The 72,089-nt window shown below is 38.1% G+C and overlaps 1 protein-coding gene across 3 annotated transcripts; it reads left to right on the top strand.

Moving 5' to 3' along the window:
* Positions 1-18,067: 18,067 nt before the first annotated feature.
* Positions 18,068-71,881, top strand: ube2j1 (ubiquitin-conjugating enzyme E2, J1). Of its 3 annotated transcripts, XM_052095232.1 has the most exons (10): positions 18,068-18,240; positions 25,326-25,403; positions 25,492-25,585; positions 29,801-29,874; positions 30,930-31,061; positions 44,912-44,996; positions 46,550-46,655; positions 62,231-62,360; positions 66,242-66,370; positions 70,373-71,881. In XM_052095232.1, exons 4-10 carry the CDS (start codon positions 29,815-29,817, stop codon positions 70,649-70,651), a joined length of 921 nt encoding a protein of 306 aa, XP_051951192.1. In that variant the 5' UTR covers positions 18,068-18,240; positions 25,326-25,403; positions 25,492-25,585; positions 29,801-29,814; the 3' UTR covers positions 70,652-71,881. The 3 variants fall into 3 exon arrangements, with proteins under 3 accessions (XP_051951192.1, XP_051951191.1, XP_051951190.1); XM_052095231.1 differs by lacking the exons at positions 25,326-25,403; positions 25,492-25,585; XM_052095230.1 differs by lacking the exons at positions 18,068-18,240; positions 25,326-25,403; positions 25,492-25,585 and adding an exon at positions 27,379-27,560.
* The last annotated feature ends 208 nt before the right edge of the window (positions 71,882-72,089 follow it).

Below are 72,089 nucleotides of genomic sequence, written 5' to 3'. Positions count from 1 at the left end.
TTTCGGTTAAGCAGGTCTCGGAATATCTCGTTGACAAAAGCCTGGAACACGGAGGGACTATTGGAAAGTCCGAACGGCATAACCCGATATTCATAGCGGCCGGTAGTAGTAGAAAATGCTGTCTTCCACTCGTCACCCTTGCGTATGCGTATCAGGTTATAAGCATTCTGTAGATCCAGCTTGGTGAAGTACCGGGCTGTGCGAAGCATCTCCAAGGCAGCAGGAACTAATGGCAGAGGATATCGATATTTAACGGTCACTTCATTCAGGCCCCGAAAGTCAATGCGCGGCCGGAGGCCACCGTCCCTCTTTCTCACGAAAAAGAATCCAGCTGAAGCAGGGGATGTAGAGGTAGTAATGAAGCCCTTGGATAGTTGCTCATCGATATATGCTTGCATGGACTCAGTCTCAGGCTGAGATAATGGGTAAACTCTCCTGCGAGGTGGTACAGCCCCAGGTAGGAGTTCAATGGCACAGTCGCCCGCTCGATGTGGCGGTAGTTGATCAGCTTCTCTCTCACTGAATGCCCGGCTTAAATCATGATAAACTGCCGGTACCTTATGAAGATTCGCTTCCGTAGATGAAACGAGGCTTGCTTCAGGACCTTGGACAGTGGGTGCGCAGTTCTTCTGACAATGGGGAGACCACTGGGAAATCCTCCTCTCTGACCAGGAAATCTGGGGGTTGTGATTCTCCAACCAGGGAAATCCTAGTATTACTGGATGAAGAGGTGAATTAATGGTAAACAGCTGTATAGTTTCGGTGTGCTGAGAGCCGATGTTAAGCGTGAGGGGTTGTGTGATGTACTGCACTCTCCCGGTCCCCAGGGGGTGCCCATCCAATGCTGCAACTGCCATCCAGGGATCACAAGAGACGAGAGGAAGACGATGAGTTTTGGCAAAAGCAAGATCAACAAAACACCCTGCCGCTCCTGAGTCAATTAATGCTTTATTTTTGACACTCTTTCCATTTGCATATAGCGAAATCTCCAAAATGAGTGAGTTTAGAGATGAAACATGAGGAATCACCGCAATCGAATCTGCGGATGTGGGTCTCCCAGGAGGTCTCACTGGACAGGAAGCTCTCAGATGACCAAGTTGAGCGCAATACATGCACAGATTATGCCACCTTCTCCTCTCACGCATGTAGTGATATGGGTGAAGCCACTCTGCATAGGCTCGGGTTCTGTGCTTACTGGGGGATTAACAAAGAAGTTAGTTTTGTACGATGAGCGACGAGCCCGGATGAGATGATCGAGATGAATGGCGAGGTCCATAATCTGGTTCAAAGTCTTTCCATCATCGCGGCAGGCTAGCTCTCCCTGAAGCTCAGAGATGAGACCCTTTCAGTATAAGAGCTTGAGGGGTTCCTCAGCCCAGCCCGTCTGTGCAGCGAGCGTCCGAAAGGCGACTGTGGAGCTTCCCTGGAGGAACGAAAGAAGAAGTTCCCCCGGATCCTTTCCACCCGCTGGGTGTTCGAACACCTCTCTGAAGTGAGTAACAAACATATCATAAGAGAGAGTAGAGAGCTGACCTCCTGACCACATCGCCGTTGCCCACTCCAGCGCCTTTCCAGTGAGGAGCGAACACACAAAGAAGATACGGCTGTCGTCGGTGGCATGCTCCCGTGACTGATTAAAATAGATCTCACACTGCATCAGAAAACCTTTACAAGTGATGGGTGATCCAGTGAATTTTTCGGAGAATGACATTTTGGGATTGCTGGAAGAGGTACTCACAACAGGCTGTGAAGGAGCAGGTGCGGCGGGTGCTGGAGCCTGATTAGCGGCCGTGAACGCTGGGGTGAGTGCTCGTACAGATTTCACCAGTTCCTCAGTGAGAGTAGTCAATTTAACCAACTGCTGACGATGTGTAACCAACTCCGATGCTTGTGAAGAAACCTCGTGGGCTAGGCAGAACAAATCTGCTGGATTCTGTGATGGCGAATTGTTCTGTAGTGTAGAGGCAGAGCCGTTTGGATCCATTTGCAGTAGTTTATTCACACATGCGATCAAACAGAGAGAAGCAGACATAAACAGAAACAGGCTCTGATAAAGGGACAATCCAGTACTCGTAATCAGACACAGGCAAGGGTCAGGGCAGGCAGCAAAGGTTCACAGAGTCTAGAGTCCAGGCAGAGATCTAAGGTCCAGATAATAACGGGAATCAGGGAATAACGCTTGGTAATGTCCGCTGAGCAAAACAACACTTCGCAAAGTAACAATGAACGGGGCAGTCCAGATATAGGGGAGATAATGATGAACAGGTGACGGTGATGAGGATAATCAGATAGACCAGGCAGGGATGGAGATAGATAATGACCAGAGGGAAAGATGGGAAGTGCAGTTCTAAAACTCCGGAGAGAGGGAGCGGATGAAACCAGAGGGAGGCGTAGCTGAGCGCTCCGTGACAATATTGCCCAACAGATATGATTACATACATTGTGCCCAATATTACTCACAAAATTGTGTTAAAAAGGAAAAGGCACCCTTTAGTCCAGCCGAGTGTCTGGCATTTCTAGGACATCCAAAATTTTAAAAATATTATGACAAGGAAGGATGGGGAGATGACTGTAAACGTTTAGGTGTTCGAATAGATGCGAGAAAAAGAGAAAACCCCTTTGCATATGTAATAAAGAGCACTCTTGATTATGAGTGTTAATAAATCCAAAGGAGAGGTATATATGGAAAAATTTCATCTAGCTCACCCAGTCCAGAACCTACAGTACATACGGTGGCCCCAATGAAAGGTTTGAGGCAACTGTGCAATCATTTGGAATCTGGACGAAAAAATAGAATTTCTCAAACCAGGAATGAGTTTATAAGTTTAGCAGAATGATATTTGCAACAGCCATAATGAAGGAACATTTTGCAGTAATACATGTAGAAGCCCCAAGATGTGTGGGTAAATCTGGGGAAGGATGCCTTCTAAATTGTAAACTTTAGTTTCCCCTGTGATTCTTGCTGACAAGTCGGCTGTCACTGCCACATCACCATTGAGAAAGACATCCTTATGAATTTAAAAACACGAGATGTTCTGCATGACCGTGTGATTGCTTAATTTATTAAACAGGAAAGGAGGACTGATTTTTACTTCAAGCAAATTGGTAAGTGCTTTTTGCATTGCTATAGCAACATTAGGAGTTTTCTAAGTGTAAATTAGGCTGCTTGAGTATTCATTGTCAGATCAAGTTTTGAAAAGTCAGATTTTACAACTTCCTACTACAAAAAGTGCAATGGAATGCATTTTTTAGTCAGAATTACAACTTGAAGGATCATGCAGAAATTATCAACTTTTACCGATATGCAGGGACATGATGTCACACAAACATGTCGACACTCAGGGAGATATACCAAGTAAGTGATAATCATTCACTTTATTAAGTAATATCAATAAATTGGTTAGTTTCCACAATACATTATATTAAAACTTGTTTAACAAATGCCTGCAGAAACAGGTGTATAAAATATTATAATCTCTTTTGATAATTGTACACCTGTAGCACAAATGCTAGTGCTGTATACGCTAAAATACGATTGTGAATTGTGTTTAAAAATAAGTACCTAAACAATAATTGTATTTATAACCCCAGTGAGCAAGCCGAAGCTGACTGGTAGGTTCATATGAAAAATTATGATTTTTGAATATCTGTTCGGGAGACATTCATTTCACAAAACAGTCATGTTGCAGTTAAAATTAGGCTCGCTTGAGCATTAAGTGTCATTTCAAGTTATGGCTTTCGTGCATGGACGTGTTTTTAAAATATCAGTTGTTATTACTGGTTAGCAGTGACATAATGTATGATGCCCAAAGGCATAGGGTGTCTTATTCATTGTGAAACTGTGTTTTCTTAATGGCATGAATCACACTGAAGGCCTAGACATAAAATGCATGGCCCGCCACGCATTTTTCAAACGTAAAAGTTGATCAAAGCCTTCTGGAAACATGCAAAGTCAACTTTTAGACTAATAATTTGGATATAGTTAATTCAAGGTCAAGTTGATGGAGGAAAAGTGCATTAAGAGAGAGGGAGAGTGAGAAAGAAAAAAAGTATTGTAGTGGTATATACTGTATTGCAGTAAATAGTAGCCAGATTGTGTTTTTATAGTGTGTTGTCAGACATTATTAACAATTCTGGAATATCTGGAAATAAAGCAAATCAACAGAGTAAAATAATGAAGTCTTACTTGGATGCCATTTGTGTTGTGTACACAAGCATTGCAGGAAAATTACATTGCTGTGGAGAAAGCTGCTTTCTAACTGAGTCACATGTATACAGGAGCAATGTATGCCACCTATACAGTGCATATAAATTGGAACACTGTTTTCACTTTCGCAATAACCCACTTTCTCGCAATAAGCTGCTTTCTGGTATTGTGACAGGAACTGGACGAGATGGATTCAAATGCAGGAAAAGTTTTAATAAAGGTTTTCAACAAATACAGAGGGCAAATCCAGAAAGCGAGGTGAAAAACAGAGTCCAAAGTCAGAGCCGGGAGATCCAATAAACAAACAGAGGGAGCAGGGCAGGCGGGGAATAAACACGAAGCAAAAGGCAAGATATAACTAGAAGAGTTTCTAGAGGAGTTAGCAAAGCATGGTAAATACATGCAATAACCAACGAAATAAAGGTGAACTGGCAGGGTATAAATAGAGTCCAAAACAGCGCAGGTGAAACTAATATTCAGGGGATTGAGAGCGAGTGTGGGAAATGGAAGAAGTGGGGTGGATTGTGGAACTGGATTCCATGACAGTACTTCCCCCTCTTCTGCGGACGGCTCCAGACGACCGCGCTCTGTGACGAGGAGTTCGGCCCCTAGGAAGCGGTGCAGGTCGATCAGAATGCTGGAGATGGAAATTCTCTTTCAGCTCATGATCCAGAATGTCCCTCGACAGCACCCAAGATTGCTCCTCGGGTCCATAGCCCTCCCAGTCTACCAAGTACTGCAACTGGCCGCCACGACGTCTGGAGTCTAGCAAACCCCAGACAGCATAGGCTGGTTGGCCACCTATGTCTAGTGGTGGAGGTGGCATCTGAGGGGCCGCAGGCGGAACCATCGGGCTGTAGAACACCGGCTTGAGCAAGGAAACATGAAACACAGGACAGATTTTGTAGCGAGATGGAAGTAACAGTTTATATGTAACGGGATTAATTCTTTTGATTATTTGAAATGGACCGATATACCTGGGGCTTAATTTTCTGGAGGGGAGACGTAGACGGATGTCACGGGTTGATAACCACACCCGCTGGCCCGGATGGAAGAAGGGTGTGGGTCTGCGTCGCCTGTCAGCTTTAGTTTTTTGAGTTTGAGTGGCATGCTGCAGATGATCATGGGTCTCTCTCCAGACTTGAGTGCACTTTTGGGCCCAGGAATCCACGGCTGGAACGTCGCTTGGCTCAGCCTCCCATTGGAACAGAGGTGGTTGATAACCCAGGACACATTGAAATGGGGTGAACCGGGTGGACAATCTGACAAGAGAGTTTTGGGCATACTCAGCCCAAGGGAGGTATGTGTTCCAGTTAGTCTGGTTCTGTGAACAATAGGCTCTGAGATATTTGCCGATTTCTTGGTTCAGACGTTCTGTTTGACCGTTCGTCTGTGGGTGGTATCCAGAAGAGAACATAAGTTGGATTCCCAGCCGATCACAAAAAGCTCGCCAGAATCTGGACGTGAACTGGATTCCCCTGTCAGAAGTAATCTCCTCTGGAATTCCAACATTTCGGAATATGTTATTAAATATAATGTCTGCAAGTTGGGTGCATTGGGTAGTCTGGACAAAGGAACCAAATGGCACATTTTTGAGAATCTGTCTATAACTACTAGAATGGTAGTGCAATTGTCTGAAGGTGGCAAATCAGTAATGAAATCCATGGAGATATGCGACCATGGCCGATTAGGGATGGGTAATGGCTGAAGGAGTCATTTTGGATTGGGCACAGATGGGACAAGACAGAATATAGTCACGAACATCGTCCGCTAAGGAGGGCCACCAACATTTCCTAGAGAGTAACTCTAATGTACGAGTGATACCTGGATGACCAGAACAAAGCGATGTATGTACCCATTGCATCAACTGGGGACGAACCACTGCTGGCACATACGTCTTGTCCGGGGGAGTCTGAGGTGGTGCTGGTTCATTCCTTTGGGCATGTTGTATAGTCTCCAATAGTTCCCACCTAACTGGGGCCACTAGGCATGAAGCAGGAAGGATTGTGCCGGGCTCTGTAGGTTTGGAGTCATTATAATAAAGCCTGGAGAGGGCATCGACCTTGGTATTCTTAGATCCTGGGTGGTAAGTGACTGGAAATTTAAAACGAGCAAAGAACATTGCCCATCTGGCCTGTCTGGAATTTAATCTTTTAGCAGAGCGAATGTATTCCAGGTTCTTGTGATCGGTAAATACGACAAAAGGGTACCTAGAACCCTCCAACCAATGACGCCATTCCTCTAAGGCTAACTTGATAGCCAGCAGCTCTCGGTTTCCAACATCATCATTTTGTTCGGGGGGAGACAACTTATGGGAGTAAAATGCACAGGGGTATAATTTTGCAGGTGCCCCGTGCCTTTGTGAGAGCACAGCTCCAACACCAGATTCAGAGGCGTCGACCTCCACAATGAAGGGCAGAGAAGGATCAGGTTGTTTCAACACCAGAGAACAGGTAAATGCATCCTTTAGGGCCTGAAAAGACTGTTGAGCAGATGGAGTCCACAATAAAGTTTTGGGTTTACCTCGTGTCAGACTTGTGAGGGGCGCAGCTATCTTTCCGAAGTTTCTGATGAAACGTCTATAATTATTAACAAATCCCAGGAAACACTGAAGCTCTTTCAGCGTTTTGAGTTCAGGCCAGGACTAGACTGCAGAGACCTTGTTGGTCTCCATCTTCATGGTGCCGGCAGACAGGACATAGCCCAGAAAAGAGACAGAAGAACGATGAAAATCACATTTCTCAGCTTTGACGAACAAGGAGTGTTACCTGAGCCTTTGTAGTACACGAGAAACATAATCCATGTGTTCAGACAGGTTGGAAGAGAAAATTAGTAGGTCATCAATGTATATAATCAGGAACCGGTCAATCATGTCTCGAAAAATCTCATTCATGAAAGATTGGAACAGTGAAGGGGTGTTAGCAAGGCCATACTGCATAACCAAATATTCACAGTGCCCCCTAGTGTTGACGAAAGCAGTTTTCCATTCGTCTCCTTCTCTGATGCGAATGAGGTTGTATGCACTCCTGAGGTCGAGTTTGGAAAAAAATCTGGGCTTTACTGACAAGTTCCAGTGTCGGGTGGATAAGAGGCAAGGGATACGTGAATTTCACTGTGACATCATTCAATACGATAGTCAATACAAGGACGGAGTCCGCTGTCATTTTTATCTACAAAGAAGAACCCTGACGCTACAGGGGAAGTCGAAGGATGAATTATACCTAGGTTTAGTGCCTCATCAATGTAATCCTCCATTGCCTTAGATTCTGGGAGTGACAAGGGGTACACTCTGCATTTAGGGAGAGAAACCCCCGGAAGAAGATCAATGGCGCAATCCCAGCTACGATGTGGAGGAAGGGCAACCAGAGTTTTAGCAAAAACATCAGCATATTCAGAATACTCAGAGGGGACGGATACAGGAAACTTAATTTCAGGACTTTCCACTGAGGTAGAAAAAACGGGTAAACTAAGACAGTGTGATAGGCAGTAATTATTCCAGCTCGACAGCTCCCCCGTGCACCAGGAAATATGGGGGTCATGGAGGTTTAGCCAAGGATGGCCTAAAACTACAGACTCTCTGGGTGAACGAACAACAAAAAATGGAATTATTTCCTTGTGAATAGGCCCACCTGGAGTGTCAGAGGTACAGTTCTGTGGGTAACTAATCTGGATCCAAGTGGAGCTCCATCCAATGCATTAAATTTAAGGGGCGACTCAACTGAAAAGAGGGGAATACCCAGACTCTGGACCAAATGTTCATCAATGAAATTCCCGGCCGCTCCAGAATCGACTAAGGCTGGAGTAGAGAAACGAATATCTTTAACTGAAAAAAGGACGGGAAGCGTAACTTGCTTTTGAGTGATGTCTAAAATGACAGAAGTTCTGACCTGGCTCATGGAGGACAAAGGCTGGGGGCACAGAAGGCATGAAACAATACGATGTCCAGACTGACCACTGTATAAGCAGAGGCGCTGCGTTAAACGTCTCCTCCGCTCAGCGGGAGTTAGAGGAGAACGACCAAGTTGCATGGGTTCAGGTTGAGCAGTATTTTCCAAGGCTGAGGCTTGTAATGAGCTGGGGCGTATGGTTCGTTCGGAACCACTGGAAGAATGTCTATATGTGCGATCGCGCAACAGGTTATCAACCGAGATGGAAAGCTGGATGTAATTCTCCAAATTCAACGACTCTCCCCGGCAGGCTAGTTCCATTTGTAACTGCGGATTTAAACCAAGGCGATACACAGTTAGCAGAGCCGGTTCGCTCCATCCGCTCCCAGCGTCAAGAGTGCGAAAGTCTAAAGCATAGTCAGCTGCGGTGCGCGACCCCTGCTATTCCATAAGGCGGCTACCTATATCTCTCCTGGCTGCCGGGTGATCGAATACCCTGGCAATTTGGTCACAGAACTGATCATACGAAGATAGAATAGGGCTATTAGCGGTCCATAGTGCAGTGGCCCAATGTCTTGCTCTGCCAATAAGCAGGGAGATCATAAAATGGACCTTCTCACTGTCCGATCGTAGATGGGGTGATATTGTAGAAAAACGCTACACTGCATAAGAAAGCCCCGGCAATTATCTGAACCCATCAAACCTCTCAGGAGGTACAAAACTAGCTGCGCTCGGCAGCGTGTCAGGAATTTCTACAGGTTCTGGGACAAGTGCAGGTTGAATAGGAGTGGAAGGTTGAATGGGATTTAATTGGACAGATAAAGCACGTACCGTCTGTAATATTTCCTGGATCTGCTGTCCTTGGGCAGTCAGTGCCTGTTCATGCCTCCCAACAGTAGATCCTTGAGCCGTAATCACCGCACACATCCGTTCAAGAGAGCTTTGTAGGTTTTCCGCTGAATCCATGATAGTGGTTGGTTATTCTGTGAAAGGAACAGGACGAGATTGATTCAAATGCAGGAAAAGTTTTAATAAAGGTTTTCAACAAATACAGAGGGCAAATCCCGAAAGCGAGGTGAAAAACAGAGTCCAAAGTCAGAGCCGGGAGATCCAATAAACCAACAGAGGGAGCAGGGCAGGCGGGGAATAAACACAAAGCAAAAGGCAAGCTATAACTAGGAGAGTTTCTAGAGGAGTTAGCAAAGCAGGGTAACTACATGCAATAACCAACGAAATAAAGGTGAACTGGCAGGGTATAAATAGAGTCCAAAACAGCGCAGGTGAAACTAATATTCAGGGGATTGAGAGCGAGTGTGGGAAATGGAAGAAGTGGGGTGGATTGTGGAACTGAATTCCATGACAGGTATCCATGTCACCCTAGTCAGTGATTTCTTTCAGCTCATAGGAATATTTTCTCCATACAATTCCATAAAAAAATATAATAATAATAATAATAATAAAAAGGCCTACAGCATCTTTAAGAGAAAATCAACCTAAATGTGAATTGAAGAGGGCCCCATTCCTGTATTTTGCCTGGGGCCCCCAGATCACTAAATCCACCCCTGCTACTATTTCACAAGCAAATGTTAAATCTAAAGAAGTCATACAGTACTTGCTTAGATGAATTGCAATGCAACTGAAATTATTGTGAGAAACCCACTTGTGAAATAAAGATAATATTATGCACAGTGTGCATTCTTGTTTGAAATAGAATCTGTTCATATATTTATCCATTCAGAATAAAACTCAGGTAATTTTAAATGTCTTTTATATGACAGTAATTCATTCTTTAGTTCTAGTTAAAGGTCTTTTTTTATCAACCCGTCCATGCTGATCAGTCCTTAAAAGCAAGCACTAAGAAAGTACACCTTGACACCTTAAAGGTGCAATATGTAACAATTTTCTGTTAATAATCACCTTTTTTTTTTGCAAATGTGTGAACGGCTTGTAATGCAACTTAAATTATGAGTCCTTCCCCAGACTACCTATGTTGCCTATTAAAGCCTGTAGAATGATTTTCATGCGAAGGATCGCTTTTGCCGGGAAAATCAAAGGATGTGACATTTGTGCACGTACCCGAGAGCCTTGCCTCAGTGCTTCTCTTCCGCTATTCAACAGCGACAACAAACTGCAACACTAGGTAACATTATCTTAGAAATGGAATCTAGCAAACGCCTAGCTCCCAGCACAAAACCAACTCCTACAAAAACCCTGAGTAAGCCAAAAAACAAAAATGTATCTACTGAATCCCATCTGGCTAAGCGGGAACGTGATCGTGGTCGAGCGAAAACTATAATAGTGAACATAGTCAGGGCATTTGACACCTGGAGCGACCTTAGTTGGTTTTGGGAATCAAAACTGACCCTGAATTAGTGTTCTTCTCATTGGACAGGTAAGCTTATAAAACAATAGCGCATCGATATATCAAAATGACAGTTGTGATGGAATCACATCAATACTGAACTGTGTCAACATATTTACAATGGACAGACTATTTGATAAACAGCTACTGTCATCATCCACCAAATTTAGCTAACAGTTATTGATAAAGCTGGCTAACTAGCTAACACCGACATAGGCTATTGTATAAATGCAGTCATTGTATAATGCAAAGAAAATTGAACATACAGTCTCGCATAGTCATCCACACTTTGATTTAGTCCTGTTCCAGCAGTCTCAAAGTTTATAGTAAACAATCATGACTGTGTAATTATAATTATTCTACCTCATCTGTCCGCATGATGCCGGTGAATCACATTGTCTCTTTGCACGTTACATCATTGTTTTGGTCGATGCTCACGTACCTATGGAGTGTGTGCACTAGCAACAGGTAGCTGGCTGCAGTTCACTTAATGGCCACAGGTGTCATTAATAACAAGGGTCTCTGAATCTTACATACTGCACCTTTAAGAATAAGATATATAATTTAGAACTTAAGTTATATAATTGCCTGATCACAATGATTTGCTTTAATCATGATTGTTTGAGATTACCATGGTAATGTGCACTTATAGACATCTAAATAAGGGAATTAAGTGAATACTAAAAACACCAGAAAATGCACATTTATATATCTCTAATTTAGGTGCAGCGGGACAATAGATTCATTATAACTTTCACTGAATTCTATACAAAGCCATCAATTAGTGGTGCTTGCGAAGCAAAGCATCACTATTAAAATCTAACATACTTATTATTACTCTTCCATACACTTGTTCGACATCTAACTCATACTCGTAACTCGCATCATTTGTCTTAGACCCACAAATGAGGTGTCAAATCGACCTTTTTATTTACAACACCTTTGCTGTGATTTTCCTAAGGGATGGGGAAGGGATTTCCATTGGTGCACACCTGGTGGGCAAAAAACCGTCTCAAAAATTCCCATAGGGTACTATGGAAAATGATTATTTATCCTACTATTTCAATGCAAGAAATTTGTGGGATCATATCTCCCAATCAGAATGTCATAGAGACAAGGGGCAGGGTCATTTCACTCAGGCTACCAATCAGTCTTTAAGCATCATCTTGGAATTGCAACCATTTAGAGCACCCTACCAACCAAACCCCATTGACTTCCATTAAAAATCGCTTAGATGGGTATCTCAGGATTAGAATGTCGTAGAGACTTCATTGTTGGCTTGTAGGACTCAGGCTGGCAAGGAGCCTTTTGAGTATCACCCTAGTAACTGCCTAGTAACTAGATGGATTACCCTAGCAACCGAGTAACAAAACACATATCTCTGCACCAGAACATTGTAGATACTTCCAGGTTGGCTCATTTGACTCAGGCTGGCAAGGGGCCTTTTGAGTATCACCCTTTTAACTACCTAGCAACCAGATGGGATTTCCTTAGCAATTAAGTATCAAAACACATATCTCTGCACCAGAACATCGTAGACACTTCCAGGTAGGCTCATTTGACTCAGGCTGGCAAGGAGCCTTTTGAGTATCACTCTGGTAACTGCCTAGCAACCAGATGGGATTATCCTAGCAACCAAGTAACAAAACACATATCTTTGCACCAGGACATCATAGACACTTCCGGGTTGGCTCATTTGAGTCAGGCAGGCAAGGAGTCTTTTGAGTATCATCCTGGTTACTGCCTAGCAACCAGATGGGATTACCCTAGCAAACATGTAACAAAACACATATCACTGCACCAGAACATCATAGACACTTCCGGGTTGGCTCATTTGAATCAGGCTGACAAAGAGCCTTTTGAGTTTTACCCTGGTAACTGCCTAGCAACCAGATGTAGTGATAGGTTGTTCGCGAACGAGTCGGCTCTAAGAGCCGGCTCCTGTAGGTGAAAGTTGGGAGCCGGCTTGCATATCAGAAGAGCTGAATCTATTTATAAAACATATAAAAAATTAAGATATGAATAATCAAAATATTTAAATGAATAGAATTAACTAATTCAAAGAAGGAAAAAATGTATAAAATAATATAGGCTTAAATGCTAAAGCGCACACACATTCGTTCTGACTGTCTGCTCAGACTACATTTACATTTACATTTATGCATTTGGCAGACGCTTTTATCCAAAGCGACTTACAGAGCCCTTATTACAGGGACAATCCCCCTGGAGCAACCTGGAGTTAAGTGCCTTGCTCAAGGACACAATGGTGGTGGCTGTGGGGCTTGAACCAGCATCCTTCTGATTACCAGATTACCAGTTATGTGCTTAGACCACTACACCACCACTAACAGCCTCACTTGTTGTTCCTGTCAATCAGACACACAGTGTCAACCAATAAACCAAATATGCGTGAGGGAGGGCGGAGCCAATTTATTTTGTTGTTCAGATTGTATTAGTTTTGAATTGTTACATTTATATGCACTTTGTTTTTATACATTAAAAGATTATACTTTAAATGCACATGTGAAATAGCAATTTGTGGGATTCTGCAGTTTTGCAAATTGTTATTTATTTTTCTTTGATATGGTTCAATATTCCATTATCTGTGCTGCCGCTCACTACACGCATACTACGCAGTCTGCGTAGGGCACCAACTCCCTATGGGGGCACCAGTTTACCCTAGGAGGGCACCAGAAAGTCCACCGGCTGCCCTTACTCGCACATTATACGTTATTTAAAGACCCGAAAGCAATTGCGATCACAGACAATTGCTTCACGCTCATAGCACGCAAACCCCCACCCCCCCCTGGAACTCTGCGTAGTGCATCAATCTGGCCAGATAAAAAGTTATACTTTAAATGTAAATGTTTAATAGCATTCTTTTTTATAACAAACCAATGCATTTTTAAATATATTGTGATTAAGGTAGAGAATTATTTAATGTAATAATTTTATTAGAATTGTTTTAACACTAATTATAGTCAAACTATCGCAAACTGTTTGACTTGAAAAAAGTCTTTTTTAAAGAGCCGTTTGGGATCCAAAAGAGCAGGCTCTTTTTGGTGAGCTGAGCCGAACGAGCCGGCTCACTGAAAAGAGCTGGAATTCCCATCACTAACCAGATGGGGTTACCCTAGCAACCAGGGCCGGCCCAAGCCTTTATGGGGCCCCAAGCAGAATTTGATTTGGATATTATACAATATGATTGAATATTGTCAATGCTTGATTATTCGCACACTATAAATCTAACACACCCCTTATCAATTGTATTAGTTGTAGCTGTGTTGCTTACAACATACCAATGTCTGCCTGCCATGATTTTACCCTTCTACGGTTTTAATTGTAACAGTAGCACACCTATATTTACAAAATCTTGTTATCCCTCTTTTACCAGTTTTGTGGACTTCCTAGAGAACAATTTGCAGCAGAAGCTGCATCATTTCTTTTGGAATAAGTGAGCCAGTTCCACTTACATTATTTCCCCATTAATTTATTTTCTGTAGGTGTAGTGGTAGTGGAAGCTTCGGCCATCAGGTTTTTCAGGGAATGTGAAGTTTTCCTTTATAGGGAGTGGCCCTCTGCTTACCAGATCAGTCCTTTCTGAGTCGGACAGGATAGATGACAACTCAGCTGGGTCAACTGGCGGAGCTGCTGATCCATGGTGTAGGCTGGAAGTTGCTAAGGGGGTAGATGTGACATCGATCCCAATGACCACAGAAGTAGAAGGAAATATAAGGAAATAACATTAATAATTATAATTAGAAATATTAATCTCAGAATATTCTACAGTAAACTGAGCAAATACAAAGGCTGCTGTGCTATTAACTTGCCACATCCACTGAGGCTGAAACAGACATGGAAGGAACAGTAGGATCAGTGGATGTGCTGCGAAGTGCTCCTCGCCTGCAGAGGATGGACCTTATGAAAGATGAAAATAATAATAATAAAAGCTAGCCATGTTAGATGTCATATTAGAAGGTAATGCAACTGTCTGTCAAAAACAAAAAAAAGGTCTCACAAAAGGCATGGTTCATCCATATAAATATATTGATCTGGGATTGTTGAAAAATCATCATCAGCTATAGCACTGGCACTTGGGGCAGGTGGTGTTGGTTGTGCCCCACCTCCAAAATATTTCATAAGAGTACATATTTGACAGAACAGAATGTTATTTTCTCAACACAAACTATTATACACAGCAGCAAGTCATCTCTTAATCTATAACTAGCTAACTGAGGCATAATGATATTGGAATATAATAGCAAAGATCCCAAAATGGTAGACTAATGTAAATAATGTTAAGTTGTTATCAGTACCAAGTTTATGGAACAGAAGCTTATTTTTATTACAAAAAATATATACCCAGGAAAGTTATTTTTACACAGAAGACAAAAACTTTAATCTAAAACTAGCTAAGTAATATGTTGTACTATAATATATGGCCACGGGGGCCCTAAGCAGCCACTTAGTTCGCTTATGCCTTGGGCCGGCTCTGCTAGCAACTATGAAACAACACCAATATCTCTGCACCAAAACATCCTACTGTCATGCCTCTTTCAACTTGTGGTAGTTAGTGGGACATCGTGGTGACAGATTTTGCCACGGCAAGCACCACTCACATTTTCTTCTGGAAATGTACCAAACTAGTTAAGTACTATGATCCATTTTGATTGGTCCATTATCGATTATTACAGCTCTTGTGATTGGTCACAACTTAATTTGCCCTGCCCAGCAACTGCAGTCTGCTCTCTCATTATATCTACATCTTGATTTACAAGTGCACAAGTGAGTTTTGCTACATTTTTTTTTTTGCAAAAGTAGTTGCAAAATTCAAGGTGGGAAGATTTGAAGTGGCAGATTTGAGAGCTTGTTACTGCCGAATTATGGGTTTACAGCGAAAGTGAATTAAAGTACAAATGTAAATATATAATAAGTATATAATATAAAAGTTTGTGTCTGTCAATGTATGTCATTTTGAACATCATTTACACATTTGTGACTATTTGTCTGCAACTTTGAATTCAAAACAGGTTTTGGATTATCAGTTATGAGTGCAGATTACATCATTCAACTTCAGATTTTTATTTTACAAGTTTTCGCATCAGGGCTGTGAATGAACATTTCATCTTGCAAGTACATATATTTATTGTACAAGTTCTCAACGTTTTGCAAGAACTATGCTTTTTTATCACAAGATAGGATGCAGTTCCAGCATCTACCAGCAGGGGCAAAGGGCGACATGCTAACCAGGCAGAAAAGGGAGATATAAAGACGTTAAGATGGAACATTTAGATTTTATATATAACATTGTAACAAAATAAGGGCTCTCAGCAAATTCTCCTCTTGTCAGTATAGTGTACTTGGCTGTTACAAGACACAGTTGATGCGTTGCAAGCTGTTTCCTGTTTTGAAGGGTGTGTTGGTAAACTGCAATCTATAGAAAGTGTTTCTTTTATCTATACTCTCTGTCCTAAGAACTAACGTATTTCATATAAAAAAATTATGTCATGTCCAGATAAGGTGAAGAATGTTTCTATTGGTTAGTCCAGTGGAAATGTTGTTTTGCTGGACCATATAATGAAGTGCTGTACGAATAAACGTTGAAGAAGGATTTGATAGCATTGGTTCTCTGTGTAATTTCTTTCTTCCCTCAGCTGAGCCGCATCGAGACGGGGATTGCAGATCAAGAAAATAAATTAAATACATTGAATGACAAAATTATCTAACACATAATATCTTATCAGAGTTAAGCTGTGTAATATTGGTCTAGCTGATAATGTATTATGAAAAGTGTGTCAAAAAGTGGATTAAGGTATTTTGTCTGTTATGTACAAAATTAAAACAAATTAAATAATTATTGGGGGCAGAGAAGATGACATCGAGGTGCAATAAGAATGGAAATGTGTTTTTATTTATTTTAATACATATGTAGTTTTAATATACACTCACCTAAAGGATTATTAGGAACACCATACTAATACTGTGTTTGACCCCCTTTCGCCTTCAGAACTGCCTTAATTCTACGTGGCATTGATTCAACAAGGTGCTGAAAGCATTCTTTAGAAATGTTGGCCCATATTGATAGGATAGCATCTTGCAGTTGATGGAGATTTGTGGGATGCACATCCAGGGCACGCAGCTCCGTTCCACCACATCCCAAAGATGCTCTATTAGGTTGAGATCTGGTGACTGTGGGGGCCATTTTAGTACAGTGAACTCATTGTCATGTTCAAGAAACCAATTTGAAATGATTCGAGCTTTGTGACATGGTGCATTATCCTGCTGGAAGTAGCCATCAAAGGATGGGTACATGGTGGCCATAAAGGGATGTACATGGTCAGAAACAATGCTCAGGTAGTCCGTGGCATTTAAACGATGCCCAATTGGCACTAAGGGGCCTAATGTGTGCCAAGAAAACATCCCCCACACCATTACACCACAACCACCAGCCTGCACAGTGGTAACAAGGCATGATGGATCCATGTTCTCATTCTGTTTACACCAAATTCTGACTCTACCATCTGAATGTCTCAACAGAAATCGAGACTCATCAGATCAGGCAACATTTTTCCAGTCTTCAACTGTCCAATTTTGGTGAGCTCTTGCAAATTGTAGCCTATTTTTCCTATTTGTAGTGGAGATGAGTGGTACCCGGTGGGGTCTTCTGCTGTTGTAGCCCATCCGCCTCAAGGTTGTGCGTGTTGTGGCTTCACAAATGCTTTGCTGCATACCTCGTTTGTAACGAGTGGTTATTTCAGGCAAAGTTGCTCTTCTATCAGCTTGAATCAGTCGGCCCATTCTCCTCTGACCTCTAGCATCAACAAGGCATTTTCGCCCACAGGACTGCCGCAAACTGGATATTTTTCCCTTTTCACACCATTCTTTGTAAACCCTAGAAATAGTTGTGCATGAAAATCCCAGTAACAGTAGCAGATTGTGAAATACTCAGACCGGCCCGTCTGGCATCAACAACCATGCCATGCTCAAAATTGCTTAAATCACCTTTCTTTCCCTTTCTGACATTCAGTTTGGAGTTCAGGAGATTGTCTTGACGAGGACCACACCCCTAAATGCATTGAAGCAACTGCCTTGTGATTGGTTGATTAGATAATTGCATTAATGAGAAATTGAACAGGTGTTCCTAATAATCCTTTAGGTGAGTGTATAATAGTTATATGTGCTAATAAAAATATAGAAAATGTATTCCTAGCTAAGCAGTATGGACTTGAAGGAATATTGTAAAGAAAGGAGATATAAAATTGAGTTTTGGGCATATTATAGGAAGAAGATAGAGGGCTAATAGGCCTAGTCAATATCTAACTGAAATATTTCTAATACCCATTTAGCTTGATAAATGTAAAAAAAATTAAATGTGACATATTTTACTTTATTTATAAACAATATCACAAATGATCCTGGCTTTGTTCCATTTTATATATTTTAAACTCAGATATCCATTATAAATGTTATTAGGCGAACCATATATTATTATTATTTTAATTTATTTTTAATAACAGCAGTAAATGACGTCACTGAGTATTTGTTCGCCGGTAGCGCATCAATAAAGTTAGGCGATTCAAAATGTGATTTTACTTCCTGTTTTCATTTTTCATGTGACAATTTTCATCTCGAAAGAAGAAGAAGAAAAAATAAAAATTTAGCGCCACGTCATATTACAGCTTTAGATAAACACCTGCCTTCAACAAGAGAAGCTCACATACATCCAACCAGGCATTTATTACGAATCTTTAGGATGGAGAGCAAATATAATCTGAAGAGTCCAGGTATGTTTAACACACTTCATACTGTATTAATGACATTATAACACTCTCACATATAATATCATGATATTATATATTATGCGTTATCTGGGTTTTATAAATCCATTCAGCACTTTAAATGTCATGATTTAGCTGGATTATCAGCCTCAATCTTATCTAAATCATTTTTATGTGCTATTGTCAATAATCCTTGCTCATTTTTCTGTTCTCACCATTGAGTCTCAATAATCTGAGATCATACCAGCACTAACAGAAAAGTACCACGGTAACATATGTGTAATTTATTTGGACAAATACCATGGTAGTTCCACGTTATTCTTTGGAGTATGTTAATACCATTGTATATGAATATAGTTAACATTCAGTGTCATGGTATATATTAAAGCATCTTGGTATTAACATGTATTTGACTTTTGACCATATTTTTCTTTAAAGTACCTCGGAGTGCCATGTAAATACTATAGTAAACTTTCAGTATCATTTTTTCATAGTATAGTATTACCATCTAATACCACCACTGTACCAAGTTAACACCACAGTACTTTTTTTTATCAAATGAACCAGCAAACAAATAAAAAATAAATATCATTATACAATTACTATTATCGGTGAAAACAGAAGGGTAATGTTATTATAATTTTTTTTTTGAGCAAACACTTTATTATAATTGAAACTTGAAACCATTTTTTTTTATTGAAGTATGTGTAAGTGTCCCCTTTGAATATAAATAGAAAAAATAAGAAAACAGAATTATAAACATGATAAAAATAGCATGTAACTATAACATGTAATATAACTAAAGCATGTTAGTTTACATGTTATCGTAGCATGTCAAATGAACTACTAAATGAAAAAGAACATCAGCTGTGTGAGCTTTTAAAGTAATGTCCTATGATTATTAATAATTAACATATACTGCTCCTGTCTGTACCTTTAACTCAGTGGTTCTCAACTGGTTTTGCTTCAGGACAGATTTTACATTAGAAATCAAGTGGCGACACACCATAGTAAAAACGTAACCTGTATTGAATGTATCCTTGGTCACATTTCCTTTTATGTTGCATAGATTTGTTCATGGTTTTCCAGTACAAGGACATGCATCAAGTGACATTATTTTTGTTGTTGATGTCAACATCAAAATCTACAGGAGGTTTTCTCTCCGCCCTTTTAAAAATTGAAGAGCATATTTACTTATATGATCCCATTATTATCCTGTCTGTTTCCTAATTTCAAACATAATTGAAACAGAACATACATTTTACACATGAGGAAAGGCTCCTCTTTACCATGGTTAGGTCAGTGTAGCTAGTCTTAAATAATAGTAGTAATAATACAAAATTATAGTATTTATAATAATAAATACTAGCTGAAACACATCTTGAAACTTTAACTTCAGCTGCATTGTTGATATAAAATGAGGTCTAATAGATTCACCTTTAGATTATTTCATATGAAACTATAGCATTTTGTCAAAATATAACAATTTTGTAAATGTGATGGTGTGTAATTATTTTTTTTTGGTGCATAGCACAGTGTTGCTCTTTTCCTCCTCAGTGCTGTTTGGCATGTCAGTGCTACCTACTGTTCGAGAGGTTTGACTTGATTTCCTCATAATGCTTTAAACTAGAAAAGTCTCACTAGAATTGAAATTGGTCACATCAGTTTTGGGGTAAGCCCGGTTGTTGCACGTGCGTGCCAGAGAGAAGAGCAGATCCTGATCGCGAGCTTGTTACACTCATGCAAAAGTGCAGATGAGAAGCCTTTAGCTGATTGCAAGATTATCATTAAATCTGTCTTGGCAGTCCTAAATAGGCTATCACTTTGGCGACCGCCGAAATAGCTTCAATGGGAGAACCATGGCAGTGTTCTTGGCAGAGTGCAACATTCTGCTTTATTTCAGTAATTTTCTGACATTTGTCTTCTGTATTATTATTAAATTTTTTTATGAAATTGTTTAAAATAAACAAAGTCTGGGCTAATGTTGTTGCTTAAGTGCTTGAACGGATATGGCCAAAAGCAGTAACAATGAATTTGTAAAAGATAAAAAGTTCTGCAAAACAATCAGCAAATTCGAAGGAAGTGTGTTTTAAATGGTGTTGTTTTCTATTCGTCATAAAATATTGTTAGTCGTGTCACTGAGATTTGGGGGCAAGATGAATGCAGTTTTCCATTCAAAGTTATATATGGGATATTCCTACACAGAAACATACCCAGTGTTTTTATTTACACTCCTCAGTGTACATATAATCCCCACTACAGGAGTGTAAAATTAGTCCCTCTCCAGTCACTGTACCCCTAAAAACTCAAACTTGTTAATCAAAATGACTTAGATTTTTTGAAGAGAATCCCTTCATGCCTTTAAATGGCTTAGATAAAACTCTATACCTTTGCCACATTTAGTATGCGCAGATCGATGAATATGCAAGTTGTCCTTTCGCAACTTTGCATCCGAAAACAGAACATGTCTTGCAAAATACTGATTTGTAGCTACATCTGGCTTTTCCTGATACCCCTTGCTTCCCTGTAGTGTATGCTATTTATATGGAAAGCCCCACCCCGCAAGTTGACTGGATTGGTTCATTAGGTTTGTGACGTATATAAGCCTAGCTGTCTGAATCCGTGTTTTTGAGATTGTCTTTGGTACACTACAGTTCCAAGGCGAAAATGCTTAGTCATGTATTTTCACTGTAGGGGGTCTTCAACACTTAACTGTTATTCTTTCCAAAAAAAAAAAAAAACAATAATATATATATATATATATATATATATATATATATATATATATATATATATATATATATATATATATATATATTATATTACACTGTATATTAACTATAGAAGATTATTTTTTTAAATTAAAAATCATTATTATTATTTTTTGTTATTTGTCTCCCTACTTCGATGTAGTAACTGACATTGCCATGTTGCAAAATATCAAGTGTAACCGGTTCTGCTCATTCCGCTCCGAAGGGATTCGAACTGGCATTTCCGACCTGAGAGGCGGGAGTGCTAACAAGGAGGTTAAAGACTACATCTTCTAGTTTCAGAGACAAGTGCTCCTCTTGAGGCCAGAGGAGTAAGGTTTACACAGATTGCACAGCACGTACCAGCTGGCTACCATTAAACACGCAAATGTTAAATCGAAAGAAGTCATACAGTACTTGCTTAGATCAATGCTACTGTAATTACACTTGTGAAATAAAGATAATATTTGTGCACAGTGTGCATTCTTGTTTGAAATGAGACTCTTCGTATATTTATCCATTCAGAATAAAACTCAGGTAATATTAAATGTCTTTTATATGACTGTAATTAATTTCTTAGTTCTAGTTAAAGGTCTTTTTAAACTGTTTTATCAACCCTTCCATTCTGATCAGTCCTTAAAAGCAAGCACTAAGAAAGTACAGCTTGACACCTTAAAAGATATATAATTTAAACGTATTAAGATATATATAATTTCCTGACCACAGTGATTTGCTTTCATCATGATTATTTGAGATAACCATGGTAATGTGCACTTTAATTTAAATCACATATTGACATCTAAATAAGGGAATTATATGAATATTAAAAACACCAGAAAATGCACATATAATGCATTTTATATACATTAAATGCAGTTATAATAGATTCATTATAACTTGTGCTGAATTCTAGATAGCCATCAAGTAGTATGATTTGTTTTGATTGGTCCAGTATCGACGGTTACAGCTCTTGTGATTGGTCATGACTTCATTGGCCAGTACCGGTAGTCTGTTCTCTCACATCTTGATTTACAAGTGAGTTTTGCTATAGGTTTTTTGCAAAAGTTGTTACAAAAGTCAAGGCGGGAAGATTTGAAGTTGCAGTGGCAGATATGAGAGGTTGCAACTGCCGATTTGTGGCTGTATTGTAAAAGTGAATTAAAGTACAAAGTAAATATGTAATACAAGTTTGTGTCTGTCGTTGTATTTATTTGAACGCCATTTTGCAGACGGTGACTATTTGTCTGCAACTTTGAATTCAAAACAGGTTTTGGATTATCATCTGTGAGTGCAGATAGCATCATTCAACTTTTTGAGTTTTCCAAGAATGGGATTTTTATCAAGTATCTCTGGATGTAGCTTGCAGAATGGGGTGGGACAACACATTGGAGCATGGCTACATGTGTTGCCCCGCCCACAACTTACACTCATTGGCTCGTCATCTTTTATTGGTGTACATGATAGGAGATGCATTTTAAAATAGTGTAGCTCGATCATTTTTATTATAGTGCTGTGGCTCGTAAGTGATACGAAATCGTGTTGAACCTCACGGTTCATTGCAAACAGATGTATTAGGAGTCTGCCTGAGCATCCTGTTGTTGTTTCAGTTGTGTCATTTTAAACAAATGTAGTAGGAGTCGCATGGACTGATGAACAAATTGTGTTAATGTGTCTGCTGTCATTCAAATCTGTAATTCACTAAGCCTTCATTATAACGCATGGTTAGAGAAATTAATTATGAATTTAATTATGAAATATGTTAATTGTTTTATATCACCATAGAGTGAAAATGAAAAAAGTGTATAAGTGTTGTTGTAATGTAAACATTTTAATCTATAACCCAACATATGGGTTATGAAAACTAACAGTGCCATCTACTGTAAATTACACTCCAATTCTCACAAAAGTTGTAATTTAAACATATTTTCAAATATCCTAATATTGGAGGAAAAAATACAAAAACCCATGTGGTTCGTTCATTCGTTGATTCAATCAAATTCAATTTGTTCATAAGGCACCCGCTTGTATGCAACGGGCAATTCTCGAAAAAACCGAGTGCATGCATACACTTTTAGTCTCCCAGTTTCTGCCATAACAGCTCATCATCATGAGTGATTATTTTGCATGATTATTAATAGATTCTTTGATTGGCCAAATTTGCTTTATGCATGCCATCTGCATCTGCTCAATCTATTGATTACTCTGCCTTTTATAATTAGTAATTTTAATTTATGCCATCAAAAATAGCAAACTCTGATTAACTGATTAAAATTGTTATGCCATTCTTGACATAGTTGCGGTGCTTTCACTCATATTCTATATTGATTCATATTTATTTCTTTGCATTTTGCAATTGCACAATGCATTTTTACTCTGACTTGATTCAGAGTCGAGCATAACCATAATAAAAACAAGTAAGTACAACCCCCCCAATATTTATACCATGAGTAATGGAAACAAGTAAATGCTTCACGCTGCAAACCCCTCCCCAAATGTTCAAGCCAAATCTACGCCTTTGACCAATACGCTTGAATGTTTCTACGGAGACTCATGTATAAGATCGATTACCGAGGTGGCTGGCACAACAAACACAAAGACTGGTATGTAACCAATGTTCTAGAAACTACAAGGCAGTTTCACAAGGCACAGGACCTGGCAGCTGGTAAATTTGCAAGCTTTGTGCAGCCAAGACGGTGCTCACATCGCAGTTTCATCTTGGTTAAGAACTTCATTAAGTCAAGTCACCCACATCAGTAACTGTCTCTCACAGTTACTAAAACAACATATAAAAATACAAATTCAGAAAATTATTATTAATATTGGGCTATTAAGTCTTTTTAGGCGTAATGTATCTATACATGTAGGCATCTATAGTTTTTTGCGTTCCACGCAGTGTTGTCAACTGTTGTCAACTGATTCTTGATTAATTAACTGTAACTTTTTTAAATAGTCTGGAGAAAAATTGTTATTGTTAAAGCAGACAGCAACTCTAACAGCACCTATTTATTTCTTTTCTATTTTAAAAGCATTGATGAGCTGCTTTTACAGTTTTTTTCAACAATAAAATTCACAATGAAATTAGTTATTTTAGGCTGCGAAATGTTTTATTTATAATTTAATTATAGATTGGGTGACCAGACATCCCGATTTATTACATGACAGTCTTTGTTTTTGGTTGGGTCACTGATTTTTTTAACTAAATTGAAAGGACATATTGAAAATGAAGTAGAAATAAAAAACAAAATAACAATTTGAAACAATAATAACTATGGTTTTAATGACTAATGCAGGTTTCACTTTCTTTAGTCTATGTTTGAGTGCAGGGGAAAAATCAACAAATAACTGAAATGTCAACAGAATGCAATAAGAAGAGTGTTGAAGGACAGTTTTGTCTTCATACACCTAAAGCATATGCTTTCATTCTGAAACTGCTTTGAAATTTGTTCAGCAGGAAACTAAATATAAAAGATAAAATATAGAGTTGTTTTTGTTACATTTATATTGACAATTGTGTTTTCTAAGTTGTGAAAGTTAAAATATTGATGTTGACTTTACAGTTAGAATTTGAATTCAGATTCATGAACAGATTAATTTGGGCTCGACTTGGCCCCTTTTGGACTCTGACTCGACCTGGGACTCAATTGTTTAAGAATCGGACTTGACTTGGACTAGTCTGAGGTGGACTCGAACCCAACCCAACACTACGATTATCTCTCCTTCTCGCTCCAAAAATGTGTGCTCCGTTATCTTGTTGGCCTAAAAATTACTTTCTAATTGACATGCCCACAGAAACCAATGCCAGTCAATAAATAATATATATTGCATGAGGCATACAGGCATGAGCATTAAAAAAAAAAACACATATACATGATTTTCAGTTGGTATCTGTTTAAGAACATTTTCTCATCAGTTTCAGTCTTTATAAATTATGATTTGTTCCTCACTTTTAACGTAGGATAAAATCCATGGAATATAGGATGGAATATCACATACAAATAAGCTATACAACCATAGTTCGAATTACAGGGGGTACTGGGTCTTCATTGGGAGGTATAGTACCCCCAAAGGGACAGAAATAATTTTTCTGATATTGTGAAAAAATATATTTACGGTTACAATACAAATCAACTCCTATTTTCACTGTAGGAACATTTTAATGTAAAGCGATTTCAGACACCCCTATTGTGGACCGTACCATTTTTAACCACCGTGGCGGCTAGAAGCAATGGAGATAGAGAACGGTTTGCTGCTGACGTGCATGGATAAATGTAAGTTGCTAGCTGACGTCTAGCTTGTTGATTTTACAACCTTCATTTATTAACGTGTTTTGTTCTTTCATAGCTCATGTCACGTCGGGATGACCTGTAGGGATGGGACGATTACCGGTTTCACTATAAACCACTATAAAATGTACTGACGGTTAGTATTATCGTTTCAAATTTAATTATCATTAAAACCGTGTTTGATTATCTCAATTTTAATAACTTACTATAAATCATGTCCACAGTCTGACGTATGTCCTGGGTAAAGGCAGGGCATCGCCTTTCTAAATCATGGGTGCCAGGGAGGAAGGCAAAAGAGGCAAAACCCCGACCTCTGTGGTCAGTATTTTAAAACAAGCCTGATTTGCTGCATATATTACAACAGTGTTTGTTGGAATACATAGCCATTTACTATTTCAGTTTTCAGTGCACTTCAAGCATAATACATATACAATACAATATACACCTTTTACACATACTCATACATAACATACTTTTGTCAGATTTGGACTGGTCTAGAAATATAGTGCTATATAATGTAAATACAATGTCTGGAAGTAGTGTATCTGTGTTTGTGCATGTGTGTATATGTGACTCATTTGTAGGATACTGTAGTGTTGATGATACCCAGCTTGTTCTGACATTAACAGGTTATCGGATTCTTGTGTGTTACCTCTATGTAGTTCTTCTGTGGTAGTATGGTTTTTCATAGTATGCTCCTTAATCACATTAAAGATTGCTCAGGTTTCACATATCTTCAAGTAATTGTGTTGATTTGACACTGACTACCATAGACTATAATGGAAAATTGGTTTCTGTTTACACAGTATATGAGAGGGTTGAGTCTTACCTCCAGGTCTTATGAAATCTAAAAATAAACCAAATCAATATTTCATGAAATAGGCAATAGGCTTCTTGTAAAGGTATTACTTTTACTAGTAATTAGAATGGTATTTCAGTGCACTTAACTTCTAACTTTTGGGAGTTGATCAAAACAGTTCTCTTTTGGATATATAATAACAATGAGATATTCTGTAGCCTACTGATTATCAGTTTGTCGCATGTTTAGGCCTTGTATGTGTGTTGCACAACACATGTTGCACTTGGCGATCACGGTGGGGATTGATATGGTAGTGGACCATGATGGTCATAGAAGAAGTGAAGGAGCAGTACCCCCCAATTATGGTGGGGTAATTCGCACTCTGTTTACAACCAAATGGTTTGACTCAACTGTTCAATATCTCAAACAATGATAACACCAGCAACGATGACCACATCTCCTCTCATAAAGTCTTTAAATTATGGGCAGGGCAGACACGTGTAGCTCCGCCCCATATGTAGCCCCGTCTCATTCTGCAGGCTGCAGCCAGATCCTTCTTTTTATCAACATATGTGATGCAGTTCCAGCACCTACCAGCAGGGGCAAAGGGCGACATGCTAACCAGCCATAAGATGAGGGTATAAAGACGTTAAGATGGAACATTTAGATTTTATAGACAACATAATATTATCTTATTTGAGTGAAGCTGTGTAAAATTTGTCTAGCTGATAATGTAGTATGCAAAGTGTGTCAAAAAGAGGATGAAGGTATTTGGCATTTGTTTCTGTTATGTTCAAAATTAAAACAAATTAAAAGTGATACAAAAAATTATTGGGGGACAGAGATTATGACATGGAGGTGCATCAAGAATGGAAATGTGTTTTTATTTCGTTTTAATGGGACATTAAATAAAATAAAAATATAGAAAATATATTCCTAGATATGTAGTATGGACTTGAAGGAATATTGTCAAAGAAAGGAGATGTAAATTGAGTTGTGGTCGTATTGGAAAAAGATAGAGGACTAATAGGCCTCGTAAATAACTAACTAAAATCTAAATGTGACATCTTTTACTTTATTTTTAAACAATATGTATCACAAATGATCCTGGCTTTGTTCCAGTTTATATATAAATCTGATAAGCTAGTATTATTAACCAGCTAGTATTATTATTACTATTATTAATTTTTTTTTTCATTTCTTTTTTAATAACGGCAGTGAATGACGTCACTGAATGGTGGTTGCCAGTGGTGGCGCATCAATAAAGTTAGGCGATTCAAAATGTGATTTTACTTCCTGTTTTCATTTTTCATGTGACATTTTGAGAAAAAAATTCATCTCGAAAGAAGAAGAGCGAAAAAAAAATCTTAGCGCCACGTCAGATTACAGCTTTAAATAAACACCTGCCTTCAACAACAGAAGCTCACACACATCAAACCAGGCATTTATTACGAGTCTTTAGGATGGAGAGCAAATATAATCTGAAGAGTCCAGGTATGTCTAACACACTTCATACTGTATTACTGACATTATAACATTCTCACATATAATATCATGATATTATGTGTTATCTGGGTTTTATAAATCCATTCAGCACTTCAAATGTCATGATTTAGCTGGATTATCAGCCTCAATGGTATCTCATTCATTTTTACGTGCTATTGTCAATAATCCTTGCTCATTTTTCTGTTTTCACCATTGAGTCTCAATAATCTGAGATCATACCAGCACTAACAGAAAAGTACAACGGTAATATATGTTGTATATGTAATGCCATTGTATATGAATATAGTAAACATTCAGTGTCATGGTATATATTAAAGCATCTTTTGTATTAACATTTTTTTTACTTTTAGTCAAAGTAGTACCTCGGAGTGCCATGTAAATACTATAGTAAACTTTCAGTATCATTTTATCATAGTGTGGTGTTACCATCTAATACCACCAATGTACTTTTTTATCAAATGAACCAGCAAACACTGAAAGTTTACAGAGTTATTAAAACATTCATCCCTATTCAAAATGGTCTGCAAATTCTGATTATTTTTGCCAGTAGTTACTTTGCCCATTATTTGGATGATTATTTGTGTCATTGAAAAAGTCTTTAAAAGCTGTACCTTTAATGCCATAAGTAATATAATTTGACATTATACCTTCAGCGCCTATTAAGCTCAAATGTCAATACTTTCCATTTCATACTGAGTTTTAATGCACGTTTATCTGTTTTCTCCACTGAGTCTCAATAATCTACCTTTGAATAAACACAGAAGTACCATTGTATTCTTTGAAGTATGTGATAAGATGCTACCACCTCACCTGACTACTGAGAAATGTAGTTAAGCGAGTTGTAATCATTTTGTAAGAAAAACTGAAAATAATGTTTTTTTTTTTTTTGCCTTTTTTTTTTATTTCAAAAAGCATCTTTTGTGTTTCAGTGGAAGGAAGAATATTTTACCGTCTGTACAAAGGAGTTAACATGGTCAAAGTACTATGTGACCTAGTGACCTAGAAATAGTGCAGAATCTGACACAGTATTTCTTTTACATCCCAATTCTTCTTTAATTTAACACTTTTTTTTTATTATTTTTTTTTTTTAAGTTTTTTAAGACCTGAGACCATTCCCCCTTCAGTTCACCCCACAGGTTTTCTATAGGCTTCAGGTCAGGAGACTGGGATGACCATGGCAGAACCTTGATTTTGTGGTCAGTGAACCATTTTTGTGTTGATTTTGATGTGTGTTTTGGATCATTGTATTGCTGGATGATCCAACCACGTATCCGAACAAGATATCCAGGACCTTTTGGCATAAAAACATCTCCACAATTTTAAAGATTCACCACCATATTTAACCTTGGCCATGAGGTACTTTTCCATATGGCTACCTCTCTGTGACAAACCCATCTCTGGTATTTGCTGCCAAAATAGCTCTATTTTTGTTTTATCTGACCATAGAACCTGGTCCCATTTGTAATGTCTGGCAAACTGAAGATGCTTTAATTTGTTGTTGGATGAGAGTAGAGGCTTTTTTCTTGAAACCCTCCCAAACAACTTGGGATGAAGGTGATTTCTGATCGTAGTTTTGGTGAATTTTGACCCCAATACCCAACAAATTTTGCAATTCTGCATCTATTATCCTTGGAGAATTTTGGGCCACTCGAACCATCCCTCCTCATCGTGCTTGGAGACAATATAGACAGGTGTACTCTTCCAGGTTGATTCTTAAAATCTCCAGTTGAATGCTCTGTTGGTGGAAATGGGAAAAGACTCAGAGCTGTTATCTTGGCAAAGGGAGGTTGCACAAAGTATTGAATAAAAGGGTGTCAATAATAGTGCCACACACATATTTGACAAAAATATTTGTTATTTGATAAAACTTGTGTTGTGTTTGCAATTGTTTGATATTCCTTTTTTTATCTTTACATATACAAATATTTTATATAGATATCTTTTTGTGAAAATTTTTAATGAAAGATCAAAAGTCTGAAGTCCATATCAACAGATTATTTCAATTATATTATCAAAATGATGTTTAAATAAATAAATTTATTAAAACTTTAATCAAATGAAAATACAATCATTCATTTTCAACAACGTTGTATTTCAATCAAATTATATATTATTATATACAGAACCTCACAGCGCAATCCAAAGTACGGTGTTGGAGATATATTTTTTTAAGTATTCACATTGAATGTTGTTTGTAGATATTGATTTGTCTATTTTTGTGTTATTAGCTGTGAAGAGGTTGATGAAAGAGGCAGCTGAACTCAGAGATCCGACAGAACATTATCACGCCCAACCACTGGAGGTGAGATGTACTATTATGAATTGTAGTGAAAATTGTCTAATTATTGATTTCTTCATCTGAATATTTATAGTTATTTTCCCAAAACATATCTTACAAATAAGACTGAAATTGTCTCAACCAGATTTGCATCTTTTCATCTAATTTTTTCAAGTGTGGAATAGTAATTTTGTGTCATTTTAAAAGGAAACTCCCAAAGTGAAGATTGTGTCATCATTTATCCTCTACCATATTTCATATTTGTGTAGACTTTTCTTAAAAATATTCTGTGTGGATAGGCAACTTACAGGGGTTTAGAACAGCGCTATACTCATGGGCAAACACTATTAGAAATTCTCATGCCTGGTACAAAACATAGAACATGCCGCCAACTCCAATTAACATATCAACTATGGCTGCAACTAATGATTATTGTGATAATTGTATAATCCTCTATTTTTCACTAATTGATATAATTACATTTATTGTATTATATTTACTTTTTTTTAAATATGCATGATTGTATGCAGAACACATTCCCTCTGAACATATAACACATTACTATAATGACTGTATTCTCTATTTTTATTAATATATATATTATTATCATTTCTTGCATTATATGTAGGATTTCAATTATGGTTACATTATTGTGTTTGAAGTTTACCAGAGACTAGCTTTGCAGTAAAGGCAAACTGTTTTGCGCATATATTTGTACATTTGAATTTTTTATTCACTATTTATGAAAACATTAAGAAGAAGAGTACTCCCAATTAGCCACTCTGATAGAAAGCTTATATATTAGGCTAAAAATACTGACCATCCTGCAGTTATCAGAAATGTATATTTGTCAAACATTATCCCTAATAAATTTGATGACCTTCATAATAATATTGTGCAGTCCTGTTGGTGCACCCACTGGAAAGGTTCCTATGGTTTTGGCCTTAAACCTAGCCCCTCTCATGCCCAGACCCGAAACAAAAGGCTCAGGTGCCCGACCCTTATCAGCAGCCCTGCTCATGGGTGTACTGTAGAGGCTGCGTGTGTCTAGGCTGATGTGTTTAACGTGTGTTTGTCAGGATAACCTGTTTGAGTGGCACTTCTCCGTCAGAGGACCTCCAGACTCGGACTTTGATGGTGGAGTCTATCACGGTCGGATTGTACTGCCCCCTGAATACCCCATGAAGCCCCCCAGCATCATTCTGCTCACTGTAAGACATCTTACACATCTTTACTACAAAGAAAAAATCCATCGTCTGTTTTCCCTGTATTGTGTGCATGTAATCCACGGATGGCCTGCTCTGTTACCAAAATGTACAGTGTACATCAGAGCACACTGCGCTTAGTATTAAACTGGAAGAAATCTTGTTTTGACTAATTTGATTGGAATGTCCATTTTTACACAAAATAGGATTTACAATGCAATATAATCATACTTATTCCTGAGAAGTTAAACCTTACAAGGACATGTGACAACAATGACTTCTCACTGAATTGCAAATCAAATCAAGTCAACTTTATTTATAAAGCACATTGTGATGAGGAGGAGGGCGTGGCCAGGCCGTGATGATGCACATCCAGCGCTGACCCAGCTGGACAGTGGGATTCTAAGGCACCAGTTCGAGAGAGAGCGAGAGATGCACATGTTCGCGTTGCATGTGCGTCCATATGTTTATGTTTGTTTTATGTTGAGTTTGATATTAAAATTTGCGTTGACTGTTTAGCCGGTCCCTGCCGCCTTCTTGCCCATCCCCTGGCCCCTGCATCTCTCTCTCTCTCCCCTTTATCTCACTCTCCTGCTGATCAGCTGATTCAGCGCCCAGCCGTGCATCATCACGGCCGGCCACGCCCTCCTCCTCATCACACACATTTAAAAACAACAAAAGTTGAACCCAAGTGCTGTACTATTAGATACAAAACTGTAACAGAGTACACAAATGTAACAACCAAACAATATAAAATCAAACAGAACTAAACATCAATAACAACATGTAACCTTGATCTTAAATGGTATATAGATACAGAGTAAAGATATGTTTTAAGAGAAGATTTAAAAATGGCCAAAGATGGGGCAGACATTACGTGTGATGGGAGACTGTTCAAGAGTTTGGGGTGACAACAGAGAAGGCTTGTTCTCAATTAGACTTGTAACAACAGTGGGAAACTTATAAAAGAAGTTGTTTACAAGAACTAGGCATTCTAGGTGGCGAATATGGGTGTAGAAGATCAATAATATATTGAGGAGCAAGACCAGACAGGGCCTTGTACACATAGATAAGAATTTTAAAATCATTTGTAACCTTGACAGGAAGCCAATGAGGAGCAACCAATACAGGGGTAATGTTATCCCTTTTTTTAGTCCCAGTTAAAAATCTAGCTGTGGCATTTTGAACCATCTGTAAACGAGATAATGCAGACTGAGGCAGACCAGCATACAGAGAGTTGCAATAATACAGCCGTGAAGTAATAAGAGCACGTATCACATTTTCAAGGCCTTTACCCGAGAGAAAATGCTTCAATTTTGCAATAGACCTCAATTGAAAGAATCTTCCCTTAGTAACGGCAATAATTTGTTTGTCCAACATTAATGATTTGTCAAAAATGACCCCCAGATTTTTTTACATGCATACAGTTGAAGTCAGAAATTTACATACACTTAGGTTGAAGTCATTAAAAAAAAAAGTAACCACTCCACAAATTTCATATTAGCAAACTATAGTTTTGGCAAGTAATTTATGACATCTGTTTTGTGCATGAGAAGTTATTTTTCCAACAATTGTTTATGGAGAAATTGTTTAACTTTTTTGTGATTACATTTTTTTTTTATTGATTCATACATTAACCCTTTCCCCGCCAAACACGGAATTTTCCGTGTTTTATGAAAAAACGTTTCCCCGCCAAACACGGAATTTTCCGGGTTTCCGTGTTTTAGGTGTTATACGGTAAGGAAGACCCCTCCGCATGTTTTGAAAGAGTACACAACTCTTTGATCAAAGAAACAGACTGCGATCGTCTCAAACATGAAGAAGTGGAGTATGAGAAGCTCAAAATATCAGACATAAACATGCCTTTTTCTCAGCTTTTTGTCTGAAATGTTGTTTTTGACAAAACCTACCTCTGTTCAAGTCGCAATAAAAAAGAACAAATGAAGATAAAATAAAATCTTTTTTTTTTGCCTAAAAGCAGAGGCCCAGATCTTTATTTTGATATATAGCATCTTCATATATTCATGGAAGAAAATATTCTGCGGGCCATTAAAGTTTAGCGAAAATCGTCAAAAACCCTGGCGGTGGCTGGCAACTTTTTTTTAAAAACGTTGGCGGGGAAAGAGTTAAACAAAGAAAAGCAAAACATATATACAAAGAATAAATATTTAACCCGCACTATTACCCCTTCCAATCCCTAACCTGACCCTCAACAAACATTCCTGTGGTCACATATGAGTATATGCGCACACACACACACACACACAAAAAAACTACACTGCCCCTCCCCGAGAGCCCTCCAGAAATGCAAAATATTTGCCCCCTTTCCCCAAAAACAAGTCCAAATTCCCCAGTCTTCTAGAAGACCCTTCTTTGAAATCTGCCACCCTTCCCATCTCCGAGCACCACTCCTGAAATGGGAGTACTCCAGCCGACTTGAATCCCCTTAAAACAATTTGTCTGGCGGTCATAACACTGGTTAGGACCCAATTTTTTATGTGTTTATTCCCTATATTGATAACTGCCCCATTGCCTATAATGCAGCGTCTGGGGCAAAATGAAATTTGAGTGCCCAATACGTCACACACAAAACTCTGAACATTAAACCAAAAATGGATCTGAACACACCACCAAAAAATATGGGTGTGTCTCCATCTTCTGATTGACATCGCCAGCAGGGGGGGTATGCCTTTAAGACCAAGCCTATACAATTTAGAGGGGGTCCAATGGAATCAGTGTAAAATCTTGAATTGCATAAGGAGCACCATTGCATCTCTAGATGCAGACTTGACATTTTTTAGAACGCTAACCCACTCTCCCTCCTCCAATACCAAGTTTAAATCTTTCTCCCATAATCACTTGATAGAAATTAAAGCTCTGTCCCCAGACTCTGAATTAGCGGGGAGTAATCCACTGATGCCTCATGACCTTTTCCAAAAGCAGTAATCACCACTCCCAGCATGTCTGCCGCTTTAGGGGGTTGTATATTTCTCTCAAAAGTCTTACAGAGCAGGTGGCACAGTTGTATATACATAAAAAACTGAGATCTGGGAATCACAAAATGTTGAACCACATTTTCAAAGGATCTCAACACTCCACTCTCATATAGGCCACCAATTGTAGTAACCTCCCTCACAATCCACTCTGAACAGCAGAAAGGTGAGTTTAGCCATATGCTCGAGGCAACATTTAAATAAATGTCTGAGTTAAACACTCTGGACACATTTGTCCATACAGAGTGCAAATGCGAGATAATATAGTATATTTTTATATATTCTAGTATATTTTATATATCAAACATAGAAAAAGTGCTTATATAGAATAGTTTGAGCATTATTTTAATCCAGGAAAATAAGGATGAGACTGTAAGGCCTTCGTGACCTTGCTGAGAGAAATCTGGGCACTCAGCCATGACAGAAAAGTACTAGGGAGGGAGTACTCTTCAAAGCACTGAATGGCACAGACAATAGTTAAAGTTATTGTATACTTTCATAATAAATTAATTTAAAAGGCTTTTTTTTTTTAAAAAAGAAAAGTTTTTTAAGTAGACCAACTGCCAGAATTCCACCACTAAAAAAAGACTGAGTCTGTGAAATAATGGCGGCGAACAAAAAGATTGGAGAAGCATGCTTATTGGTTAAGATAACTGGAGGGGTGTCCTTATGAGGTAATGTGTGATTGCAGAAGTGTATAAACAATTAAGCTTTGAATGAGAAGACCAGACGATACAGCTGACATCTCGGCTTTGTTTTTTTGCACAATAAAGTCTAACCTTTGACATCTGGAACCCCTGACTTTGAGAGTTTTCTTACTGAGAGAGAAAAGGGGTCTTCAGTATTCCACGACAATAACAGGGTGTAACTTAACTTCTACGGTTAGTTTGATAGAAAGGCTTTGCAATGGCAAAATAGGGGTAAGAACTTCCTTTTCAATACAAAACCAGGGAGGGGCTCTCTTAGGTGGAAGCGACCAATTAGCCAAATGTCTGAGACCGAATGCATCATAAAACAAAATCTTGGGTAGGTCTAGCCCACCTTTGTCAATCAGCCTATGCAGCTGACTAAAATGTAATCTAGGACATATACTATTCCAAATGAAGTACTTTAGTTTAAAATTGCTTGAAATAAGAGAGGGGGACATGTATAGGACTGTAGCAGGTAGTTGAATTTTGGAATACAATTAATTTAAATTACATTAATCTTCCCAATCATAGATAAATGTAATGAAGCCCACCTGCCCACATCGCTCGAAAACCTTTTAATTAAAGGGTCAAAATGAACTAACTAAATCACAGATTTGCTGGGAATAAAATGCCCAAATACTTAATGCCCTGTTTGGGCCACTGAAAGGCGCCCGGCTGAAAAGCCATTACCAGGCAGTATGCTGTCAGAGCCAAAGCGTCAGGTTTAGACCAATTATCTCTGTATCTCAAGAATTTAGAAAAGGAATTAATAATTCTGTCAAGGCACAACTCTAGTAGGGTCGGAGACGAATAAAAAAAATATAATCTGCGTAAGCAAAAGCTTTTGTGCCACACCTCGCATCACTACCCCTGAAAAATCATCCTCCTTTCTTTTCGTGTCTGCTAATGGTTCCAGGGCAAGACAGAACAATAATGGGGAAAGAGTAAAGAAATCTGAAATTAATCCATTCATTTGTACCACTGTTACCAGGTGTCTATTAAGTTACTTAATCCAACCAATAAAAGTATTCCCGAACCCGTACATTTCCAAAATCGTAAAAAGATAATCCCATTCTACCATATCAAATGCCTTTTCGGTGTCAAGTGAGATGGTAGTGTCCGGAGCCTGATCATTTGACACATGATATTGATGAAAAGCCTCATGTTATCAGAAGAGCTACGGCTCCAAATAAACCTCACCTGATCTATATGTATAAGAGATGTCATAACTTAATCAGTTAGCCAAACTTTTTGACAATATTTTAACGTCTATCTGGATCACGGAAATTGGATGGTAACTCTTACACTCGCTTGGATCTTAGTCTGTTTGGCTTGCGTCATGGTTGGAGGAAGCGCTCCATTTTTTTTAATGATTATGGATAAACTTCTAGCAAAAGTGGAGCCAATTCTGTAGAATAACATTTCAAAAACTCAATTGCAAAGCCATCTGGCCCCGGAGCCTTAATTACCTCGCCAAGCTCCTCCCAAGATTATCTCAGAATCAAGAGAATTGTTTGCTCAATCGTAAGTTTCGGAAGTTATAATTGTTCCACAAAGTTTTCGCTGTATATGGCAACACCTCTAAACTCACCAGGGCGTGATCTGAGGCTAATATGTTTCCAATTGAGCAATCCGAAACAGATGAATCAATGACTTGGATATATGTAAAAATAAAAAAATAAAAAATAACACACTTTTGCTTCACTATGATCAAGGACTGAGTCTCCTCCCAATATTATATCATGAGGGGTGCCAGCAGCATAGAACCCCAAGATCTATAAAAGAAAGCCCTGGTCATCAATGTTGGGTGCATAAATATTAGCCAAAATCAACCTTTGCCCCTGAATTTCTGCTAAAACAGTAATGAATCTTCCTAATTTATCATTAATCTGTTTGAGACATTTGAATTGTAGATGGTTACTTATAAATGTAATGACTCCCCTGCTCTTACTTGAGCCAGCACTAAAGAAAACATGTCCACCCCATATCTTCCCAACTTTTTCAGCTTTCTGCTGGGAAATATGTGTTCTTGAATAAAACGGATAGATTGCTCAAGTCCGGTGCTTCTGTACAAATTTTATGAGACAGATTAACACAACAGAAAACAATCTATAAAGCAATCTCCAGCCAATAAGTGTAGTAAACACAAAGAACATGTAGATTCATCCACATAACTGTCCCGAAGGTGTGTTCTGTTTTCTCAGACAGTCAAGTGGATGTTCAGTGAGTCAGTCCTTTCGGCTGCAATGTGAGTACCACAAAATAATGACTCCGTCCATTGACTTTATTAAGGACATCGCTTTCTGGGGACATGTAAATATTTTACGGCCATCCTTAGCATCTATGCTCAATTTGTCCGGGATGTTATTCTGCCGGCTATGGTTCTCCATATTATCCAACTTCTCCTAGACATGCTCCAAATCCACCTTGGTTGCCAGAACATTAGCAGATAATTCCCACTGCGATGACTCCAGATAATCGATCCATTTCTCAACATCCCCTACTCTTGTAACCACCTCAGTGAATTTTGTCTCCATGACAGTGATCGATTGACGTATTACAGCAAGATCCTCCTAGTCAGCAACAACCTTCGTCAGCATTGCTGACATGTTCAATATTTCTCGCTGAAATTCCCTAATTTCTCCAACCAAATCAACTCCCAGGCTTGCGACCTGCTGCTCAAGGGCGTTAGCTTGAGCATGTAAGTGTCTTTTAATGTCTCGAGGATTTTGAGTTCTTTGATATATTTTCCTCTAAGAACGGCTATGGAACAGAGTGTATCGAATTTCACCAATTTATGAAATTAATAGTGTTAAAGTGAGCAGAGCTTGCCTTTCACACGTCCGAACCTCATGTGGCGTCACGTGACTCGTCAGATAGTTTCACTTTTAATTGACTATCACAATTCCAGTGTGTTAGAAGTTTACATTCACCAAGTTAACTGTGCCTTTAAGCAGCTTGGAAAATACCAGAAAATTATGTCGAGCCTTTAGGCAATTAGCCAATTAGCTTCTGATAGGCTAATTGGATTAAATTGCAGGTTCACCTGTGGATGTATTTTAAGGCCTACCTTCAAACTCAGTGCCTCTTTTCTTCACCTCTGGGGAAAAATCAAAAGAAATCAGCCAAGACCTAAGAAAAATAAATGTGATTTGGAGCAATTTCCAAACACCTGAAGGTACCACGCTCATCTGTACAAACCATAGTACACAAGTATAAACAACATGGGACCACGCAGCCATCATACCTCTCTGGAAGGATACGCATTCTGTCTCGTAGAGATGATGTTGTTTGGTGCGAAAAGTGCAAATCAATCCCAGAACTACCGCAAAGGACCTTGTGAAGATGCTGGAGGAAACAGGTAGACAAGTATCTACAGTATATCCACAGTAAAACGAGCCCTTCGATATAACCTGAAAGGCTGCTCAGCAATTAAGAAACCACTGCTCAAAAACTGCCATAAACAAGCCAGACTACAGTTTGCAAGTGCACGTGGGGATAAAGACCTTAATTTTTTTGAGAAATTTACTCTGGTCTGATGAAACAAATATTTAACTTTTTGGCCATAATGACCATCGTTATGTTTGGATGGAAAAGGGTGAGGTTTCCAAGCTGAAGAACACCTGACTCAGTAACACCATTTCTGTCTGGAGGAATGGGCCACAATCCCAGCAACTTATTGTGAGAAGTTTGTGGAAGTCTACCCAAAATGTTTGACCCAAGACATGGAATATTTTCTAAGATTTAAATGTCAGGAATTGTGAAAAACGGAGTTTAAATGTATTTGGCTAAGGTGTATGTAAACGGCTGACTTGTATATATGTCAATTAGAGTAGAGCAGACCTTGATGGGCTTCAATAGCCGAAGAAGTCCTGGAAGAGTCTAAAATCAATACTTCAGTTTTGCCTTAATTTAATTGAAAAAAAAACTGATTCGCAATCCATCCTTTAATTTCCTCAAAACGCATAAAAAGAGAATCAACAGAGCAGCTGCTATCAAGCCTAACTGGTAAATAAAATTGTGAGTCGTCTGCGCAACAGTGATAGGAGACATAACATTTTTGAAAAACGGAGCGCAGGGGAAGCATATCGAGAATGAACAATAATGGTCCTAGAATAGAACCCTGGGGCACACCATAAGACAGAGAGACTGTTGTAGAGTAAAAAATTGCTATTTTTACGAAGAATGTCCTCTCTCTTCGGTAGGAGGCAAACCACTTCAGAGTCAGACCCTGAATACCAACATTCCGACCGGTTTTAAAGTATTTTGTGATATGTTGTGTCAAATGTTGCGCTCGGATCCAATAAAATCGAAACAGCACTTGATCCTGAGACTGGTGAGAACAAAATGTCATTAATGACATTTAGAAGAGCAGATTCAGTACTATATAAATTCTGAAACCAGACTGGTTCAATATCAAACTGGTTTAATATCAAAGATATTAAAAGATTTCAAGAACGAGTATAACTGCTAATAAACCACTTTCTCCAAAAGCTTTGAGTTGAATGGCAACTTGGAGATAGGCCTGTAATTGGTATATACAGTGAGATCGAGGTGCATTACTTTCCTCATATCCAACTCGAAATAAACCGAGAACTATTATTGCAATAAGTTCGCTCAGAGGTGAAGTGTGTCATGTTAAAATACTTTCAAATATCCCAGTTTAATATGCAGAGACTACTATAAGTAAGCCATTTATTGGTTGATTTCCCCAAAAAGTTCAACACTGTGCCTCTATGTCACTATCAAAACATTTGTTTGAGCAGACCAACCAGCCCTTCACAACAACATTGACTTAACCAATGGCTTGAGTTTGGGATTTGGACTACCTGTTTTTTCAACTAATGGTTGATTGTTTGTATGTTCAGGTGCTTGAAAGTTTCACCCAAAAATTTAAATCCTTTAATGATTTACCTACCTTTAAGCCATACCACTGTATGATTTCCTTATTCAACAGAATCGAAGTGAAGATTTTTATAAGCACATTTCAGCTCTGTTTGTCCATATATTGCAAGTGAACAGGTGCCATCAGTCTGCTGGCTATTTGACTGTCCAAAAGGCATATTTAGGCAGCATAAAAGTAATCCACATGACTCCAGGTGATCAATTAATGTCTTCAGAAGCAAATCGATATCATTCAAAAATGTATCCGATATCGTTCGATACCGGTTCCTAAGCAGTAAGTTCTTTTTTTCAATACCAATTTTATGAAATTAGTTTTAACGGGAATACAAACATTACACATTACCTCAAAAAAACTTTGGTTTTATTTTTTCAGTTTGTTGACTTTTTTTACAGACTCAAAGACTTATCTCCTGTGCCACTGCAGCTCCAACAATGGAACAAAAAAAGCACAAAGGAACAAAATGTAACCAACACAATAAATCAGTGCAAAGAGTTTTAATAAAGTTCAAATCTTTTTTTTAGTGCAAAAGGAACTGTTTCAAGTCAGTATGTCAAGTCAAGTGGTTTTTATTGTCGTTTTGACCATATACAGTTAGTACAGTACACAGCGAAACGAGACAACGTTCCTCCAGGACCATGGTGCTACATAAAAACAACATAGGGCAAACCCAGAACCACATGCGACTACACAGACTAAATAACATACCTATATATAAAGTGCACGTGCAAACTTGTGCAAAAAGTACGGGACAGTACAATAAATTACTAACAATGAACAGGACAATAGACACAGTAAGAGACAGTGCAGCGCCGACCAGTACACAGTAGTGCAAAAGATGACAGTTTCTAAATATGCCAAATGTAAACAGAACATAATATGAGATAGTGTTCTATGCACATAGCAGTTATTGAGGTAGCAGCCAGTTATAAAGTGACAAAATTAAAGTGCAACTCAGGTGTGTGTGTGTGTGTGTGTGTGTGTGTGTGTGTGTGTGTGTGCAAACCAGTCTCTGAGTATTGAGGAGTCTGATGGCTTGGGGGAAGAAGCTTACATAGTCTGGCCGTGAGGGCCGAATGCTTCGGTACCTCTTGCCAGACGGCAGGAGGGTGAAGAGTTTGTGTAAGGGGTGTGTGGGGTCATCCACAATGCTGGTTGCTTTGCGGATACAGTGTTTTTTGTAAATGTCTTTGATGGAGGGAAGAGATATCCCGATTATCTTCTCAGCTGTCCTCACCATACTCTGCAGGGCTTTGCGGTCCGAAACGGTGCAAGTCCCAAACCAGGCAGTGATACAGATGCTCTCAATAGTCCCTCTATAGAATGTAGTGAGGAGGGGGGGTGGGAGATGTGCTTTCCTCAGCCTTTGAAGAAAGTAGAGACGCTGCTGGGATTTCTTTGTAATAGAGCTGGTGTTGAGGGACCAGGTGATGTTCTCCGTCAGATGAACACCAAGGAATTTGGTGCTCTTTTGACGATCTCCACAGAGGAGCCGTCGATGTTCAGTGGAGAGTGGTCACTCTGCATGTTGAAGGAGGCTCCGTGGCAGGAGGACTCTGAGAAGATGACTGCACCGGCTCTGTCTTAATGCAGTCGAAGACGGAGCAACTTTCTACTCTCAAGTTTATTCTGTGCACTGTTAAATGCTTAATTAGATTTGTCGTGTTGCCGGTCTTGGCAGCAATTATCTTGTCACAAATAGTGCATCTCGCGCAGTTGGCATCGAGCCTGGTGAAATGTAGCCACACTTTCGATCTTTTACGTTGATGGTGTCGGGATACATACACACAACAGTCTCACATGTGAGCTCCTTCTCTGGGCGTAACCGGCATAAGCACAGCCAATCACCAGCAATTTAGATTTGGGCACATCTAGCATGCTACATGCATATCACTGATGTTGACGAGATTAACCCCTTAGGTATCGAAATTTGGTACCGAACGACAGGACATTTTTCGATGACATTTGGCAATTATCGAAATTGGATAGGAATGTCACAGTGCCTAAAACAGTGACACATATATTATGATACAATAAGTTGCGAGAAATCATGTTAAAATCTAGCTGCATTAAAGACAGTGTGTGTATCAGCCGGTTGCAATTTCAGTCTCTCCCCCTTAGATCGGGACATTCACGCAACTCATAGGAGAGGCGCTGGCCACACAGAGAAATGCCCGTTTAGGAGTTTGTAGTTATTTACATGAACTTCTTCTGTATTATTTGAACTTTATTAAAGCTATAATGCATTAAATATAACTGCATTAAAGATGTAACAGTGGGGTGTTTCCTTTTAAAGGGCTTTGGCTCCACTTATTCCACAACGAGTGTGTTTCTGTATTTACAGTTGAAGTCAGAAGTTTACATACACCTTAGCCAAATACATTTAACCAATTTTCACAATTCCTGACTTTGATTTAATCGTAGAAACATTCCCTGTCTTTGGTCAGTTAGGATCACTATTTTAAGAATGTGAAATGTCAGAATAATAGTAGAGAAAATTATTTATTTCAGCTTTTCTTTCTTTCATCACATTCCCATTGGGTCAGAAATTTACATAATTTATTTTACTATATGTCTACCACAAACTTCTAACAATAAGTTTCTGGAATTTTTACCCATTCCTCCTGACAGAACTGGTGTAACTGTGTCGCACACACACTTTCAATTCTGACTGCAAATTTTCTATTGGATTGAGGTCAGGGCTTTGTGATGGCCACTGCAATACCTTGAATTTGTTGTCCTTAAGCCATTTTACCACAACTTTTGGAGGTCATTGTCCATTTTGAAGACCCATTTGCGACCAAGCTTAAACTTCCTGGCTGATATCCTGAGATGTTGCTTCAATATATCCTCATAATGTTTCTTCCTCATTATGCCATCTATTTTATGAAGTGCACCAGTCCCTCCTGCAGCAAAGCATCCCCACAACATGATGCTGCCACCCCCATGCTTCATAGTTGCTATGATGTTCTTTGGCTTGCAAGCCTTACGCTTTTTCTGGGAAACATAATGATGGTCATTATGGCCAAACAGTTAAAAAAAAAATGTATCAGATCAGAGGTCATTTCTCCAAGATATTTGTACCCACGTGCACTTGCAAACTGTAGTCTGGCTTTTTTTATGGAGGTTTTGGAGCAGTGGCTTCTTCCTTACGGAGCAGCCTTTCAGGTTATGTCGATATATGACTCATTTTACTGTGGATATAGATACTTGTCTACCTGTTTCCTCCAGCATCTTCACAAGGTCTTTTGCTGTTGTTCTGGGATTGATTTGCACTTTTCGCACCAAACTACATTCATCTCTAGGAGACAGAATGCTCCTTCCTGAGCGGTATGATGGCTACGTGGTCCCATGGTGTTTATATCTGCATACAATTGTTTGTACAGATGAACGTGGTACTTTCAGGCATTTTGAAATTGCTCTCATTGATGAACCAGACTTGAGGAGGTCCAAAAAGTTTTTCTGAGGTCTTTTCTGATTTCTTTTGATTGTCCCATAATGTGAAGCAAAGAGGCACTGAGTTTGAAAGTAGGCCTTAAAATACATCCACTGGTACAGCTCCAATTGACTCTATTTAGCCTATCAGAAGCTAAATTACGCTTGACATCATTTTCTGAAAATTTACAAGCTGCTCAAAGGCACAGTTATCTTAGTGTATGTAAACTTCTGACCGACTGGAATTGTGACAGTCAATTAAAAGTGAAACAATCTGTCTGTACATAATTGTTAAAAAAAATTACTCATGTCATGCACAAAGTAGATGTCCTAAACAACTTGCCAAAACTATAGTATGCTAATTTGAAATCTGTGGAGTGGTTAAAAAATGAGTTTTAATGACTTCAACCTAAGTGGATGTATCCTTTTGACTTCAACTGTACTTCCCTCATACTTTGCAATCTACATCGCCTGAAGCTGTGAAAGTTTAGAGTGCATCTGGACTGTAAACTGTGTAATTCTTCCTCTCCTCAGCCTGGCGCGAACTGCTGTGCTGCTCTCGCGGGTCATCATTAGAGTTTCATGTGATCTCATATGTTAAATGAGATCAAACGACTAGTCGACAAAAACTTTTGTCAACAATTTTATATTGTCGACGTTGTTGATAATGTTGTCTAATCGTTTCAGCCTTAATGAAGATACCAAAAAAATTATGCGAGTTTTAAGTGTGTTGTTAGGAGCAATTATTGGACGTTCCTCAAAAGTACTAAAATAATAGTTAATGAAATCTTTAAGAAACCAGAATCATTAAGTGGAATTGTTACCAGAATCCTACTTTTACCACTCCAGAAATTATTCGCGCATGCATTTTAAACATAGTTTTCTTTCTAGTTCTCTCTCCTATTTGACTTAATTTTACTGTATTTGATTTGAAAAGTGTAAGCTTTGATTTGTATACCTTTTTGATTTCTGTATCTCTTTACGCAAGTAGTATGACATTTGGGTAGTTGATGTGACTTAATTTTAGTGTCTTCAAAAGAAAATACATTGTTGTGCTAATATTGTCATCAAAATTGTGTTTTAAAAAATGTTTAACACAATTTGAATTGATATTTGTAGTCCAGCCAAACAGTAAATATATAAGTTGGGTTATAATGTGTAACAATTGCAATTAAAATGTTTAGTTTGTCCTCATCATGAACTGTGAAATACAGAAACATATATAAAATACAGTTTAAGTTAAAAACATTATCTAATTGGGCTCTATTTTCTTAATTTACTTTAAACCTTAATGACCTTAATTTAATTAAATTGGTAATGTTTATGTAGAGTGACTCTCATGATCATTTATTCACTCATGCGGTGTGACTACAATAAAAAGAGAAATGTACTCAAGCATTTTTCTAATTGTATTAATGTTATTTTATGACCTTGTATTAATTGAGAAACTACATGCAATATACAGTGTTCTTTTAAAAATAAATGTATCAGACACACACCGCAGACCATTGAAATGGTGACCCATTTCAACTAAAAACATACACTTTTGCATAAACAAAATATCTAGGGACTACATTTTAACCTAAAATCTCAATGTTTGTTGAAGTAAAAAGTCGATGTACATTTGCAAAAAAAAAAACGAATTTATATATTGTCATTTTCACTTGCTTATTAAGACAAACAAACTGGATGCGAGTAGTGTACTTTTCTTAATAATGAACATAGTGAGTTGAAAGCACTATCATCTAGGCTGTTCAAAATGCTGTTCTCAAATAGGTTTCCCGAAAACTCCCCCTTTTCACCTTTGATTAATGCAAAAATGTCTGTTGTCCTCAGCCCAACGGAAGATTTGAAGTAGGGAAGAAGATCTGTCTGAGTATTTCTGGTCATCATCCGGAGACATGGCAGCCTTCATGGAGTAGTAAGTATCTCTGTAGAACAAACAGCTGCTCACTTATATACATTTTGTCCAGCATTCAACTAGAGGTCGACCGATATGGGTTTTTTCAGGCCGATGCCGAGCTTTTGAAATCCGGGTCGGCCGGTGGCCGATTAATGCTGCCGATTTATTTTGGCCGATATGTGCTTGTTTTTAACCTCTTATTTGAACCTTTTATTTGAAAGATAAAATGTAACACAAATAATTACTTAAGATAGACAAAATTTCTCAACAAATAAATTTATTGAACACTTGACCAATCTGCACTTGTACACTTAAATTAAAAATGTATAATGTTGTTTTGACATATTTTTGTGTATAGTTGATCGTTTAGACGCGCACATGAAACCCAAAGTAGCCTATACTTTGCTTGTCTCGTTGCGGTCTGTTTCGGAGCGTGTGCCGCCTTGGGAACTGTATCTCTTGCGCTCTTATTATTAAACGCGTCCCGCAATTTAGCAACAGTAGCTAGACTGCATTTTACAACAATCACCGATCGTGCTGATTCTGAGGTTAAGTTTGAGTTTTAGGGAGAAATGTCTGTGCACCGCTGTGAAGGGAAGGAAGTTGTGCTAGACAGAATGCGGCTTATGTATAAATATTATTTTTATAATCTTTGGAAGGCGAAATCTAAAATAAAATCAGACGCATATCACAGATCTAAAGTGTAAACAGGTTACATTTGAATGTTTAGTTCTGTTACTCATTAAGCAGGGCTCGTGATGTGCTCACTGTGGCACCGTGTAAGAGAAATCTCTCTCTCTCTCGCTCTGACTGCGAATAGCTAAATTGCATCACAGACAAATGGTTTCATATTATTATACATAGAAATGGCTGGCGAGATAAAATAACTTTCTCTTTATAGCAATAATAAATGTATATTTCTTAATTTTTCCAGTACGGACAGCAGAACCGATAACGTCCGAGCTTACCAAAGCCAGTCCTTCAATAGCCTATAGTGCGTTGGTATCTTTTTTTATTACTTATTTCTCTGTATTGAGTGACAACCCTCTCAAATATAAGACACACAAACAGAACAAATAAAAGTTTCAGATTCACTGTCTGTGAAAATTCTTGCTTACTTATTGTGACATGATAGCAACCCGTCTGCTGTGATAATGCAACTTCAACTACGCTATCAATATCCAAAGTAGCCGAACGTTATGTCGCCTATCGTGTTTGTTGCGTTTTTTCTTGAAGTTGGCAATATAAAGGAGTATGCAAATGTAATCCTTACTGTTTTCTCAAAGGAACTTAGCTCCTTCCTTAGGCACTGGATGAGGTCTGCTCACTCTAGGGGCAATGACTCTAGGGGCAGCGTGCGTCGAACACGTGTTCCACAACAACACTAGGCTGCCCACAGATGCGCCTGCCTAATAATCGGCTTGATATACTTGGATATTGGCCGATGCGATTATGTTAAAAAATGCAAATAATCGGCCGACCGATTAATCGGTCGACCTCTACATTCAACCTTTTCTCTCCTTTTATTCCAGCTGTAAGCTGTTTGTTTTTGTCTTTGTGTTGTGTGTCAGTTCGGACCGCATTAATAGCAATCATTGGATTCATGCCAACTAAAGGAGAAGGAGCGATCGGATCTCTGGATTATACCCCTGAGGAGAGGAGAGCTCTCGCTAAAAAGTAAGATATCCCTTCACTGTCTCTATTTCCTTTGCTGTTTTATTTGATTAGCTGTGTTTGCTAAGGCATGCGCCACTATTAATTCTGAACAAATCTCTAATACTAAGTATTAAACATCAGTGTGTAACTCATCCTACACTGACTATGCAACAGACACATGCATGATAACTCAAATCATGTGGCTTGTTTAGGAGAAGTGTGACATCATTTGTGATATTTCTGTTGTGATATTAGCTTTATTAGAACTATTTTATTGGATTTTGGTTTTATGTTTGTAAAGAGTTGAGTTCAGACTTATACTTTTCACCTGGCGGAAGATAAAAAAATCCCATAGACTTACTGTTAGAAATAAAAGTCTTCTAAACGATAGCAGTGCCTTTTCTCTCCATCTTTTATTGAGTCGTGAATGAATCGGTACAAAGCATCCAACGTTGGGGAGCGGATAAAGAATAGCTCAACTCAGCTCATATAGCGTACAAATATATATATTGCAATATTGGAGGCGAGTTTACAGGACTATCCAATAAGAACAAACATTACCTCATACAGATAACAATTCCATATGACAGACTCCTTCGAATCCTTGAGAGCCCAAAACCTATATGAAAAGGCTGCTCTCTCACGAGAGCCTGATGGACCATGCCACAGACAATCGTGATAAAGTACACAAACATATAGTATAGACAGAGAAAGAAAAGGAGGGGCTCCTTACAACTCCAAGTTAATATGAAACAGATGTTTGATAATGCATACAGAAAGGAATGTCTCAACTCAGCATTTTCCCTCTTGGACAGAGCTGAGATGTAGACCTATTTCTAACAGTGCCCCCTTTGATAATGACAGTTATAATATAACATAATTATCACATTACATTATTCTCAGCATGTCCATTATTACAGAATAATACATGAAACATATTTCAATCAAACATTTCTTCCAAAGTCATTAGTACTTGATAGTTCTGTTTGCTAAGGAGTATTGCGACGATACAAAAGTATTCATAGAACGATAAATCAACATCCTAATGAATGGAATAATACAGCAAACAATAAATGAAAGAATTAACAGTATAACTCCAATTGGTATTAAAGAAGATACAAGTAATTTTTTCCAACTTGTAATCCAATCTCCAAACCCACAATCTATCATTCATTTGTCTTCTCTGTAATTCATCAGCAATTTTTGTCATATTATTTATACCATCAGCTATGATATGACCATCTTCATCATTTTCTGGTATATATGTACAAACATAACAGTCACTCTTTTGCATTAGTAATTGTAACAAACCAAATAATAACATAAGTAGAATGCATACAGCAATCGATATAATGGAAGACATCCAGGGTGCGAACCACCCAAACACATTGGAAAATGTCCCCATATTCCCTGACGTTATCAGCTAATTCCTTATTCAACTTATCCATTTCCTTTCATACCTTCATGAATTCACCATCGTCATCATCAATGTGACCCAGGATGTATGTATAACATTTTTACCAAATATTTTACATATTCCTACTCCATCTTTAGCCAAGAATTAATCCAAACATTTAATACCTCTTGGCTGTCCAACACTGTCTAGATATACGTCAGGGTCACTTGAGGCATCACATTCTATGTACCTTCGTTTCCGGGTGTTTACCCATACCTTCATAACAAAGAAACATCTTTTTTTAACATTACCATAAATCATAAACCATCATACATTATTTCTAGGAATTCGAATTACACTTGTGACTCCTTGCTGTTGTGTTGATACTGAATGGGCATAGGCAAGCACGAACACCTGCCCTATGCAGAGTGTCAGTAGGAGTGTTTTCATGTTGACTGTTCCGGGTCCCTCCTCAGGTCCTGCTAATTCAAAAATCCCAGTTGGGCACTGGCGCTGCATGTTCAGCTCCTCCAGTGCTTTCACTGTTCACCTTGAATCAGTAAGGCCCTCCTCTGGAGCAAGCTTCACGCGGCTTGCGTGGATCCACTGTGGTTGAAGATCAGTCAGCACCTCCGTTCGGGTCACCGGCAGTACAGTAGTTGGGCCCACTTTGGTTCACCTAACTTCGTTGGTTTCAGATACTTCAACAGAACCTGCTGATTCGGAACAAATGGATGAGCAGGACTTTCTGCAGGCAGAGGGAGAGAGAGAAAAACATCACCATTTATGCCATTTAACGTTCTAACTAGGGAATCCACATAATCCGCGATGATCACCTCCGTGTCACCTGTGGAAAGATTGCCAGCGCGACCTCTGACCCAAGGGGTCGGGAAAGGTCTACCCATGAGAATTTCAAAGGGAGACATTTTTGTAGTGGCTGACGGAGACATTCTCATTTCCGTCAGTACAGCAGGCAATAAATCAACCCAATTTCTGCCCTTATCTAGACACGCTTTATTAAGACGTTCTTTTATCGTTTTATTCAAACGTTCCACGTTTGACGAAGACTGAGGATGATACGGGATATGAAAAGTTCTTTAGCTAATAATTGTGTTACTTTAGAAGCAAATGGAGTTCCATTGTCGCTTGCTATAACAGTTGGAATACCAAAACGCGGTATAATTTCTTTGGCAAGAACCTTCACTACCGTCTTTGCGTCTTCTTTTCCACACGGAAAAACCTCAGGCCACTTAGTAAATCGGTCAATAATCACGGGCAAATACTTGTGATTTCCACATGGAGGCATGTGTGTAAAATCGATCTGTAAATATTGGAAAGGAAGTTCAGGATGCGGTAAAGCATCATGGCTGATTGCCTTGTGCCTGTTTGTTTGCGCACACACCAGGCAAGCATCCAATATCAACAAAGTATTTCTTTGAACGTTTGCAATGCAGTATGATTGATTCAAATTTTGTATCACTTTCTCTTTTGACACATGTGATACACCGTGATAATGCCTACACAGCATTACAACAGTAGATGCTGGTAGCGCGATTCTACCTTATTTATCTCTTAAAATACCAACTTGATCTGGTTTTACTTCATTGGCTGCCCAATGAGTCAAATCATCTGGAGTAGGATTCGCTTGTAAGATTTTAACATCCAAATCATTAATCAACGATGAATTCATCATTGGCACTTCACTGTTTTGTTCATTTACATGAGGACTACGTATTGCTTCTTTTGCTGCCCATTTCGCTACTTCATCCGCAAATCTGTTACCTTTGGCCTCGTCAGATTCACCTGTTTTATGACCAGCTACTTTAATTACAGCAAGCTTCAATGGTTGCTGTGCTGCACTAATCAGCTCGGCCACAATGTTGTGATGCGAAATTGGTTTTCCTTCGGAGGTTTTGAAATTTCTTTCCTCCCACAATTTAGCAAAATCATGGACTATGCCATACGCATATTTGGAGTCAGTATATATGTTGATACACTGACCTTTTGCCAATTGACAAGCTCTTGTTAAAGCAATCAGTTCTGCGACTTGTGCTGATTTATGTGGCAGTGAATACACTTCAATTACTTTATTAGGCAATTCAACAATAGCATAACCACACAAATATGTACTGTCGTTTGGCTTAAAGCAGGATCCATCAATATACCAATGGATTCCTCCTCCAGGACAGACGTGGAAACGTCTGGCCTGCAAGCAGTCGAAATTTGGATCCTGTTCAGGCAGTCGTGGTCGTCGCTCTCAAATTCACCTTGTGTCAGCAACCTATGCAAATGTACAGTAGGGCCATGAATAACAGAAGTTACTTTCAACGTTACATTAGCAGTAGCTAACAATATAGCCTCATAGCCAGAACGGCGTTGGGCAGTCATGTGTTGAGTCGAAATATTATGCATAATGGCTCCTACCTGATGAGAAACATGTACAATGAGAGGATGTGACAAAACAACCTTTTCAGCATCCTGTATCATGATTGCTGTGGCAGCCACTGCACGCAAACATAGCCACTGAATCAAGGGTCTTAGATAAATAAGCTATTGGACGGAAAGTGCCCCCATGCTCTTGGGCCAGGATTGCTGCGGCTGTGTCACCACTTTCGTACACGTATAGATGAAAGTCTTGTGTGTAACAGGGTAGGCCAAGGGCAGGCGGCCTCAAGAGTGATGATTGCAAATGTTTGAATGCTTGATTCAGCTCACTTGTCCATGTAATATCGTCTTTGTCACCCAGCGTAGCTTCTCGCAGGATTTTGTTATACATGGAGCAATTAGGCACCCACAGGCGGCAGTAATTGACCAGTCCCAGGAAGCTTTGCATTTGCTTCCGTGTGGATGGATGCTTAAATGTAGCGATGGCTTTGATCCTGTCCGCAGACAGACGAACTTGGCCTTGTGACAGTTTATGTCCAAGGTAATGGACTTTTCTCTGCACCCATTGAAGTTTGTCTCTAGATGCTTTGAAACCAGCCTCTGCAAGAACATTGCAAACAATCTTTGAGGCAGCAGCACACATGTCCTCAGAGGCACCAGTGACAAGAATGTCGTCAGCATATTGGAGCAGACAGGTGTGTGGAGGAAGCTTGACATCTTTCAGTGTATCGTGCACTACAGCGGAGAAAACAGCCGGAGAATCTCTGAACCCTTGAGGGAGACGTGTCCAACTGTTTTGACAATTCTGAAAACAAAATGCAAATAGTGGCTGAGTATCACGATCAACAGGAATACTGAAAAATGCGGAGCTTAAATCAATAACAGAATAAAATGTATGTTCTAAAGGAATAGAATTAATTATAGCCTGAACTTCTGGTACAATAGGAGCAAGTGGTTTGATCAAATCATTAATTTTTCTCAGGTCTTGCGCTAAATGCCAAGTACCATTAGCCTTCTAATTGGATTGATTGGTGTATTAATAAGGAGAATGAGTTCGAACCAGAATGCCTTGTTCCAAAAATCGAGCAAGGAGAGGTTTTTTTTTTTTTTAAGACCCTCCTCTTTGTCCTGTGAAAGTGGGTATTGTTTCTGAAACACAGGCTTAATATGTATCAAATTCGCCCTGTAGGGCTGGATATCTATTAACCCTACATCATCCTTGTGTTCCGCCCACAATTGAGGGTTGACTCCTGAAATTTCCGGTAGCAGCACAGTTGCAGACGAATCTTCAACAAGAGCACTTCCTGTGTCGGTTGTAATGGAAAAAACTGAAGGGAACAGAAGTGTCAAAGAGTTAGAGTCAAAATTCAATTTCATACCAAGTTTATGCATCAAGTCCCTACCTAACAGGCAGAATGGAGAATTCGGTATGATTGCAAAAGCATGCATTTTAAACAATGTCGGTACATCCTTAGAAGTAATTGGTAAGGTGGCCGTCAATTCGCATTTCACAGGAACATTATTAATCCCTACAGAATAAATTTTTTTTCCCGTGACGGAGCCTGAGTACACATCGGAAGATAACGAGGACACCGAAGCACCGCTATCGATTAAAAACATGTATGGTTTATGGTCCACATTTAATTCAAGGAATGGCAAAACATTTGATTTATTTGGATATTGCATCGAAAGTTGTGAAAATTCAGACTCTTTGCTCTCGCACCGTCAGGCGCGGTTCCATTCAGTTGGATATCTCTCTGAATGTGTTACACTCTGTCTCTGGTTAGGAGAAAACGAAAGGACGGTATTTTGTCATAGACATTTGAGCGTTTACACATCTGGTTTGTATTAAGCTGCTGCTTTTTTCCTCTCCCCTCAGGCTGTGAGACTGACTGTGCACTGAGATGAGCCCTTTGTCTGCAAAACTTTGCAACATATCCTAAGCGACCGCAGCAGTAGCATTTAACAGGCTTTTTTGTGTGAAAGAACGGACGTTTCTGAGCAGCGGCATCAACTTGTAACATTATCAGAGTTTTTCCTTTGGAGGAAGCAAAAGCTCCAGCAGAGGAAAGCTCACGTAAACGCTTGTCAAGTTCATCAATTGACATCATTAAAAAATTATTCGTGGTGATAGCTATAACATCAGCAAGAGGCAACGGATGAACCTTAAATCCTTCTGCAGTTTCCAGGAACGGAAATGCAGTCGCAGCTTTCAAATCAGGATACAGTTTATTTTTTACGGGCTCACACACTAAAGGAGCCTGGAGATATTCATAACTCGGAGGGAGAGCGGGGGAAGAGAAAGTCTTCCCTTCTCTCTCCTCAGGCTGTTCACTGAGATCAGCCCGTGGGGGAGAGAATTTGCGATCTTTATTTTTTCCAGCAGCTTTATCTATGTCAGGTCCGCGATCCCAGTACTTTTTCATCATTACCCAAGTTTTACAGGATTGTTTCATATAATCAAAGTCCCATTCTGGATCACCCCAGTTTCCATAAATCATGTCTTTCGCTGCAGTCATGTCTGTATCTTTAAACGATCCTTGACGGGGATATGCATCTAATTGTATTTTGTCCTCTGACCAGCCAGCTAAATTTGATAGATAAGGTTCCGTAAAAAAGGCTTGATTATTTCTGTCCATAAAATCTTTCGGAGATTCATTAAATAAAGGTGGATTTATTTTATTTCCCATTTTTGAAACCACACAAAAATTTGTTCTCCTCTAAACCAAATATAGAAAATTCAAATAATCAAATAGAAAAACAAAGAAGAAAAATTCTGCAGTGTCAATTGTTAGTAAAGCATTTTAGTCAAGGAAGCAAAGAAAGAAGAAGAATAGAGAAAGAGAAAAAGGAAACAAAATTCAAAAAAAAAAAAATCTAAATAAACTGTGCATTGATTCACTCACAAACCCCCCAAAAACGACGGAGATTTTTTATGAGATATCTCGCAACAATCCTTCTTACAAAAGTAAGGAAATCACACAATGAAGAAAATTGATCGGATTTTCTTTACGTTCGTCCCGCAGTTGATCAAAAACTTACGGGGAACTCACATAACAAAAAAGAGGGGATCCATTTCTCTTTCTTTGTTCGTCCCGTATTTCATTAGAAACAGAGGATAACCTTCCCGAATTTATCAAATATACGAGGAGACCGTACACTACTAACGATAAATAAACTTGATCATGTCCTTTATCGCCCTTCCCGCATTAATTAAAACACAGGGAGTCATCAAGCTCTGATGACCTATACGGTCTTTCAATAACGCAATACGGCACTATCATAACATTATAATCATATACTTTAAAATTATTTCTCAACAAACAATAAGAATCAACTCCTCATTAAAAAGGAAATTTAGATTCTTACCGTTTGGAGATTCCCGATGACGAGCCCCCAATTGTTAGAAATAAAAGTCTTCTAAACGATAGCAGTGCCTTTTCTCTCCGTCTTTTATTGAGTCGTGAATGAATCAGTACAAAGCATCCAACGTTGGGGAGCGGATAAAGAATAGCTCAACTCAGCTCATATAGCGTACAAATATATATATTGCAATATTGGAGGCGAGTTTACAGGACTATCCAATAAGAACAAACATTACCTCATACAGATAACAATTCCATATGACAGACTCCTTCGAATCCTTGTGAGCCCAAAACCTATATGAAAAGGCTGCTCTCTACGAGAGCCTGATGGACCATGCCACAGACAATCGTATAAAGTACACAAACATAGTATAGACAGAGAAAGAAAAGGAGGGGGATCCTTACAACTCCAAGTTAATATGAAACAGATGTTTGATAATGCATACAGAAAGGAATGTCTCAACTCAGCATTTTCCCTCTTGGACAGAGCTGAGATGTAGACCTATTTCTAACACTTACTGAAGGGGAGATCCAGAGCCCTATTTACAGACCAGAATATCATAAGCAACAACCCAAAACACCCCTGCAACCACATAACAATGCCCTTGCAACCTCCAGAATAGCATAGCATGTGCAATCGTGTTCTTATAAATCTTTTAAAATATTCCAACCATGAGATATTTTCTTGTTTAAGTCATCAGTCCATTTTATTTCAACTTAATTTTTTTAGAAATCATGTTTAATACCTATGATCTTGAAGAGAAACGTTCCACCAATCAGAGAATTGTGGCCAAACAACACTGTAGTGACCGCCCCACTCGCATAACATATTGTAAATGACATAATCGAGTTGTTCTTCCTACACTCTCAAACTGCTTATATATTTTTTAATATCTGAATATTTTGCAATAAAATTAAAATATATTGTATCTATACTTAAAAATTAGGGCTGTCGATTTAATGTGTTAATATTGTGCAATTTAATTTTACAAAAAATAACGCGTTAAAAAAATTAACGCATTTAATCGCAATGCTTTCCTGAGAGATTCAAGCTTGTAGTACCACCTGTTTTCTCCAGAGGGGAGTAAGTGAAATTTCAGCTGTGTGAGCCACGCGCAGTTTATTACAGTGAACAAAACATTAACAACTCTTCAGCAAACCTCAGGATGTGTTTAAAGATTGAGTATTAAACTATATTTAACTTGACACTAAACATTTTACTTTTATGACGCAACACACCCGAGACGCAACTCAAGCATGTCTAATGCAGGTCGTATGGTCTTTACCTAACAAATATTGAATTACCAACAAGGCTAAGGAGGTGTCCTTTAAACTGTTACACCGTTTTTACCCATTCAGTCTTTATTTAAGAAACATGCTCCCTGAAATAGATCCACTTTGCTCCTTCAGTAATGCTGTAGAATGTGTCCACGCTGTAGTATTTTGGAGAAAATTTAGTTTGTTTGTACGTACCTCTATTTTAACTAGTTTTTCTTTGCTTTATAAAGATGTTTTATTTGGGTTTCACAGTTTTGATAACTTAAGATAATATTTTCTGATTAATCTGTTTATTTTTCTTGCCAAGTTTTTTTTCTACATAAGTGTAAATTTATCTCTATAAAGCCCCTATATGCACTTTTTTGTAAAGACTTAAAATATAATTTAAATAATCTTTATACCTCCAACAACTCCAAAGCATTGAAAACCATTGCACTATGTAATGAATATAATGTCTTGGCATTATTGTAAAACATATCTGTAGTATTGTTTACTATGTATACCCCTGGCTTGTTTCTAAAATTAAATAGAAAATAAATAAATGTCTGACGCAGATGTACATTGACAGGTCCTTAAACAAGCCCTCATAATTAATCTCCAACTGATTGACAAATTCACTTGTGAAATGGATTGCCGTGAACTGTATGTCAACGATTGACTTATGATCAATAATATGGTAGTAAACAATACATTGTATTCTAAAGCCGCTTTTTGTATTGTCTTATCAATGATTAACTCTTCTGCTACAAGAATGTAATGCATTTTAATTATCTGAATATTTATATATATATATATATAATTTTTTAATATTTAAAGATAACTATGTATAATTATTTAATCATTATATATTGAATTATTTTGGGGCAGTGGTGGCTCAGCGGTTAAGGCTCTGGGTTACTGATCAGAAGGTCGTGGGTTCAAGCCCCAACACCACCAAGACACCACTGTTGGGCCCTTGAGCAAGGCCCTTGAACCTATCTGCTCCAGGGGCCGTGATCATGGCTGACCCTGCACTCTGACCCCAGCTTAGCTGGGATATGTGAAAAATAAATAATTTCACCATGTATATGCAGAAATGTATGTATAATGTGTGACAATTGGTCAAATTAAATTAAATTAAATTAAATATGAGGGACTTTCTCAGCAAATAATTGTATGTGTGATTAATTAATCGGGACACCATGTAATTAATTCAATTAAAAATGTTAATTGATTGACAGCCCTATTAAAAATAAACAACTTTAAATCAATAATTTTAAGGCGCGGTCACACTTACCTTTGCAATGGAGGCGTGGGTGGACTTTTAGCATGTGTGAAACCAGCAAAAAAAAATTTATTCAGTCTCATTTTAATGCTGCACTTTGCACTCGAAGTTAAAAAGAAACTCGCTGCTAAAATGATATCTCTGTTCATTGTGAAAAATCATTGTGCACAACTGTGTACAAAGCACTGCCCACACAAAGGTCATTGTTAAACTAAGCAACTTACTATTGATCAACACAGGCAAATTTGCCTGTCAAAGATCACTAAACTTCCAAAATCCACGAGCAGAAATTCTTTGCCAGCAGAAGTCCATTGCGCAAAATTCACAATCGTGCAGATTCCCATTGAGATGACTGTATTTCCCCCACATGGAATTTCGCCATATGGAGGTAGATGTGGTTTGTTTGGTGTATGTCTTTGAATGCTTCATTAAGTATTAATTTAGAACCAAGATGGCTTTTTCATTGTAATCATTATTGCTGTGCCATCGCTAAAAGTCGTTAACAGCTTGTAGTTAATATCTAATTGATCAGTCTGAAGACAGGTTTTGTTGGTTGAGATTAGTGTTTTATTGCTAGCATAATACATACACCTGTAGTGTTCAGATGTCATTACTTTTAATTAGCAGCATGCAATTAATAGAAATATTACAAGTACATGTGCATAGAAATGGCATTTGATCAGTATTGTTCCAGTGGATAGCGTGTGTGCATTATGCTGTGATTTTTACGAAATGTAAATAACAGAAGTAGATCTGCATGGGAATAATATATCAGTATTGTTTTAATTTTTATTTTAACTGTTAATATTATTTTTCAATTGGCCTCCGTTTAACAGTCTGGAGTAATAGCGTTGGGAGACCACAAGAGGGCGATATACCATTGACTGAAGCATACACACACACACACACACACACACACACACACACACACACAAGACAACTGAGGCAGCATAAGAGATGTTGGTCCAAAGTTACGAAATTTTTGGTACTAACAAAGTGATGTTGATTTTGCAAGTTAGTGAAACTGCGCGAATTGAACGATTAGAAATGGCAATGTTTATTATGCAATTTCTCTGTATGTAGCCATGAATAGGTCTTTCAGGTACGTACACACCGGCAACTCTTATTTACTCTAGCCAACACTGGATGACATATTGTGAACATGTATCTTTCATATAGCCTGCACAATATATTTTCAGTTTTAAGTCTTTTTGTGGTTTGATCACTCAAATTCAACCTTTTCAAAGAGGTATACAGAGATATCGTATAATAATTTCCAATCATTCAGTTTGCACATTTAAATCAGTTAAATTCACTAACCTGCAAACCCAGTCACTTTCATTCTTGAAAAAGTAGAAAAACCTCCGTAACTTATGTGTGTATGCATCCTGTGCAAGGAGCTCTAAAATACCCGTCCTATGTTGTGATAACGGTGCCTTGCAACCTGCTTCAGTAAATGTTATATCATCCTCTTGTGGTCTCCCAACGCTATTATGGCAACTGACAGTGAATTGCAAAGCACCCAAGTTAGGTTTCTAATTTAAATGTCAGCTAATTTTAATATATCGATACCTCAAAAATATAACGATAAAATAATGTGCCGATCAATAATTGATATATATATATTGATATTTTATGTCATGCCTACTGCCAGTCAACTTGTCCAGCAGGTGAACTGAAACAGTTTGTGGAGGAAATCAACAATAAACTCGTTGTCGCTGCTGCAGCTTGTATAGAAATGTATTTCATGTATAGTCCAAAAGTGCTGTTGAACTTGTATGTCACGGCTGTCACGTGTGTGATTTTGAATTCTCCACTATAATGCAAGCTCATGCAAGCTCAGGCAGCACAGTGACTGGATGGAAGTGTTCCTTCTCTTGAATAATGGGGTTAAACACTCTGAATCGAATTACATGATAGCGTACTCTACTACCAATCACAAGTCCGAGTTTATGCATATACCTCATATTTTATGACTTCATAAAAAAAACCTATATAAAAAAAAATATATCCACTTCAACCTTAACAATAAACGTAATGAGTGCTTCAGTTGTTTTTAATGATGTGCAACCTATGCATATCTGTTTTTCAAAAGTTGTGTTTTGGGGTTTCATGACCCAAATTGTTGATTTCTTGACCAATAATTTCAAATGTTTTTTGTAACAATATAAGGTAAATATTGCTTTTCATTACTTTGCGTTATATTGATGCAGAGATTATTGATACTGCTCAGATTCACTGGGCAAGGACAAAATTGAATGGATGGGCCCTCGCTACCCCTGGGCCATGTGTATTCTGTAACATTACATATTAAACCAGGTTGAAGGATGACCAGTGTGAAATATGAAAAAGGATAATTTTGTTTACCTGGGGTTTACAATGACCCAGGATTAACGTTTTCAAGTGTGAAAAGCCCTATATGATAATGGTCTTACCATGAGTTTTTGGACAAATGGCAGTACATTTTGGACATACTATGGTTGTATCTTAATATTAGTAGCTCACATAGTCCCTTGGAGGATTTGGGCATTTCAAAATCAAATCATTTCAATTTTCACACTTCAAAGTTCACACAGGTCTCCTAGCAGAGTAACTAGGTGGAATTCAGCACATTAACTACAGTATAGACATGTTTTACTAACATTTGACCACCACAATTGTCAATACTTTTTGTCTTTAATTTCCACACTATATCTACTGTATTAATTTATCATTTGAAATATAACACACTTCTTTTTGTGAAATGTTTTGCTTGCCAAATGTGTTTTGCACTATTTTTCTTAAAAACAAATGTCACTGGCTTTGATATTTTGTTATATGCAAATACATTCATATATTTCTAAGTTTGGCTTATGTGTACAAATACTTTTTTGGGACCACTGAATTCTGATACCATCACTATTTTTGAGTTTTATGCTATACTACAGTGAAATCATGTAAGCTAATGTTTTGTGATTATCTCAAAACTGTTCCATAGTACCTGTGTGTTGGATGTTCACACAGCACCCCAGAGACATAAATCATTATGAAGTCCAGCTGTGGCCACATTTTAGCCTGTGTGGACATGCAGCATCCTTTCAGAATACTTTTATACAAATATAGACAGAATAAGACGTGTGACAGATGATGTTTCTCCAATTAACACATGCTGATTAAATGCCCCCATCACACATACCAGCAAATCAATACACAACCAAATCTGACAACCAAATCTGAGTGACTCACTGGCTCCGGAAATAGTTGTTTTGCTAAGCATCACTGTTGTTATTGCTCATATTAAGGGTTTTTGATTTGAAAAAACCTCTAACCCTGAGTATTAAACATCAGTGCTTAACTCGCCCGCAGCGGCTGAGCTACAGACATGAAAGATACCTCAAATCATGCAGCTTGGAAAGGAGAGGGTGCTATACATTTTCTAAGAAATCAGACTTAAAATTTTCAACTGATGGATGATAAAATTGTCACAAAAAAAAAGGCTGCATCCAATTTGCCTACTTACACTGTGCCTTAATAGTATGTATTTTTTTATTTGTAATAAAATAACATATTTTTGAGTGTGTATCAAAAGAGTATACAAGTCTTCGGACAAGCCATCACGTCATATATAAAATCACAGGCCCCATGGTCGCGTAGAGAAGAATTATCTTAATGAAGATAACATTTCTGCCAATGTAGAGTTTCAATTCAGCAAGGTTCTCTGATGGTTAATACTGTAAGCTGCCTAAGAAGGGAGCTACTGTCTATTTATATATTAATGACATGTAATTAGCTCTTTGCCTTGGGGTCCTGATAACCCTGTCAGGATTTATTTTGCAATAATGTCCTGAATGGAAATGGTCTCTTACTTATTTCTTTGGAGTCTTTGGATATTTCTTTAGGTTTGTTTTTGTTTCTGTATAGGGAAACCATTAGCATGTTTTAATGTTAGTGAAACCTTATTTTTTTACTCTGCTTTATAGTGATCATTAAATTATGCATTTCTTTACATGTGAGGTTTATCCTGTTTGTTTTATTTCTCTTATTTTGCTTTTTTGTCTGCATACTGTACATGTGGCAGGGGCATTTGCGCCATTCAGAATTACACTGATGAGCCAAAATATTATGACATCTGCCTAATATGCCGTTGGTCCTCTGTGTGCCACCAAAACAGCACCGACCTGCCGAGGCATGGACTCTACAAGACCCCTGAAGGTGTCTTGTGGTATCTGGCACCAAGACATTAGCAACAGATCCTTCATGTCCTGTAAGCTGCGACAAGTCACCGCCGTGAATCAGACTTGTTGGTCCAGCACATCCCACAGATGCACAATCGGATTGAGATCTGGGTAATTTGTCAGGGCCAGGGCAACACCTTGAACTCTTCATAGTGTTCCTCAAACCATTCTCGAACAATGTGTGCAGTGTGGCATGGTGCATTGTCCTGCTGAAAGAGGCCTCTGCCATCAGTGAATACCATTGCCATAAGGGGTATACCGGGTCTGCAATATTGTTTAGGAAGGTGGAATGTCAAATTAATGTCCACATGAATGGCCGGACCCAGGATTTCCCACAAGAACATTGCCCAGAGCATCAAACTCTCTCCACCTGCTTATCGTCTTCCCACAGTGCATCCTGGTGCCATCACTTCCCCAGGTAAATAGCTCATATGTAAACTGCTGTCCACTGCATTCATCGGACCAGGCGACCTTCTTTCACTGCTCCAAGGTCCAGTTCAGACACTTGCATGCCCATTGTATGAGCTTTCGAAGGTGGACAGTTGTCATCATGGGCACTGACCGGTCTGCAGCTACGCAGCCCCATACGCAGCAGGATGCAATGCACTGTGTTGTGACTCATTCCTCCCGTAACCATCATTAAAATTTTCTGTGACTTGTGCCACAGTAGACCTTCTGTCAGTTTGTACCAGACCGAACAGCCTTTGTTGCCCTCGCTTGGATGAGCCTTGGGCGTCCAACATCCTGCTGGCAGTTTGTCCCTCCTTGGACCACTGTCGGTAGGTACTCACCACTGCTGACCGGGAGCACCCCACAAGATTTGTCGTTTCAGAGATGCTCTGACCCAGTCGTCTAAATGTCAACAAACTTGAACAGTAGGACGTAGAATGCATCTATTCCGAGCTTTGAGATTGGCTGCGATTTAATTTGTAATAAGTGTATTAGGCTTAGAATAAAATATATTACAAAATAGATCAGATGTTAAAAGGAATTTTCATTATGGGAGCATTTTTGGCCCCATAAATTTTTTTATTTCAGGTGCATTGTCACTTTCAGTGACATTTTTGCCCAAAGGCCCCATTCATTTCTGACCCTGATATAAACAACAAATAGGGTTTTTTATACATTTGATATTAACAATTTACATGCATTGCAATATGCTGATAACTATGGTTTTACAGACGACTTGAAATCAACAGATTATTCAGTTATGATGTCAAAACATAAACGGACTTACAACGCTTTCATACATTGGGTACGCTGGTAAACCTGAAACACGAAATTGGGTTGTGCTGATTGGTTTTTGCTTAAATTTTTTATGACCTTACCCTCCGATAAAGGAACACCATTTAAGGCGTTTACATGAGTTTACACATTGTCAGCTTATTAAGCATAATCTGTGTAAGAGCATGCATGTAAACTCACTCAATGTTTGAAATGTGTTGTGTATTGAACATTTAGTTTAGAGAACTGCATATCAAGGGATAAATAAGATGCTTTGTTGCAAAACTTTTGTTGTACTAATGCAATTTCTTTCTGTGACTGTGTTGAATTTCAGTTAATACCTCTTCCTATCATCCTGTGTGTGGCCAATTCATTCATTTCAAATTCACACTCATGAAAGGATTGTATTCTAAGATTGTGAATTTTTCACAACCCTCATGTGTTGTTGCATTCTTTTGTGTGTGTTGTAGGTCTCAGGATTTTTGCTGTGAGTTTTGTGGCAGCTGCATGCGCTCTGTTCTGCTAGTGCTCTCTCCTGATAGTGACCCACGACCCGTTGACCCACAAGCACACAAACTTGCCCAGCAGATCAACTTCAAGGTGAGACTCATTACAACACTGTATTAATTATGCATACATACAAGGTGAAGTATTTTTTTTCTGTGTTTAAAAACGTTTTCCCATCTTACTGTGCAGAGGCCATTTTTGCACGTGGTATTTCAGTGCCAATATCTTATTAGCTTATTAACTTACAATTAGGGGTTTAAAGGTTCACTCATACTCGCACAATACTTTAAACAATGTAATTCAAGAAAAGATACTATTTCAATTAATTTATGTTTAATTTTAAGACATATGAAAACAATTAATATTCATTATTAGTAAAACTTAACTAAACGTAATGTTCATTAAAGTGCAAAATGTTTCATCAGGGATGGACTAAAAACCAGCCCAGCACAGGGCAATGGTGACACCAGGATATAAACATTCATAATTCTGCTTGGCTGAAAATACAGAATTATGTTAATAAATATGACACGTCTTCACAGAGATATAAATAGACATGATCCACCATTAGCAAAGTGGGATTTCTGAAAATGATCCACACACTGGACAAGAGGTACCAGAGGTACTAGATTTGGAAATACCAGTTGGTATTTTAAGAAAAAGAACGCAACAACAACAGTTTTAGTGTGAACCACATTTTTATATCTAGTTTCCTTTTCAAAAGAGTTTATAGAAAGTACATGTTACATCCTGCTTAAATGTCCCTGTTTGTTTGGACAATCTCATTTTCATGAAAATTTGTATTCTTATTTATTGTTCCATTTTATTTAGGTGTAATATTGAGAACATTTTGCAGTAATGCAAAGATGTTATTATTTAATTTTGTAAAAATATTTTAATTTGTTGTTGTTGCTAGTTTGTATGTTTGAGTTGAGAAATACACATTTCAGCATTATCAGTAATCTATTTGTGCATTTTCCTTGATAACCAAGCAAGTTCACTCATGTTACCATTTGTTTATTATATCGCAATCGCATATCGCAATATTAGCCTCAATAATCGCAATATGACATTTTCCCCAAATCGTGCAGCCCTACTTATGATGTAGCGACAAATGTGCAGCTTTGATTGATACCATACCAAAATCTGAGGTCAAAGTCTGGAGAGTATTTTGGATGGCAAAGAATAGAAATTAAATATTTCAAGTTCTTGGGAGTGGCAACCCTTCATCAGTCTATTATTATTTCTGGATTGCACATTTATATTCACTATTTAACAGTGTGTGGTCTCCAAAAAAACTCATGTCCATATTTTGTATTATTCAAACAGCTTTTTATTTAATTTGTTCAAATAAATCAAATCTTTTTGCACTTCTTGATCTCTTAGTCTGATTTAGAATGGGCAGAATCTATATCTTACGACCTGTAGAAAATGTCATTGTTATTTTTGTTTTTCCAGTCTAAATTTGCACTGCAAAATCAATGACAGCTTTAACTAATCAGTGCTGGCAAGTGACAATGGTATAAGATGGACAATCCACAGCTAGGTGTGCATTAAACGATTTTAACTCTACACTGCTATGCATCAGGTGGTTCTTCACCTCCATGTTGTGCATTCAAATCTTTTAATGCACACCTAGCAATGGATTATCCCTTACCTAATATAGTACTATCATTAAACCTCTGGAGCAAAAAAAAATCCTCTCGCACAGATTTGTGTGGGCATTCGATCCCTTGCGATGTCAAGCCACGTCTTTTTCCTGGTGCTGCCTATATTATGCACTTACAAGGTGAGGGGAAACCATAAGACATCGGTACGATATCCATGAAGGCTTTACAATTGCATTAAATCTAAAATAGCGATATGGTGTTTCGAGATTAACTAATCACAAAAGGATGCACTTATATGTGGTTTCAGCGCTTCCATCAGAGGGAAGCGTGCTTCGTATACCACTCACTCTTGTGCACCAAAATAATATGAGATGATCAATGTTTCTGTTTCACAGTTCTGATTGTAAAGTGTGTCTAAATGGTCACTTCCCAAATCTTAACTAGAAACGCAGTATCACATTACAGAGCAATTCAACAGTCAGCAATATATCTGAAACCTCATGGTAATCGAGTGATTGAGTTTTTGCTTCTTCAAATAAGATCTATATGATGCAAATGTGTTTTTAATTTTATTTTTATTTAATTTTGTACAAATTAGCCTCATTAGATTAATCATTATAGCTCCATTTAACATTTCACTATTACAGCGCACAAACAAGCGCTAAATGGAATTTCAAACAGAAAACAGGTTGTTTGTAAACAACCTGTGTAAGGGTCTTACATGTGTAAGGGTGCTTTCACAGTTGGTTTGATTGCTTGGACCGAACAGAGTTAGTTTTTTCTCCCCCCCTCCCGCTGCCTCAGCTGGTCTCTGTTCACATCATATTATTTAGCTCTGAACCGCTGTCCGGTTGCGTCGTCACCGTGAGTACAAGAGGTAGCTGTTTTATCACTGTAACTAGGTAACATCTCAAGAAGACACCAGCTTTGCTGTGTTAAAGAATTTGTTTCTTTGGATTTACTACCAAAACTTTTCATGAACTGAACGACATATGTTTGTCTCCTGCAGATGCATTGAATGTGTAATAAGGTGTGCAGCTCCCTGGAGGCTATTTATATGCACACAAACAAGTATGCGAAATAAATTGTACCAAATATAATTGCGATCGGGAGCCTGCAGAGACGCAAATTATACGTCATCTCAAGCAGCTAACTTCTGTAATTTGCTATGATTGCTTTCATATCAGTAATGAACCATACTGGAGTTCACATGAACCCAGGCTACCTTTTCATGCAGACTCTGGTGAGGTCTCACCAAAAGTACAAGTGCAAAAGCACCCTAGAACAGATAATTTGTGTATGCCAACATATTATCTGTTGATCATAGCAGCAGAAACAATGGAAAGAGAGTGTAATTCGTGCAAATCTCCTGCTCTGGATAATAGCAGTAAACCTAATGGATGCTCGGAAAAATATTCAAACTTCATGAATTTTGACGGGTTTTAAATATCTCTTGTTGCTTTGTACCTAAAAGACATCATTAGTGAGGCAAAAGCATGTGTGATAATCATATGCTTGCTTGGTGCTTCCAAAGGTCAGCGGCAGCAGGGTAAAGTTGAAATTGTTTTAAAATTTCAGTGCTCTTTGGGGGGTGGTGCAACGCCGGGGACGTCGCGTAACTTCACACTTTACACCATTGGGTTTAATGCAGTAGACAACACTGATGTGAAAGTAGCACTCAGTAACTTTTGTCTTTGTGTCAACTTGGACTTACACTGACACCTAGTGGCTTGGATGCAGCATCCTTGAAAATCAATATTTTTCAGTTTCATATGCCATTGTAGAAATGTAGTATTCACAGTCAGCCATGATTACTTTAATCAATGAGTGAAAGTGTCCAATAACAGGATGGTTACTGAGGTTAAGTGAGTAGTATTCAGCTGGTCATGTGATTCTAACATGGCAGCCCCCATGTTGGAACCCTCTCCATGTAGAATAAAACCGCTTTTATAAGGTTACTGATATGACTGGAGTCTTCATTGCATTAAACAGCTCTTTTAACCATCACAGTCCATTCTTATTGAAATCAACCCTGTCGGTCTGTGGCGCTTTCAAAACATTGATCTGTTTGTTTTAAAAGGTCCTGACCAGCCCTGAGACAGCAACATTATGGAATATGCTGGGTGTTTGGAAAACCTGTTTTGATTCTCTGGTTATTATTGCAATTCTGTGTAGTGCCACTAAAGATGCAGGCATTACACACACTTCACATATTAATTTTCACTGTGATTTTAAATACTGGATTTGTTGCTAGAATGTGTTCTTGCTGTATTCAGAGGTACGATTTTATTACTGTGTGTGTGTGTGTGTGTGTGTGTGTGTGTGTGTGTGTGTGTGTGTGTGTGTGTGTGTGTGTGTAATCAGGCTGAGTCGAGCTCATCAGCTGCAGATAGTGGCAGTACAGCATCAGCTGCTTCCAGTCAAACTGATCATTACAGTGAGATCTCCACCATAGAAGAGAGAGACACAGAAGACACGTCCTCAGCTGAACAGGTGGGAGATTCTAATGCTGATTTTCTCCTCATTTACATACACATATCATACACAGTTTTTAAACGTTGGACATTTGGAAATAATGTTTGCATTTTTCTGACTATAATCACACATTTTATGAGGATTATATTGACCGTGAACTAGGGCTGGGCGATATATCGAATATAACGATCTAATCAATAATTTTGCTGATGATGTGAAACTTACCAATATCGGGAATATAGCAATAATTTTAATGTGCTTTCATTTGGCAATTAATTTTCATAAAGAGCACTTTAGTAGACTAATTGCATGATCCTTCAGGACTGCACAATGAATCAAAATAACATAAAAATTTGGTCATATGTGATTATTAATCCACAAAAGGCTGTGATTTAAAAACAGATAAACATGGTCTGTTTGTGATTCAGAACAAACCGGTGACGTGCTGAACTATGTGTTCATGCGCATGGTGGTGCTGTCAGTTCAGTTCAGGTGCATTTATTGTGAAATCAAAGTAATGCAGGTTCAAGCATTCACACATTTCCAAACATTAGTAACAGTTACAAGTTATTATACAAATCCACAAACGCAGCACAGAATAACAGAAAAGGAGGAGATTACAGCATTTCAGGAAATGCGGAACATCACCCAGCCCTACCGTGAACATAAAACAATCACAGGATTAGTTTGAAATGGCATACTACATACTGCTCTGACTATTTCTGCCATAAAGTGATGTGGTAGAAGCAGTAAAAGTAGTATTGGAAGGATGTGATTGTGAACGCAGCCCACATTTGCTGTAACATGCCCCAAAGCGGCAGCTCTCTGGCATTGAGAGCGGCTTTGAGCTTATTTTTTTCACGCTAGTGGAAACGTACGGCGGGGCCTTTGCACACAAAACGCGAATGTTAGGCAGAATTTCTTGCCGCAATCAACATTCTGAATTGAACCAATAGATTGCTACAGAGCCTTTCCCACCTATAGCGAACATTCGCTGCGAATCGTGTGGTGATAAAGCTAAGCTTTTTTAACGTTGAGTGTGTCAATTGTTTTTTTCTTGTTCGCCCAGGGAAGAAATGCCCTGACCAATAATATGAGCTTTAGATCACATGTCAGAAGCCCTAGCAGTTACCAAAAGCAGAGCAACTGATGGTGCTAAAGCACAGAAAGTTGTTCACCACCGACATTAAACACTGAAGAAACTTGAGGAAGAAATCCTGAAACAGCAGTGAGGATGTGTATTTAATTTGCATTAAATGCCTTAAAAATTGAAGAAAAAAAATTATAATTTGGGTTCTCTTAAATTATATTGCTGCATCACTGCCTTGCATCCCATTTAAAGATCTTATGTGGACTGTCTTCATAATTTATTACAGCTTGTTTTGGTTTTGCATTTAATCTTACATGAGTTCTCCTATATCTTTAATATAATATATACTGTGGCATTTTTGCATTAGTATCACTTTTTTAATAAAACATCTTAAAAACCCTACTGACAGAAGGGTTTTTCTTTGCCAAATATGAATGATATTAATACTATTGCTCTGACTTGCATTGCACTCTGTGTGCCTTTGAATACCAAAAACAAAATCCTTATTGCTGTGCTATTTTTAATAGTCGTTAGAGTATTAAAGTATCTAATAGTGGGTCAGACTGAAGATGGGTTTTGTTGGGTGAGCTCTGTGTTTTATGCTTGCACTCTTTGAGCATTTCAATTTCATCACATTTAATTAGTAACATGCAGGTTTTTGAGCAAATATAACACGCATAGATGTACATGGCAATAAGATACAGTCAAACAAATTCATGTTACACAAGTATATACAGTATGCGTGACAGTGGCATATAATAAATATTGTTCCAAATGAGAAAATGTTTTAACCGTTATACAACTTTTTACACTCAATTCTTTCTAATCACCCCTCAGACTGTGTGTGTATATATGAGAATATTGTCAGTCAACTTGTCCAGCAGGTGAACTGAAAAAGTTTGTTTGTCGATTAACGCTATTGTAAAGGCGTGAATGAATGGCAAACATTCACTTTCTATGGGAAAGCGCTCATCACGTCGAGTTTGGTGTGAAAAGGCCTTTATGCTGTCTCAAACTCGTATGACTTTACTTTGCGGAACAAAAATATACTTTGATGGAGATATGATGTGAATATATCCATACAATGCAAGTCAATGAGGTCCAAACTTTCAAGCTTCAAAAGGCAGCATAAAGATAATCCTTAATAAGGATAAAACTCTATTGGTTTAATCCATGTCTTCTAAATCGATACGATCAGTTATAGTTGAGAACAACCAAAATGTACCAACTTTTCTTGTGCATGGATGTTTGTTATTGATGCAATCAATTTAAACCTTGACTTTTCAAATCATATGTTTTCTTGACTGAATTAACAAATGGAACTTTTCATAGAACTAATTTCATAGAACTCACGCTTGTCAGTAATCCATGAATTTAGTTCTTTAAAACGTGATTATATGTTATACGTTATTACATATTATATGTGTTTTGTTATGGACCTTAACTAAATAATTTTTAGGGAATTGAAAACATGATGAATAATTATTTTTTTGTAACCTCTGCTCTCCCTCTCACATAAATTCTAGTGTTCTAACATTAAATCTAAATCTGACATTTTCAAATACGATATAGGACACTTTTTATCTTACCACTAGGAGTTCTCCAAAGAGATCCTAGCTAAGAGTTTCTGCATAAGAAATATTAAAAAAATGCTAAGAGCAAGTTTTACTAAATAAATCTTAATGTAAGTATGAGGCGGAGTTGACCTCGTTGCTATGGAGGAGGTCACATTCTATGAACGCGCTCTCTTAAATCCCTAAATGTGATCATAGACAGGGAAACACTATTTGTTGGCAAAATCATTATAGACAGACAGCAGGAAGTTTATATTATTGTATTTATTTCTTCTAAAACCGGTTTTAAAAAGACTACAAGCTTAAAATAGCTATAGAAACTACACCAAAGAACAGACAAAAGAAGATTGTTCCCTCTTTTTCAACTGACATGGAAACACATAATTAATGGGACATTTAAAGGCAGCATCACCATTAAAGCAAAAAAAAGGTAGCATGGGAACATATGTTTCCAAATTAGTGTGGCATTTCCTTTGATTTTGCTAAATATTGAAGTGTGAGAAACTGTGGTACTCACCTCAGTCAAGAGCAGAGATTACAGACTTTAAGCGACAAACATCTGCTATAGGTAATTGATTTGTTTGTTCTGTGTAATTGTAGTCATAAACAACAAATTCATATTTTTCACTATTGTTTGATGTATCCTATTAATTCAAAATGAATACATTGTACACTCACTGAGCACTTTATTAGGAACACTATATAGTCCTAATAAAGTGCCTGACATGGTCTTCTGGGATTTCCGAGTTATCATAGCATTTCTGTCAGCTCAAACCAGTCTGGCCATTGTCCGTTGACCTCTCTCATCAATAAGTCATTTTTGTCTGCAGAACTACCACTCACTGGATGTTTTTTGTACCATTCTGAGTACACTTTAGAGACTGATATGCTTGAACATCCCAGCAGTTACAGATATACTCAAACCAGACTGTCTGGCATCAACAGTCATGCCATGGTCTAAATAACTGAGATCAAATTTTTTTTTCCCCATTCTGATGGTTGATGTGAACATTCATTGAAGCTCCTGAAGTGTATCTGCATGATTTTATGCATTGCACTGCTGCCAAACAATTGGCTGATTAGATAATCAAGTTAATAAGTAGGTGTACAGGTGTTCCTAATAAAGTAAGTGCTCAGTGAGTTTAAGATGCATCGCAGTAGAATGGAACATAATTGGAGTTTTGTTTTAAAAGTTATAACTTGACAATGTTTTAAAAACATGATGCTCATGGTTCAAGATGCATGCCAGTGGTCAAATACATCTGTATAGTGCATGTTTACCTAGAAAACTTAAATAAAATTGGCCCAAATGGGTGAAAGAAAGCATCCTTCTTATTCAATGTGTTTCTTGTGCAGACTGAATCTTTATCCGTGACTCCTCAAAGCTCCAGTGAAGATCCATCTGTTTCTGCAGCACCAAGTCCACGTCAGCGGCGCTCACAGAACCAACAGAACCAGAGCCAGTCCCCCAGATACCCCACCTTCACTGCATCCCCTGCTGCTCAGCACCCTGCGCATGGCACCAGTCACACAGGCTCGGCTGTGCTGATAGTGCTCCTCACACTGGCACTCGCTGCACTCATCTTCCGCAGAATCTATCTGGCCCACGAGTACAAGTTTGATTATGAGTTGTGAAACTTTAAGCCGGCTCAAACTTCCACTTTCATTTTTACACCCTCTTTCTCATGAGGCTGGAAGTCTGTTTGTCATTCCTCAATGGCTTCTCAGCCCTCTGTATCTTCATTAAAGATGAATAAAATCTTCCTGGATGTAATATGAGCAGACTTTAACAAAACAAGAAAGAGGTGAACCTCATGAAACATTTCAGCCCAAGGTCAAAAGAAGAAATATTATTTTAAGTAAATGAACCCTATTTCTGATGCATTGTGACATTATTATCAAAACAGTTTAGCACTTTCTCACCCAAATTCTCATTAAATGTGATAAAATCTCATTATATACAAAAATTATATTAACTTTTTACGCCGTTTAAATTTTTTCTAATGTATTTGTCCAGTTGACTACTGAATGTTGTCATGAAAAGAGGTGATTGTCTTTTTTTAGCTTCATTATTATTTATAATTAAATTAAAAAAACTTGGCATTTTAAACTTTATTATTTAATTACACTTCAGTACAAAGCAAATCTTTTGTACAGCAAAATATCCAGACACTTTCTAATAACGAGAACAAGATTTTTCCGCATTTAGTGACAATTTCTAAATTGTCATGACAATAATATCACAATACAAAAAACATTGTAATTGTCCAAAAATAGGCTTCAATTTTGTATGCAAAATCTTCTTTTATTTGTTTTCTTATGACTGACGTGTTTCATGAATTTTGCCAACAGAGGTTCTCCTTAGATCCTGCAATATATATTGAAAGTTAAAGGATTGTCCAATAGTATATTGTATGGAAGTACAGTATATAAGACTTCTGTTTTCTAAATAATTCATGTTAAAAGTGTAGTTACAATTACCAGTGTAAACAATTTGCTTTTAGACTAAAATAGGTTCCAAAGGCCGACTGCTTCTGATGTTTTTTTTTTTTTTAAACATATACGTGTATTTAAGAATTAAGCTTTTACATACTATAATAATGTAAATGATAAGGATGTAATATTTTGCTTTTAAATGGTAAAAAGCTAATTAAAATTGAAATATGAACCTCTCTGTACAGTTGGTTTGCTCATTTTCTGTTTTATCAAACAGAAACATCTTTGAAACCAGTTTTTAACCATATTGTTTTTAATTTGTATATCATGTATATGTAAACCCTGGATTTAAAAATGGCAATGTAATCAGCACATTACTAGACGACCTTATGTTTATGTGTATATAAAATGCAATAAACCTGATGTATACATGACAGCTTTTTGACTCTGTGTAGTACTGTAGGTATGGAAATATAATTAGGGGTGTTCACTAATGCAAGCATCACTATAAGTGTCGTTTATACTTTGGGTTAATAATTTGAACAAAGCTAAAACTCAAGTATTAAACTTAAGTATGTAACTCGCCTGCACCATTTCGACTACAGACTTGAATAATACAAATCACTTGAGATGAGGT

Source organism: Xyrauchen texanus, chromosome 28 (assembly GCF_025860055.1).
Source record: "Xyrauchen texanus isolate HMW12.3.18 chromosome 28, RBS_HiC_50CHRs, whole genome shotgun sequence".
Classification (NCBI taxonomy): domain Eukaryota; kingdom Metazoa; phylum Chordata; class Actinopteri; order Cypriniformes; family Catostomidae; genus Xyrauchen; species Xyrauchen texanus.
This window is presented reverse-complemented; position numbering and strand designations above follow the sequence as displayed.

Excerpts from the sequence above, each read along its gene's own strand:
- ube2j1 (XM_052095231.1), top strand. The coding sequence starts at position 18,210 with ATGGAGAGCAAATATAATCTGAAGAGTCCAG. Across the intron at positions 46,656-62,230 it reads AGGAGAGCTCTCGCTAAAAA|GTCTCAGGATTTTTGCTGTG; the intron begins GTAAGATATCCC and ends TGTGTGTTGTAG. Across the intron at positions 66,371-70,372 it reads ACACGTCCTCAGCTGAACAG|ACTGAATCTTTATCCGTGAC; the intron begins GTGGGAGATTCT and ends TTTCTTGTGCAG.